This window comes from Salmo trutta, chromosome 29 (assembly GCF_901001165.1).
Source record: "Salmo trutta chromosome 29, fSalTru1.1, whole genome shotgun sequence".
Lineage (NCBI taxonomy): Eukaryota > Metazoa > Chordata > Actinopteri > Salmoniformes > Salmonidae > Salmo > Salmo trutta.
In genome coordinates this window covers 27,371,012-27,428,114 of record NC_042985.1, presented here as the reverse complement: position 1 = coordinate 27,428,114, position 57,103 = coordinate 27,371,012, and the positions used below count along the sequence as shown (strand labels likewise).

General features: G+C 41.6%; 3 protein-coding genes and 2 non-coding genes across 7 annotated transcripts; all 5 read left to right on the top strand.

The window, feature by feature from the left end:
- The first annotated feature begins 5,630 nt into the window (after positions 1-5,630).
- On the top strand, positions 5,631-39,020 carry LOC115167274 (lysine--tRNA ligase). 3 transcript variants are annotated; one of them, XM_029721522.1, is made up of 15 exons: positions 15,601-15,680; positions 24,800-24,988; positions 25,145-25,277; positions 27,087-27,252; positions 27,339-27,432; positions 27,531-27,717; positions 27,874-27,999; positions 28,209-28,328; positions 28,415-28,577; positions 28,768-28,941; positions 29,047-29,132; positions 29,226-29,311; positions 29,485-29,611; positions 37,476-37,619; positions 38,522-39,020. In XM_029721522.1, exons 2-15 carry the CDS (start codon positions 24,846-24,848, stop codon positions 38,594-38,596), a joined length of 1,824 nt encoding a protein of 607 aa, XP_029577382.1. In that variant the 5' UTR covers positions 15,601-15,680; positions 24,800-24,845; the 3' UTR covers positions 38,597-39,020. The 3 variants fall into 3 exon arrangements, with proteins under 3 accessions (XP_029577384.1, XP_029577383.1, XP_029577382.1); XM_029721524.1 differs by lacking the exons at positions 15,601-15,680; positions 24,800-24,988 and adding an exon at positions 5,631-5,730; XM_029721523.1 differs by lacking the exon at positions 24,800-24,988 and having other exon boundaries at positions 15,560-15,680.
- A 1,217-nt stretch (positions 39,021-40,237) lies between these two features.
- Positions 40,238-44,539, top strand: LOC115167273 (glycine cleavage system H protein, mitochondrial). The gene is made up of 5 exons (XM_029721521.1): positions 40,238-40,574; positions 42,278-42,357; positions 42,761-42,824; positions 42,934-43,065; positions 43,392-44,539. Exons 1-5 carry the CDS (start codon positions 40,424-40,426, stop codon positions 43,487-43,489), a joined length of 525 nt encoding a protein of 174 aa, XP_029577381.1. The 5' UTR covers positions 40,238-40,423; the 3' UTR covers positions 43,490-44,539.
- A 1,103-nt stretch (positions 44,540-45,642) lies between these two features.
- Positions 45,643-50,426, top strand: LOC115167272 (60S ribosomal protein L13). Its single transcript, XM_029721520.1, has 6 exons — positions 45,643-45,706; positions 46,212-46,329; positions 48,034-48,175; positions 48,649-48,822; positions 49,586-49,642; positions 50,093-50,426. The coding sequence occupies exons 2-6, from the start codon at positions 46,226-46,228 to the stop codon at positions 50,249-50,251; spliced, it is 636 nt and encodes a 211-aa protein (XP_029577380.1). The 5' UTR covers positions 45,643-45,706; positions 46,212-46,225; the 3' UTR covers positions 50,252-50,426.
- Positions 49,064-49,147, top strand: LOC115167765 (small nucleolar RNA MBII-202). Its single transcript, XR_003870563.1, has one exon. It is a non-coding gene; the product is annotated as a small nucleolar RNA MBII-202 (small nucleolar RNA).
- LOC115167766 (small nucleolar RNA MBII-202) lies at positions 49,819-49,903 on the top strand. Its single transcript, XR_003870564.1, has one exon. It is a non-coding gene; the product is annotated as a small nucleolar RNA MBII-202 (small nucleolar RNA).
- Positions 50,427-57,103: the final 6,677 nt, after the last annotated feature.

Genomic DNA, 57,103 nt, shown 5'->3' with positions numbered 1-57,103 from the left:
TGAGATTATCCAGTGTTGACGAATGGGGAGGATATGGCAGTAACAGATGAGAAGGCAGAGATGATGGCCAAAATGTTTGTCCAAGTGCATAGAACAGCACATTTGTCAGAGGAGGGGCAGAGGGGGAGAGAGAGAACAAGAGAGGAGCACCCAGGAGTGCTGGATAGGAGGGAGGATGTAAATGATGTGTTGAATGCACCATTTACCATGGCAGAGGTGAAAAGGGCAATAGGTAAGGCTGGGTTATCTTCACCTGGGAAAGATGAGGTGTGCTATGTTATGTCGACCCATCTTCTTGATGGGGCACTGGATAAGGTATTGGTGTTGTACATCAACGTGTGGGAGGAGGGGAAACTACCAGGCAGCTGGGAGGCAGTAGTGGTACCAATCCGGAAGCCAGGGAAGGACCCAGGGAGGCCAACAAGTTATCGACCAACACATTTAACATCACGTGTGAAAGATTATGGAACGTATGATTAAGGCGAGGCTAACTTCCTTCCTGGAGAGCAAGGGGCTAGTATCACCACATCAGAGTGGGTTCAGGAAGGGAAGGGGGGCTATGGACCCAGTGCTCTGCTTAGAATCAGAGGTCAAAGGCTCAGGTGAACAAGGAGAATGTTGTAGCTGTCTTTTTTGATGTGGAAGGAGGGGTTGTTAATCAAGCTTGATATTATTGGGGTAGGAGGAAGAACGTACAACTGGATAAAGGGTTTTCTGTTTGGAGGTACAGTTGAAGTCGGAAGTTTACATACACCTTAGCCAAACACATTTAAACTCAGTTTTTCATAATTCCTAACATTTAATTCTAGTAAAATTGTTTAAATTGTTTAACTTGGGTCAAACATTTTGGGTAGCCTTCCACAAGCTTCCCACAATAAGTTGGGTGAATTTTGACCCATTCCTCCTGACAAAGCTGGTGTAACTGAGTCAGGTTTGTAAGCCTCCTTGCTTTTTCAGTTTTTCAGAAATGCTTTTTCAGTTCTCCCCACAAATGTTCTATGGGATTGAGGTCTGTTTGTTATGGCCACTCCAATACCTTGACTTTGTTGTCCTTAAGCCATTTTGCCACAACTTTGGAAGTATGCTTGGGGTTATTGTGCATTTGGAAGACCCATTTGCGACCAAGCTTTAACTTCCTGACTGATGTCTTGAGATGTTGCTTCAATATATCCACATCATTTTTCTCCCTCATGATGCCATCTATTTTGTGCACCAGTCCCTCCTGCAGCAAAGCACCCCACAACATGATGCTGCCACCCCAGGGCTTCACGGTTGGGATGGTGTTCTTCGGCTTGCAAGCCTCCCACTTTTTCCTCCAAACATAACGATGGTCATTATGGCCAAACAGTTCTATTTTTGTTTCATCAGACCAGAGGACATTTCTCCAAAAAGTATGATCTTTGTCCCCATGTGCAGTTGCAAACCATAGTCTGGCTTTTTTATGGCGGTTTTGGAGCAGTGGCCTCTTCCTAGCTGAGCGGTCTTTCAGGTTATGTCATTATAGGACTAGTTTTATTGTGGATATAGATACTTTTGTACCTGTTTCCTCCAGCATCTTCACAAGGTCCTTTGCTGTTGTTCTGGGTTTGATTTCTCCTTTTCGCACCAAAGTACATTCATCTCTAGGAGACAGAACACGTCTCCTTCCTGAGCAGTATGACGGCTGCATGGTCCCATGGTGCTTATACTTGCGTACTATTGTTTGTACAGATCAACGTGGTACCTTCAGGTATTTGGAAATTGCTCCCAAGGATGAACCAGACTTGTGGAGGTCTACGATTTCTTTTGATTTTCTCATGATGTCAAGCAAAGAGGCACTGAGTTTGAAGGTAGGCCTTGAAATACATCCACAGGTACACCTCCAATAGGCTAATTGACATCATTTGAGTCAATCAGAAGCTTCTAAAGCCATGACATCATTTTCTGGAATTTTCCAAGCTGTTTAAAGGCACAGTCAACTTAGCGTATGTAAACTTCTGACCCACTGGAATTGTGATACAGTGAATGATAAGTGAAATAATCTGTCTGTAAACAATTGTTGGAAAAAATTACTTGTGTCATGCACAAAGTAGATGTCCTAACCGACTTGCCAAAACTATAGTTTGTTAACAAGAAATTTGTGGAGTGGTTGAAAAATGAGTTTTAATTAATCCAACCTAAGTGTATGTAAACTTCCGACTTCAACTGTACATAGGGCAGCAGCCTCTAAGGTGCAGGGTTGAGTAACTGGGTGGAAGCCACCTAGTGATGGCTAGTTAACAGTCTGATGGCCTTGAGATAGAAGCTGTTTTTCAATCGCTCGGTCCCAGTTTTGATCCACCTGTACTGACCTCGTCTTCTGGATATTATATATATTTAGATATTATATATATTATATATATATATATATATATATATATATATATATATATTTGGGGTGTACTTTGACACTAGGCTGACCTGGGCAGAAGACATTGAGAGAGTGGTGGGAAAATGTAAGAAGGTGCTAAATGTAATTGGCTGTCTGATGGGGAAGAAGTGGGCGGCTGGGCGTTACTCATTGAGGACCATGTATGTTGCATTCATCTGATCTGTAATAGACTATGGCAGTATAGTGTATGGTTCGACAGCCCAGACCTCATTGGAAAGGCTAGATGTCATACAGGGGAAAGGACTCAGAATATGTAGTGGGGAGTTTACACAGATTGTTCAAAATATCCAAGGACAGACACACCGGGTCAGCATTTGTAGTGCAGGAATGTGGGGTGTCATTCAGGAAACGTATTACAGATCATCTGGCTCTATATATGGCAGAGCTGATGGCCATATTGTTGGCCTTGCAGTGGATGGAGGAAGTCAAGCCAGACAGAGTAGTTATTTGCTCTGATTCATGTGCAGTGTTGATGAGTCTTCAGTCCTTTAGATCACATAGCAGACAAGACCTGCTTTATGATGTACTACAAGCCCATTGCAGGATTAGATAGATGGGTATACAGATAAGATTTACTTGGGTTCGAGTCCATGTGGGGGTGGAGGGGAAGAGAAGGTTGATGTACTGGCTAAAGAAGCACTTTGTTCGGGGATGTTGTAGTTTCAATGAGCAAGGCAGAGGGAAAAACCCTGATATGGACAGTGATGATGCAGAGATGGCAGGAGCAGTGGAATAGAGATACTAAGGGCAGGCATTTATTGCAAGTATATAGGAAAGTCGGGGAGGGGAAGATGGTAGAAAGGGACAGAAGAGAGGAGGCTATTTTTAGATTAACCCTTGCTGTCTCTGCCTGGCCGGTTTCCCCTCTTTCCACTGGGATTCTCTGCCTTTACCCCTATTACGGGGGCTGAGTCACTGGCTTACTGGTGTTCTTCCATGCCATCCCTGGGAGGGGTGCGTCACTTGAGTGTGTTGAGTCACTGACGTGGTCTTCCTGTCTGGGTTGGCGCCCCCCCTTGGGCTGTGCCGTGGCGGAGATCTTTGTGGGCTATACTCGGCCTTGTCCCGGGATAGTATGTTGGTGTTTGGAGATATCCCTCCAGTGGTGTGGGGGCTGTGCTTTGGCAAAGTGGGTGGGGTTATATTCTACCTGTTTGGCCCTGTCCGGGGGTTTCATCGGATGGGGCCACAGTGTCTCCTGACCCCTCCTGTCTCAGCCTCCAGTATTTATGCTGCAGTAGTTTATGTGTCGGGTGGCTATGGTCAGTCTGTCACATCTGGAGTATTTCTCTTGTCTTTTCCGGTGTCCTGTGTGAATTTAAATATGCTCTCTCTAATTCTCTCATTCTTTCTCTCTTTCTTTTTTTCTCTCTCTCGGAGGACCTGAGCCCTAGGACCATGCCTCAGGACTACCTGGCTTGATGACTCCTTGCTGTCCCCAGTTCACCTGGCCGTGCTGCTGCTCCAGTTCTAACTGTTCTGCCTGCAGCTATGGAACCCTGACCTGTTCACCGGACGTGCTACCTGTCCCAGACCTGCTGGAACCCTGACCTATTCACCGGAGGTGCTACCTGTCCCAGACCTGCTGTTTTCAACTCTCTAGAGACAGCAGGAGCGGTAGAGATACTCTCAAAGATCGGCTATGAAAAAGCCAACTGACACTTACTCTTGTGTTACTGACTTGTTGCACCCTCGACAACTACTATGATTATTATTATTTGACCATGCTGGTCATTTATGAACATTTGAACATCTAGGCCATGTGCTGTTATAATCTCCACCTGGCACAGCCAGAAGAGGACTGGCCACCCCTCATAGCCTGGTTCCTCTCTAGGTTTCTTCCTAGGTTTTGGCCTTTCTAGGGAGTTTTTCCTAGCCACCGTGCTTCTACACCTGCATTGCTTGCTGTTTGGGGTTTTAGGCTGGGTTTCTGTACAGCACTTTGAGATATCAGCTGATGTAAGAAGGGCTATATAAATAAATTTGATTTGATTAAGGCTGGGAAACAGCCAGTTGAATAAGACTTTACATTTGATAGGAAAGCCTCCAACAGGAAAGTGGGATTATTGCCAGGAGATGATCATGGACTACAGGAAAAGGAGGGCAGAGCACGCCCCCATTCTCATCGACAGGACTGTAGTGGAGCAGGTTGAGAGCTTCAAGTTCCTTGGTGTGCACATCATCAACAAATTATTATGGACCAAACACACCAAGACAGTCGTGAAGAGGGCTCGACAACACCTATTCCCAGTCAGGAGACTGAAAAGATTTGGCATGGGTCCTCAGATCCTCAAAAAGTTCTACAGCTGCACCATCGAGAGTATCCTGACTGGTTGCATCACCGCTTGGTATGGCAACAGCTCGGCCTCCGACCGAAAGGCGCTACAGAGGTTAGTGAGTACGGCCCAGTATATCACTGGGGCCAAGCTTCCTGCCATCCAGGACCTCTATACCAGGCAAAGGAAGGCCCTAAAAATTGCCAAAGACTCCAGCCCCCCTAGTCATAGGCTGTTCTCTATGCTACCTCACAGCAAGCAGAACCGGAGCGCCAAATCTAGGCTTCTTAACAGCTTCTACCCCCAAACCATAAAACCGTACTATTTGCACTGACACCCCCTTTTTTTACTCTGCTGCTACTCACTGTTTATTATCTATGAATAATCACTTTACCCCTTACCTACATGTACATATTACCGTGACTAACCTGTACCCCCGCACATATACCGGTACCCCCTGTATATAGCGTCATTCATGCCAGGTCGCAATTGTAAATGAGAACTTGTTCTCAACTTGCCTACCTGGTTAAATAAAGGTAAAATAAATTCATTTATTTTACTTTAGTTTATTCAGTAAATATTTTTCTTAACTGCATTATTTTAATTAAAACGGCATTGTTGGCTAAGGGCTTCTAAGTAAGCATTTTACCTGTTGTATTCAGCTCATGTGACAAATACATTTTTATTTTATTTGATTTTGAAATGGAGATAGTGGAGCATGTATTGATACAGTGTGGGCAATATGAGAGGGAAAGAGAGAGGCTGAGATCTACTATGAGGGAGAAGGGAATACAGGAAATTCGTTTAAAGAGTATATTGAGTAGAACGTCATTAGATATATTCTCAAATATATGTAAATATTTTTTAAGAGAAACGTGGCTGGCAGGTAGAATTTAGTTTCTCCCTTGCTCTGGCCCACAGTCCAGTACAGTAGATGGCGGTAATGCACCGTAACTTGCATGCCAACGCCCGATAAAGTCTAGCGAAGGAGAAAAATAAGATGGCAGACGTTACCGAGGTGGATACAGAGAAACTCAGCAAAAAGTAAGCCATTGTCGATTCACTCGTTTATTGGACAGCATTTATGAAGACGTATGGATCACTTCCATGTTATTATTCGATAAAAGCAGTAGGATATTGTTGCACACAGTTGCATCAGATCGGATAAAACACGATGGAAAAATAAGTGTACCATAGCGAATGTACATACAAATTCTAATGGTCCATTAGGTTCAAGCCGCGTATCGCACGTGCTGCTTGCAGTCCCTTAATGTACACGTATGCATGCTCTTCATCCTATTCTGCGAGTGGATATAACTACAAAACCGTTATTGCATTTTACAAATTACCCAAGGTTATTTGCTGATTTTAACTTTCTTGTTTTCATGTAGGTTGATTAACAACACTTCGTTAGCTAAAACGTGTTTTTTGCCTTTTTAGCTTTATCATAATGAGTTGTTGCCAAATTTCCCAACCTTTCAGGTCATACTGATGTGCCATTTATGTGGAGAAACATTGAACTCGTCAGTTTTTTGCATTATTCAATAATCTCACTTCTGTAATGGGATGGCTTGCTAGCTAGTGTATTTAGCTATATACTTCTAGGCTACGTGGTCTGACTGATCAGCTCAGAATGAAAGTGAAAATGTTCTTCCTACTCAGTGGAACAACCCAATTGACATACTTGAGTAAAAGTAAAGTTACCTGAATAGAAAATGACTCAAGTGAAAGTCAGAGTAAAATATATTCCTTGAGTAAAAGTCTAAGTATTTGGTTTTATATATACTTACTTAATTCTCAGAAGTAAAAAATACAATAAATTTTTTTATTACTTATATTAGGCAAATCAGAGAGCGTGATTTTTGTTTAAAAAAAAACCCTCAAACACTAAGTAGACAGGACACACCAGAAAGTGTTTTTTTTTTTTTTTAATTACATTGGATAAAAACACAGACTACAAGATGGTATATCTACATCAAACACTACACCTTGTAACCCCACTTCTGAGATAATGGCCCTTGAATGTTTTTGGTACACCTACTGGAGAGCTCTTCTTTCTCTATACCCATTCAGAAGAATTCACACCCTCTTAAGCCTTAGCCCCACCCATCTCTTTAAGGATTCACATGTGAGGCCATGTGCTAAACAAACAAGGGTTTTCAAGACTTAAAGTGGCGAAAGTAGAAGCAAAAAGTATTAGTACACTTTATCTAGTCTTTGGCCTATATCCTAATCTGACTTTGGTGGAGGTCATGTTGTTCTTCACATTACCATCTCTGGTAAACACACACTATATATCAAATCAAAGTTTGTCACATGCACAGGATACAGAAGGTGTAAAAGCTACAGTGAAATGGTTACTTGCATGTCTGCTTTTGCAATATCAAAAATAGAACGTGTCCAGATGAAAATATAGTATAAATATTTTATTATTAGATGATGCTTACCCAGACACACTTGTCTAAATTGATGGTTCATGTGACAGAAATGTTGCCCAGGCTGGCGGAGATACAATCTTCGGCAAAATCATTCGCAAGGAGATTCCTGCAAAAATATTATTTGAAGATGATCAAATCAAACTAAAACATATTCAAAGATGACAAAAAATGTAACCACCCCCCAGCCACATATAGCTAAGTGGATGAGTCACAATTGTCTAGACATGTACACATGTTCATGAAATGCACACATTGGACAAAGGTATATGGACATCCCTTCAAATCAGTTGATTCAGCTATTTCAGCTACACCCGTTGCTGACAGGTGTATAAAATCGAGCACACCGCCATGCAATCTCCGTAGACAAACATTGGCAGTAGAATGGCCCGTATTGAAGAGCTCAGGGACTTTCAATGTGGCACTGTCATAGGATGCCACCTTTCCAACAGGTGTCGTGGAAATTCTAACAAAGTGAGAGAGACTCTGAAGTAATGACAAACAATCATCTGGTGATCGCTGACAACCCCGAAACAGAGTTGGGTTAAGATGGCAAAGATACAACCTCTTAGTCTACATGACAAACAACATGTGTGGAATGGGTCAAAGGGTGAGGTTTTGTATTTGAGGAAGGAGTATCCCCCAGCCAGATATCATTTGCTGTGAAAACTGTTCTAATTGTACAGAAGTCAAAGTTTGGCCCCTAAGACAAGGTTCCTCTTATCAGCTGTTTATACCAGAGCCATCTCCTCCCTGGTACCTCAGAGTACACAAATACCAAAATACCAGGCTCTGAGAGAGGACAAGACCATCCTAAATCAGTTGCTAGCTCAAACCCCAGAGGCCAACTTAGTTCCCACAGACACAGATGAGGGAGTACTGAGAAACCGTATTCGATGCATAAACAGTATTAACCTCTCTAGGGTAGGGGGCAGTATTTTCACGGCCGGATAAAAAAACGTACCCGATTTAAACTGGTTACTACTCTTTTCCAGAAACGAGAATATGCATATAATTGGTAGATTTGGATAGAAAACACTCTAAAGTTTATAAAACTGTTTGAATGGTGTCTGTGAGTATAACAGAACTCATATGGCAGGCCAAAACCTGAGAAGATTCCATACAGGAAGTGCCCTCTCTGACCATTTCTTGTGCTTCTGTGGCATCTCTGTCGAAAATACAGCATCTCTGCTGTAACGTGACAATTTCTATGGCTCCCATAGGCTCTCTGAAGGCGCCAGAAAGTGGAATGAGATCTCTGCTGTCTCTGGGCTAGGTACAGGAGCGCTGTTTGTGAGTGGTCAGGCTGGTGGCTCAGAGACAGGAGATGCGCGACCCCGAGAAGTGGCCATGTTTTTCTTTCAGCCTTTGAACGAAAACAACATCGCCCGGTTGGAATATTATCGCTATTTTACGAGAAAAATAGCATAAAAATTGATTTTAAACAGCGTTTGACATGCTTCTAAGTACGGTAATGGAATATTTTGAAATGTTTTGTCACGACATGCGTCCGCGCGTCACCCTTCGGATAGGGACCTGAACGCACAAACAAAACGGAGGATATTTGAACATAACTATGGATTATTTTGAACCAAAACAACATTTGTGGTTGAAGTAGAAGTCCTGGGAGTGCATTCTGACAAAGAACAGCAAAAGTAATCAAATTTTTCTACTAGTAATTCTGAGTTTACTGAGCCTCGATGTTAGCGAGTGTCTGTTTAACTAGCCTTGATGGCCGAGCTATCTACTCAGAATATTGCAAAATGTACTTTTGCCAAAAAGGTATTTTAAAATCTGACACCGCGATTGCATAAAGGAGTTCTGTATCTATAATTCTTTAAATAATTGTTATGTATTTTGTAAACGTTTATCAAGAGTAATTTAGTAAATTCACCGGACGTTTTCGGTGTGTATGCTAGTTCTGAACGTCACATGCTAATGTAAAAAGCTGGTTTTTGATATAAATATGAACTTGATTGAACAAAACATGCATGTATTGTATAACATAATGTCCTAGGAGTGTCATCTGATGAAGATCATCAAAGGTTAGTGCTGCATTTAGCTGTGGTTTTGGTTTTTGTGACATATATGCTAGCTTGAAAAATGGCTGTGTGATTATTTCTGGCTGGGTACTCTTCTAATGTTTTGCTTTCGCTGTAAAGTCTTTTTGAAATCGGACAATGTGCTTGGATTAACAAGTCTTATCTTTCAAATGGTGTAAAATAGTCATATGTTTGAGAAATTGAAGTTATAGCATTTTTAAGGTTTTTGTATTTCGCGCCACTCGATTCCACTGGCTGTTGACTAGGTGGGACGATTTCGTCCCACATACCCGAGAGAGGTTAAAACATAATCTCGTAATTTTCTACCATACAAGTCAGTTTGTCAAATCTCTGCCCTGCTAGAGCTGCCCCAATCAACTGTAAGTGCTGTTATTGTTTAGTGGAAACGTCTAGGAGTAACGTCTCAGCTGCCAAGTGGTAGGCCACAAGCTCACAGAATGGGACCACCAAGTGCTGAAGCGCGTAGCGCGTAAAGGTTGTCTGTCCTCGGTTGCAACACTCACTACTGAGTTTCAAACTGCCTCTGGAAGCAATGTCAGCACAATAACTATTCGTCGGGAACTTCATGAAATGGGTTTCCATGGCCGAGCAGCCGCAAACAAACCTAAGATAGCCATTGGACTCTAGAGCAAGTGGAAACGCCTTCTCCGGAGTGATGAATCATGCTTCACCAACTAGCTAGCTAAACAATAAACCATAATCCCAACCCATACAGTACAAACAGATTGTCATAGCTAGCCACTGTTGGATTCTGGGTGAAACTTTGAACATGGTTATACTCAGAAGTATAGGAACATTAGTTACAAAAGAGACATGGGGGGTGCCATAATGAAGCGCGGGAGGGGCTGAGTGCAGGGAACACGATTGCATGTGGCAGTACTGATAGTCACTCCGGTTCACACTGACCGTGTGCAGAAAGTAGTCCATCACAACTTTTTCTCACTCATGCATGTAGCACAATGGCAACATTAGCCGATTTGATGAAATAATAAATGGATCATGCCTTTCTATAACATGGCAGTATTCTCCTCTCAAATCTATAAATAAGTCTAGGTCGTGCATGCCAGACACAAGCCAATACAAACATCTGCCATGGAGACATCACTACAAAACACATTATGTACATTTTCCATAGAACGATACAAATAATATACTATTTAATTACATCAAACGGACAACCGTGCACACTGGTATACAGTGTATTCAGACCCCTTCACTTTTTTGTTATGTTACAGCCTTATTCTAAAATAGATTTTTCCTCGTCAATCTACACACATAATGACAAAGTGAAAACAGATTTTTAGAAATGATAGCAAATGTATTAAAAATAAAAAACCTTATTTACATAAGTATTCAGACCCTTTTTCTTAGACTCAAAATTGAGCTCAGGTGAATCCTGTTTCCATTGATCATCCTTGAGATCTTTCTTGGACATTGACCAAGTTATTATTATTTTAGCTGTCTACCACAGCATATTGGAGTTGAAATTAAATAATGAGCTGAAAGTGTAGACGTTCATTTGAGGGTATTTACATCCAAAACGGGTGACCGGTGTAGGAATTACAGCACTTTTTATATGTGCCCCCCCTCCCCCCCTTTTTTTTAAGAGACAAAAGTAATTGGACAATTGGCTGCTCAGCTGTTCCATGTCTAGGTGTGTGTTATTCCCTAATTAGTTAATTTACAAATAAGCAGATAAAAGGGATAGAGTTGATTTCAAGTGTGACATTTGGAATCTGTTGCTGTTAATCCTCACTATGAAGTCCAAGAGCTGTCACTGCCAGTGAAGCAAGCCATCATTAGACTGAAAATCTAAACAAACACATCAGAGATAGCAAAAACATTATGTGTGACCAAATCAACTATTTGGTACATTCTTAAAAAGAAAGAACCATTGGTGAGCTCAGGAACACTAAAAGGCTTGGAAGACCACTGAAAACAACTGTGGTGGATGACGACAATTATTTCCCTAGTGAAGAAAAACCCCTTCACAACAGTTGGCCAGATCAAGAACAGCCTCTAGGAGGTAGGTGCATCTGTGTCAAAGTCAACAATCAAGAGAAGACTTCACCAGAGTAAATACAGAGGGTGTACCACAAGATGTAAACCATTGGTAAGCCTCAAAAACAGGAAGACCAGATTAGTTTGCTAAAAAAGCCTGTACAGTTCTGGAACAACATCCTATGTGAAGATGAGACAAAGATAACTTTCAGAATGATGAGAAGGGAAGAAACTGCTCATGATTCTAAGCATACCACCTGATCTGTGAAGCATGATGGAGGTAGTGTTATGGCGTGGGCATGTATGGCTGCCAGTGGAACTGGTTCCCTTGTATTTACTGCTGACAAAAGCAGCAGGATTAATTCTGAAGTGTTTAGGGCTATATTATCTGCTCAGATTCAGCCAAATGCTTCAGAACTCATTGGACGGTGCTTCACAGTGCAGATGGACAATGACCCAAAGCATACTGTGGAAGCAACCCAATTATGTATTTTAAGGTAAAGAAGTGGAATGTTCTGCAATGGCAAAGTCAATCACCTGACATGAATCCAATTGAGCATGCATTTCACTTGCTGAAGGCAAAATTGAAGGCAAATAGCCCCAAGAACAAGCAGGAACTGTGTCACTGTCCAAATACTTATGGACCTGACTGAATAAGGTCCCACAGTTGACATCGGGCCGACGCTGATGTTGGCATTTTTAGCTAATATCGGCCGATTCCGATATGCTTACCGATATATTGTGCATCCCTAGTAGTTATATTTATATAAACCTGCTGGTATCTATATTAATAAAGATAGATGATACGTTTTCCTTTGTCTAAAGGACACAAATTGAAATTAGTAATCAGTTACAAAATGGTGTATCATGTACTGCAGTTGAGGAACAATGGAAGTAATTCTGCTTTGAAAGATAACAAACTTCTATCACCACTTTTGTGAAAATGGACATTGAATGTTTTGGTACACCTACTGGAGAGCTCGTTGTCTACATAGTTAACATAGTTCACATCCTTCTTAAGCCTGTCCCCACCCATGCCAGGTCGCAATTGTAAATGAGAACTTGTAGAACTTGTTCTCAACTTGCCTACCTGGTTAAATAATAAATAAAGGTGGGGGAAAAAAACTCCTTAATATGCTAAACAAAGTAAGAGTAGTGTAATAAACAACCAAAGATTTCAAGACTAAACGTGGTGGAAGTAGTAGTAAAAATACACTTTACCAAGGCATATATCCTAATCTGACTTTGGTGCAGGTCATATTGTTCTTCACATTACCGCCTTTGGTAAACACACACTATATAGCAACATGTATTTGGCACAGGATACAGAAGGTGTAAACGGCACAGTGAAATTGTTGTTTGCATAGTAGCAATATTAAATGTTCACATCAAACTATTTGATAATGCTTACCCAGACACACTTGTTTAAATTGATGGGTCAAGTGGAAAAAAAATTCTATAACCACCCCCCAGCCACATCTACCTAAGTGGATGTGTCACTATTGTCTAGACATGTACACATGTTCATGAAATACAATAGATGGTTGTAATCATCCCCAGACACATCTGGCTAACTTGATGGGTCGTGTAATCATCTGGTGAAGCGGAGTCTCTTGTTTAGGTAGCTAGCTAGCTAAACAGTGAACCATAATCCCAACCCATACAGTACAAACGGATTGACGTACCGAGTAGCTCATGTTATAAACAGAAGCATGCTACATTGCAGACCAATCCACACTCATCTCTCGGCATGTCCATCCCATCCATTATTTCAGCCAATCATGACCAGCGGGAAGGTTCCTGACTTTCTGTAGCTACACCAACTAGGCTTGTAATTTAACAATTTGATTCATATTTACAGATGGCATACAAGTTTGTTATTAAGGCACGTGAAAGTTCACATTCTATTTTTATCCCCCAAAATGTTTTACATTTAATTCTCCTGTGTATTAGCAACGTGCGACATTCGCCTAGCTTCCTGAAACGGATCATGTTTTGATTTGGGGGTCGCCAAAACAAAGGGAAATGCAACACGTATTTGTCAATCACTCATATCGATATCACATTGTAATCAATAGAACAAGGTGGGGGGGTCAGGTTGCAAATCCTGTTCAAAGGAACCCTACTGAAAAGGTGCATGGAATCTGGGAATAATGTGCTTATCACTGGTTAGAGGACAACTTGTAAAAAATAGCCAGCTACATTTTGGATTGTTGCATTTTGTTTAAAGTGGGTTGCCAAAGTGGGAAGGTTAACGCAACACTATTTTGTTAATCACTCATATTGATATCACATTAACATCAATAGAACAGGGAAAAATAATTGGGTTGTATGCGCTGTTTAAAGTTGAACTGACAGCGCTTTAACTACTCATATGATATGAAGAAATGTAACTAATCCTGGGGATTGCAATACAATAAACCTAGCAAGGGCAATGATCACAGGTCAGTCATAATGTGGCTAATAGGCTAGCATATCTATTTATGTAGCTATTTATTTACTAAGTTAAAGCATGGTGCCTAACGTTAGCTAGCTAGCTAAGGAGGATGTCATTGGATAAGTGAGTGAGTGACTGACCTTTTTCCCTCTTTTTTTCAGTGGCTACAGCTAGAGATACAGGTGTCATTTGGTTAACTAGCAATAAATGTGAATCGCTTTGCTATCTAGTTAACTATTCTGAATTTGAACGACTATTATCCAGTTAGCATATCTCTGGCTATCTACTTCGATTTCCGAGCACTCTCGTCTGAATGTGCCAGAGCGCAGAATAACTGATGAATTGTTGCCACTAGTACAGTTAGTCACTAACACTCTAGATAACATGTAAACAGCCTAACCAGCTCTGCTAGGGCGGGTAAAATGGTCAGAGTGAGGTGGCCAGTTAGCTTGGTGCTTGACTGCAATTGTGAGGAATGCTCAGATCAACCCCACTCCTCAGCCACAGCGTCCAGTGTAGTGTCTGACAATGCGCTGACTTTCCGAACGACCCAGCGCGCACTGACACGCTGAAGGTAATTTACCAACGCACCCTTTAGTTGTCAATCAAATGTATTTGGCATTGATCAAATGTGCATGCAGGAAAGTTCCCATTCAGTTGTCAAAACGTGGGTTGGGGACAAGCACGCATTGCCAGGCAAGCTTCAGAAGGATGAGCAGGTTACTATTCCCCATCGTTTATCAGTGCAATTTTTGATGGCTAACTAGCTGAAAAAGTTCAAGAGGGTTTATCTAATGTTATCTCATGGGGCTGACATCATCGCTGGTCCAAATGTCAGTCGTGAAGCTAATAGCAGTGACGCCCATAGCGAGTAGCTCATGGATGTGAGTTTCAACAATACTGTGTAACTCCGGTAGAGCGACATCTGAAAAATAGCGCCTACTTTTTTAGTGTGTACCGGTGCTCGAACAGTCGGCCAAAGCCAACATCATCCATGACAGAGAATGGTTGATTGTCAAGGGTAATGAATCCATTATCTTGACGTTAATGGATTTCGCCTTTGAGTTGTCTCACTGAAATGTTCTTACTCTTCCAAATGACTGCTCGACTTGTTGACCGCTCGATCCACACAGCAGACGTTGTGGGCTAGGTTATGAATGCTGTGTTGCACATGTAGCGCTATATTTTTCGTGGCGTCATCTACCTACGTTATATAGGTATGCACGTCAGCTTTGACATCGGTTTTGCACATCTGCGTTAAACTAGACATCGGGCCGATGCTGATGTTGGCATTTTTAGCTAATATCGGCCGATTCCGATATGATTACCGATATATTGTGCATCCCTAGTAGTTATATTTATGTGAACCTGCTGGTATCTATATTAATAAAGATAGATGATACGTTTTCCTTTGTCTAATTTATTTACCCACTCTGATGTTTGGTTTTGGTTCAATTTTTGCATTGATCAACTTTTCTTTTGTTCAGGAGACACAGACATGAATTTCCCATACAGTGAAAGATTTGAAATGTCACAAGCACATCAATCTAATTACGTTTGAAGAGTAACATAACTAATCATCAATTAAATGCATCGTGGTCATACCCTAGTTGTCCATCCAAAACATGTCCTAAAATTATGAAGGGAGGAGAGCGAGGGAAGAAAGGATGCTCAGAAACCAGATGAATATGATCACATATTGACATGTATTTTAATATTCGCATTAGACATTTATAATTAGTAAAGGACCAGTGTTCTTCAACGAAGATAAAAATGAAGGCCACCCGTGGAGTTATTTGAAACAACAAAATAAACTCATATGATCCCCTGGTGGTCTGAGTGTGGGCCTACTTTTACGCAGCGTCTTGCGTCAGACTGATGCCCTCGAACGCGTTGAGACGTCATTGCGTACAGTTGTGTGTGTGTGTGTGTGTGTGTGTGTGTGTGTGTGTGTGTGTGTATATATAGGCGCTGATCTCGCTTGCAGCACTCACTCACTTGCTGCAAGAGGAAGATGGCTGACGTTACAGAGGTGGACGCAAATGAACTCAGCAAAAAGTAAGCCAATATCGATTCACTTTTCTATTGGAAATAATCTATGAAGATGTGTGCAACACGTTGATGGTGTGTGTTTCACTTCCGTGTTATTATTCGATGATATTGTTGCACACAGTTGCATCAGATCGGACAAAGATCGATGGTAAAACGAGTGTTCCATTGCGAATGTGCATACCAATTCCAATGGTGTTTTCTGTTTAAGCGACATATCGCACATGCATGCTCTTCATCCTATTCTGTGAATGGTGATGACAACAAAATCCATATTGCACCGTAGAAATTAAGCAGGTAATTTGCTGACCTGAAGTTCCTTATTTTCATGTAGGTTTATTGACAAAACCACGTTTTAGCTGAAGTGTTTGCCTTTTTGGCTTTAACATAATGAGTTGCTTGCCAACTTCACCAACCTTTCAGGTCATACAGATATGCTATATATTTGGGGAAACATTGAAGTAGTCCGCTTTATGCATCCAAGCTAAATATCCTATTTCACTTCCGTAATGTGATGGCTTGAAAGATAGTGAATTTAGCTAGATACTTCTGGGTTACGTGGTATGATCAGCTCAGAATGAAAGTGAAAATGTTCTGCCTACTCAGTTGACAAAGTACCCCATTGTCATACTTCAGTAAAAGTAAAGTTACTGTAATAGAAAATGACTCAAGTGAAAGTCAGAGTAAAATATTACCCGAGTAAAAGCATTCGGTTTGAAATATACTGAATTATCAAAAGTCAAAGAAAATGCTTGATTTTTTTTTTCAGGTATATCAACATTTAAAAAATACAGATTTTTTTGGGGACACATTCAGCAGTTTTTACCTGATTTTAATTAGAATACTATTAGAAATTAATGTTAAATTCCATTTGTTATTCCTAAAACATAAATTTAAATTAGTAATCAGCTACAAAATGGTGTATCATACACTGCAGTTGAGGAACAATGGAAGTAATTCTGCTTTGAAAGATAACAAACTTCTATCACCACTTTTGTGAAAATGGACATTGAATGTTTTGGTACACCTACTGGAGAGCTCGTTGTCTACATAGTTAACATTCTTCTTAAGCCTGTCCCCACCCATGTCAGGTCGCAATTGTAAATGAGAACTTGTAGAACTTGTTCTCAACTTGCCTACCTGGTTAAATAATAAATAAAGGTGGGGGAAAAAAACTCCTTAATATGCTAAACAAAGTAAGAGTAGTGTAATAAACAACCAAAGATTTCAAGACTAAACGTGGTGGAAGTAGTAGTAAAAATACACTTTACCAAGGCATATATCCTAATCTGACTTTGGTGCAGGTCATATTGTTCTTCACATTACCGCCTTTGGTAAACACACACTATATAGCAACATGTATTTGGCACAGGATACAGAAGGTGTAAACGGCACAATGAAATTGTTATTTGCATAGTAGCAATTATTAAATGTCCACATAACTATTTCATAATGCTTACCCAGACACACTTGTTTAAATTGATGGGGTCATGTGGAAAAGAATGCTATAACCACCCCCCAGCCACATCTACCTAAGTGGATGTGTCACTATTGTCTAGACATGTACACATGTTCATGAAATACAATAGATGGTTGTAATCATCCCCAGACACATCTGGCTAACTTGATGGGTCGTGTAATCATCTGGTGAAGCGGAGTCTCTTGTTTAGGTAGCTAGCTAGCTAAACAGTGAACCATAATCCCAACCCATACAGTACAAACGGATTGACGTACCGAGTAGCTCATGTTATAAACAGAAGCATGCTACATTGCAGACCAATCCACACTCATCTCTCGGCATGGCCATCCCATCCATTATTTCAGCCAATCATGACCAGCGGGAAGGTTCCTGACTTTTTCTGTAGCTACACCAACTAGGCTTGTAATTTAACAATTTAATTCATATTTACAGATGGCATACAAGTTTGTTATTAAGGTACATGCAAGTTCACATTAGAGGTAGACCGATTTATGATTTTTCAACGCCGATACCGATTATTGGAAGACCCAAAAAAGCCGATACCAATTAACCGGCAATTTTTTTTACATTCTCTTTTCTTTTATTTCTTTTTAATTTTTTTTGTAATAATGACAATTACAACGATACTGAATTTATACTTATTTTCACTTAATATAATACATCAATAAAATCAATTTAGCCTCAAATAAATAATTAAACATGTTCAATTTGGTTTAAATAATGCAAAAACAAATTGTTGGAGAAAGTAAAAGTGCAATAGGTGCCATGTAAGAAAGCTAACGTTTAAGTTACTTGCTCAGAACATGAGAACATATGAAAGCTGGTGGTTCCTTTTAACCTCTCTGGGAAATGTGCTAGCGTCCCACACGCGGGACACACTATTCAACAGCCAGTGAAACATAACATTATGTTAGAACAGCGCCAAGACAAGAAAAACCAACCAGCCATTTTCCAAGCAAGGGGAGGCATCACAAAAAACAGAAATACAGCTAAAATGAATCACTAACCTTTGATCTTCATCAGATGGCAGTCACAGGACTTCATGTTAAACAATACATGTATGTTTTGCTCGATAAAGTTCATATTTATATAAAAAAAAAACATTTTACATTGGCGTGTAATGTTCAGAAATGTTTTGCCTCCCAAAACTTCCGGTGAATGAGCACATCAATTTACAGAAATACTCGTTGACAACGAGTTGATAAAATATTAAACTGTTATTCAAAGAATTATAGATACACCTCTCCTTAATGCAACCGCTGTGTCAGATTTTAAAAAAACCTTACAGCGAAAGCACACTTTGCAATAATCTGAGTACAGCGCTCAGAGACAAAACCAAACCCGCCATTTTGAGTCAACAAAACTCAGAAATAACATTAAATATTTACTTACCTTTGATGATCTTCATCGGAATGCACTCCCAGGAATCCCAGTTCCCCGATAAATGTTAATTTGTTTCGATAAAGTCCATATATATGTCCAAATACCTCCTTTTTGTTTGCGCGTTCGGTGGAGTACTCCAAATGCGCTGTGCTCGCGCAGTTAAGTTCAGACGAAAAGTCAAAGTTATATTACAGTTCATAGAAACATGTCAAACGATGTATAGAATCAATCTTTAGGAAGTTTTTATCATAAATCGTCCATAATATTCCAACCGGACGATTCCTTTGTCTTCAAAAAAGAAAAGGAACACAGCTAACTCTCACGTGAGTACGCGCCGCTGAACTCATGTCATTTTCTCACTTATCTACTTCCAGGAGCTCTTATTCTCTCCCTATTCACAGTAGAAGCATGAAACAACGTTCTAAAGACTGTTGACATCTAGTGGAAGCCTTAGGAAGTGCAAAATGACCCCACAGACACTGCATACTGGATATGGAATCGCATGAAAAACGACAAACCTCTGATTTCCACACTTCCTGGTTGGATTTTTCTCAGGTTTTTGCCTGTCATGAGTTCTGTTATACTCACAGACATCATTCAAACAGTTTTAGAAACTTCAGAGTGGTTTCTATCCAAATCTACTAATAATATGCATATCCTACCTTCTGGGCCCGAGTAGCAGGCAGTTTAATTTGGGCACGTCATTCATCTGAATTTCCGAATACTGCCCCCTGTCACTAAAAAGTTAACAGGAGTCTTCAATATTCCCAGGTAAGAAGTTTTAGGTTGTAGTTATTATAGTAATTATATGACTATTTCTCGCTACACGATTTGTATTTCATATACCTTTGACTATTGGATGTTCTTATAGGCACTTTAGTATTGCCAGTGTAACAGTATAGCTTCCGTCCCTACCTGGGCTCGAACCAGGAACACATCAACAACAGCCACCCTCGAAGCAGCGTTACCCATGTAGAGCAAGGGGAACAACTACGCCAACTCCCAGAGCGAGTGACGTTTGAAACGCTATTAGCGCCGCTAACTAGCTAGCCATTTCACATCTGTTACACCAGCCTAATTTCGGGAGTTGATAGGCTTGAAATCATGAACAGCGCAATGCTTGAAGCATTGCGAAGAGCTGCTGGCAAAACGCACGAAAGTGCTGTTTGAATGAACGCTTATGAGCCTGCTGGTGCCAACCATCGCTCAGTCAGACTGCTCTATCAAATCATAGACTTAATTAATACATAATAACACACAGAAATACGAACCATAGGTCATTAATATGGTCGAATCCGGAAACTATCACGTTTATTCTTTCAGTGAAATACGGAACCGTTCCGTATTTTATCTAAAGGGTGGCATCCATAAGTCTAAATATTCCTGTTACATTGCACAACCTTCAATGTTATGTCATACTTACGTAAAATTCTGGCAAATTAGTTCGCAACGAGCCAGGCGGCCCAAACTGTTGCATATACCCTGACTCTGCGTGCAATGAACGCAAGAGAAGTGACACAATTTCACCTGGTTAATATTGCCTGCTAACCTGGATTTATTTTAGCTAAATATACAGGTTTAAAATTATATACTTCTGTATATTGATTTTAAGAAAGGCATTGATGTTCATGGTTAGGTACAGTCGTGCAACGATTGTGCTTTTTTCGCAAATGAGCTTTTGTTAAATCATCCCCCGTTTGGCGACGTTGGCTATCTTTGTTAGGAAGAAATGGTCTTCACACAGTTCGCAACGAGCCAGGCGGCCCAAACTGCTGCATATACCCTGACTCTGTTGCAAGAGAAGTGACACAATTTTCCTGGTTAAGAAAGGCATTGGCGTTTATGGTTAGGTACACGTTGGAGCAACGACAGTCCTTTTTCGCTAATGCGCACCGCATCGATTATATGCAATGCAGGACACGCTAGATAAACTAGTAATATCATCAACCATGTGTAGTTAACTAGTGATTATGATTGTTTTTTATAAGATAAGTTTAATGCTAGCTAGCAACTTACCTTGGCTTCTTACTGCATTCGCGTAACAGGCAGGCTCCTCGTGGAGTGCAATGTAAGGCAGGTGGTTAGAGCGTTGGACTAGTTAACCGTACGGTTGCAAGATTGAATCCCCGAGCTGACAAGGTCAAAATATGTCGTTCTACCTCTAAACAAGGCAGTTAACCCACCGTTCCTAGGCCGTCATTGAAAATAAGAATGTGTTTTTAACTGATTTGCCTAGTTAACCTCTCTTGGGCAGGTGGGACGCTACCGTCCCACCCACGGTTCACACTATTCAACAGCCAGTGAAAAATCAGAGTGCCAAATTCAAGACAACAAAATGTCATAATTCAATGTTCTCAAACATACGACTATTTTACACCATTTTAAAGGTACACTTCTCCTTGATGTAACCACATTGTCCGATTTCAAAAAGGCTTTACGGCGAAAGCATAAAGTTAGATTATGTTAGGACAGTTCCAACACAAGAAAAACCACACAGCCATTTTCCAAGCAGGAGTGGGGTCACAAATACCAGAAATTCAGCTAAAATTAAGCACTAACCTTTGACGATCTTCATCAGATGACACTCCTAGGACTCAATGTTAGACAATGCGTGTATGTTTTGTTCGATCAAGTTCATATTTATATCCAAAAACAGCATTTTACATTGGCGCATGATGTTCAGAAAATATTTTGCCTCCAATACTGCCGGTGATTCAGCACAACAATTTACAAAAATACTCATCATAAACGTTGATAAAATATTAAACTGTTATTCAAAGAATTATAGATAACCATCTCCTTTATGCAACCGCTGTGACAGATTTCAAAAAAGCTTCACGGGGAAAGCTCAGAATAATACATCAGACAATACAGATACCCGCCATTTTGGAGTCATCTAAAATAAGAAATGGCATTATAAATATTCACTTACCTTTGATCTTCATCAGAAGGCACTTCCAGGAATCCCAGGTCCACAATAAATGTTGTTTTGTTCGATAAAGTCCATAATTTATGTCAATACCTCCTTGTTGTTTGCGCGTTCAGTAAGCTACTCCAAATGTAGGAAGCGCGCCCAAAATTTCACGACGAAAAGTTAAAAAAAAAAAAAGTTTTATTTACGTTCGTTGAAACATGTCAAATGTTGTATAGCATCAATCTTTAGGGCCTTTTTAACATAACTTCAATAATATTCCAACCGGACGATTCCAATGTCTTGAAAAACGTTTTGGAACACAGCTACCTCATCACGTTAATGCGCGCCACAAAACTCATGTCATTTTCTGAGTCATCAACTTCCCGGCCTTCTTGTTCGCTCTCTGTTCACTGCAAAAGCCTGAAACTAGGTTCTAAAGACTGTTGACATCTAGTGGAAGCCTTAGGAAGTGCAAAATGAACCCTAAGTCACTGTGTGTTAGATAGGCAATGACTTGAAAAGACTACAAGCACCAGATTTCCCACTTCCTGGTTGGATTTTTCTCAGGTCTTTGCCTGCCATGTGAGTTATGTTATACTCACAGACATCATTCAAACAGTTTTAGAAACTTCAGAGTGTTTTCTATCCAAATCTACTTATAATATGCATATTCTAGTTCCTGGGTCCGAGTAGTAGGCCATTTTAATTTCGGTATGTTTTTCATCCGGCCGTGAAAATACTGCCCCCTACACAAGAGAGGTTAAATAAAGGTGTACATTTAAAAAGAAAAATGTAATAATACTCGGCCAAATCGGTGTCCAAAAATACCGATGTCCGATTGTTATGAAAACTTGAAATCGGCCCTAATTAATCGACCATTCCGATTAATCGGTCAACCTCCAGTTCACATTCTATTTTTATCCCCAAAAATGTTTTACATTTACATTTACTCCTGTGTATTAGCGACGTGCGACATTCGCCTAGCTTCCTGAAACGGATCATGTTTTGATTTGGGGGTCACCAAAACAAAGGGAAATGCAACACGTATTTGTCAATCACTCATATCGATATCACATTGTAATCAATAGAACAAGGTGGGGGGGTCAGGTTGCAAATCCTGTTCAAAGGAACCCTACTGAAAAGGCGCATGGAATCTGGGAATAATGTGCTTATCACTGGTTAGAGGACAACTTGTAAAAAATAGCCAGCTACATTTTGGATTGTTGCATTTTGTTTAAAGTGGGTTGCCAAAGTGGGAAGGTTAACGCAACACTATTTTGTTAATCACTCATATTGATATCACATTAACATCAATAGAACAGGGAAAAATAATTGGGTTGTATGCGCTGTTTAAAGTTGAACTGACAGCGCTTTAACTACTCATATGATATGAAGAAATGTAACTAATCCTGGGGATTGCAATACAATAAACCTAGCAAGGGCAATGATCACAGGTCAGTCATAACGTGGCTAATAAGCTAGCATATCTATTTATGTAGCTATTTATTTAGCAAGTTAAAGCATGGCGCCTAACGTTAGCTAGCTAGCTAAGGAGGATGTCATTGGATAAGTGAGTGAGTGACTGACCTTTTTCCCTCTTTTTTCCGGTGGCTAGAGATACAGGTGTCATTTGGTTAACTAGCAATAAATGTGAATCGCTTTGCTATCTAGTTAACTATTCTGAATTTGAACGACTATTATCCAGTTAGCATATCTCTGGCTATCTACTTCGATTTCCGAGCACTCGTCTGAATGTGCCAGAGCGCAGAATAACTGATGAATTGTTGCCACTAGCACAGTTAGTCACTAACACTCTAGATAACATGTAAACAGCCTAACCAGCTCTGCTAGGGCGGGTAAAATGGTCAGAGTGAGGTGGCCAGTTAGCTTGGTGCTTGACTGCAATTGTGAGGAATGCTCAGATCAACCCCACTCCTCAGCCACATCGTCCAGTGTAGTGTCTGACAATGCGCTGACTTTCCGAACGACCCAGCGCGCACTGACACGCTGAAGGTAATTTACCAACGCACCCTTTAGTTGTCAATCAAATGTATTTGGCATTGATCAAATGTGCGTGCAGGAAAGTTCCCATTCAGTTGTCAAAATGTGCTTTGGGGACAAGCACGCATTGCCAGGCAAGCTTCAGAAGGACGAGCAGGCTACTATTCCCCATCGTTTATCAGTGCAATTTTTGATGGCTAACTAGCTGAATAAGTTTGAGGGTTTATCTAATGTTCCCTCGTTAGAGTTTAGCTCATCTCGCTCTGGCTAGCATTAGTTCTTGATCTTGTTGTTGATGTGCATAACTAGGGGGAGGGAGCCTACCTTTTTCATGGTTGTTTGATCAATAGGACTCCCAATCACATTTAAATATTTGTAGAAATCCATTCAGGTGTATTTTGTGGCTTTTGGCGAATTCTTTCTAATTATCTAAAATCGCGCCGTTGCTACTGCTTTTAAACACAGTCCAGTTCAAAGTGAATGATAGGAGGTCTGTGTGGCATAAAGGCCTACTGTAGCTCTGAGTGGCTATTCTGCACCGGTCTGCGTAGACTCCGGTCCTGGGTGAGACAGATGTTTTTTTTGTTGCAATTTATTTACTGCAGTATCTATTCATTTTCCAAATGCATGGCCACTTTCCCACTCTACATTGCGATAGTTTTCAAACATCATTCCCAAACATTCAATGAATTTATTAAGACGTGGAAATTACCACATCTAAGTGCTCACATTGTCAGAAAATGTAAAAAATAAATAAAAATAAAAGTAATGTTGCTAAAACGCTGTCAGTTCCACTTTAAACTAACCATATTCAAATGACACATGGAATCTGAGCATTTTTATATCACGGATTAGATGAGAATTTATTCAGTCTAGGAGGCTTCCGAAATGGAAAAGAAGCAAAATCAGTTGCTTTGTTATTTAACTTAACCAAATCACGACCCGACATAGGATATCAACACTGACAAGGGTTGGTTGTTCATTTTGAATGACAGCTTGACTCTTAAATCCGTGTATTGGTGTGAGGCCAGGGACTTCTATAGAGAGACATCCCTGATATATCTCAGGGCCATTTGAAAATGATGGCAGAGTTTTCGAACTGCAAAGTCCTGCGACTTTTACTCCAATGTAGTGGAGTAAAAATGGTCAAAATAGTAAAGTACAAGACACCCCCCCCCCCCCCCCAAAAAATGACTTAAGTAGTATTTCAAAATATTTCTACTTACTTTACACCACTGTTACTAAACCCGTTTACACTGAACAAAAATATAAACGCAACATGTAAAGTGTTGGTCCCATGTTTCAAATTCACAGAAATATGTCAGCTGTGCTCTGTGTGTGTGTCTCCAGGTCTGGTCATTGACTGGTGTAGCACAGTAGGTCAGCCTGCATCACCATGCTGACTCTGGTGGTCAGAACTGCCAGGTACCAGGTGTGCCAAGCCTTTGGGGTCAGGGCTCAGGGGGTAAAGTTCGCTCTCCCCAGTGCAGCGTCAGTCCCAGCTCTAATTCAGGGGAATCGCTGGCGAGGTGACAAAAGGTTGGTGGCTTTTCCATTCAGTGAGAAAAACAACCAACCTTTTGTCATGAATGATTCCCTTTTTAGGCATTACTTGTATGGGCTTATAAAGTAGTCCCCTCAACCCCGATGCTGAGTCCACTTGTTACCCTCTGTGTCTGTTGTTGTTGTCGTCAGTGAGCTGAAGAGGCGAATGAAAGCTGAGAAGAAGGCATCTGAGAAGGAAGCCAAAGTCAAAGAGCAGGTTGAGCAGCAGGAGACCAATGACCAGGCAGATCAGAATGCAGATGAGGAGACCCTGGACCCTAACGTGAGCTATATGGATGTTTATGATTGTCCTTCCCTCCCTCTTGTGATATGCTTGGGAACATTTGACTGCTGATCTTAATAGAAGATTAAAAATGTATATACACTACTGGTCAAAAGTTTTAGGACACCTACTCAGTCAAGGGTTTTTCCTTATTTTTACTATTTTCAACATTGTAGAATAATAGTGAAGACATCAAAACTATGAAATAACACATATGGAATCATATAGTAACCACAAATCTAAATATATTTGAGATTCTTCAAATAGCCACCCTTTGCCTTGACAGCTTTGCACACTCTTGGCATTCTCTCAACCAGCTTCATGAAGTAGTCACCTGGAATGAATTTCAATTAACAGGTGTGCCTTGATAATTTGTGGAATTTCTTTCCTTCTTAATGCGTTTGATCCAATCAGTTTTGTTGTGACAAGGTAGGGGGGTATACAGAAGATAGCCCTATTTGATAACATACCAAGTCCATATAATGGCAAGAACAGCTCAAATAAGCAAAGAGTCCATCATTACTTTGACATGAAGGTCAGTCAATACAGAACATTTCAAGAACTTTCAAAGTTTCTTCAAGTGCAGTCGCAAAAACCATCAAGCGCTAACTGGCTCTCATGAGGACCGCCACAGGAATGGAAGACCCAGAGTTACCAGAGGTAACTCTGAAGCATTTATTTGGGCTGCAATCTGCTGCAGAGGAAGTTCATTAGAGTTACCAGCCTCAGAAATTGCTTCCCAAATAAATGCTTCAGAGTTCAAGTAACAGACACATCTCAACATCAACTGTTCAGAGGAGACTGTGAATCAGGCCTTCATGGTCGAATTGCAGCAAAGAAACCACTACTAAAGGACACCAATAAGAAGAGACTTGCTTGGGCCAAGAAACACGAGCAATAGACATTAGATCGGTGTCCTTTTGTCTGGAGCCCAAATTTGTTTGTTTTTTTGTTCCAACCACCGTGTCTTTGTGAGATGCAGAGTAGGTGGACGGATGAGCTCCGCGTGTGTATTTCCCACCATAAAGCATGGAGGAGGTGGTATAATGGTGTGGGGGTGCTTTGCTGGTGACGCCGTCTGTGATTTATTTAGAATTCAAGGCACACTTAACCAGCATGGCTACCACCGCATTCTGCAGCGATACGCCTTCCCATCAGGTTTGGGCTTAGGGGGACAACCTTTTTTTTCAACAGGACAATGACCCAACACACCTCCACGGCTGTGTAAGGGCTATTTGACCAAGAAAGAGAGTGATAGAGTGCTGCATCAGATGACCTGGCCTTCACAGTCCCCTGACCTCAACCCCATTGAGATGGTTTGGGATGAGTTGGACCGCAGAGTGAAGGAACAGCAGCCAACAAGTGCTCAGCATATATGGGAACTCCTTCAAGACTGTTGGAAAGCATTCCAGGTGAAGCTGGTTGAGAGAATGCCAGGAGTGTGCCAAGCTGTCATCAAGGCAAATGGTGGCAATTTGAAGAATATCAAATGTAAAATATATTTTGATTTGTGTAACAACACTTTTTGATTATTACATGATTCCATATGTGTTATTACATGATTCCATATGTGTTATTTCATAGTTGATGTCTTCACTATTATTCTACAAAAAAACTTGAATGAGTAGGTGTACACAAACTTTTGACTGGTACTGTACATGCAAACTTGAAATTTTGTAACATGACTCACACTAAGATTACGGTGTTCTAAAACTTTTGACCGGTAGTGTATTTCTCAAAAATAGAGCTGCAGTAATTGAGCTCTTGTACATTTGCTGTAACATCACTTTATATTGTTTATCCAAATAGCAATACTTTAAGATCCGCACTCAAGCCATCCAGGCTCTGAAGGGCACAGCAGAGGACCCATACCCTCACAAGTACAATGTAGATCTGTCGCTCACAGATTTCATTGAGAAATACAACCACCTACAGCCTGGAGACCAGCTAACAGACATTGTCCTCAATGTGTCAGGTAGTTTTCAACTATTGTGTTTTGGAATAATGTCATTTGATGGTCAATCTATATTTTTGACATATGTCAAACTCTGTTGTTGGCAGGTCGTGTCCACGCCAAGAGAGAGTCTGGGGCCAAGTTAATCTTCTATGACTTGCGAGGGGAAGGCGTCAAGCTGCAAGTTATGGCAACCAACAGGTACAGAACATGGTCCTTCCCAGAACTCCACTACTCATGTGAGCTCATAACTCCCACATGTATCTTTTCTAACCCCGTCTGTCCATCTTCCCTGTCAGGAGCTACAAGTCTGAGGAGGAGTTTGTGCGCATCAACAACAAGCTGCGGCGTGGTGACATCATTGGTGTTCGTGGTAATCCAGGGAAGACCAAAAAGGGCGAGCTGAGCATCATTCCCATAGAGATGACCCTGCTTTCACCTTGCTTGCACATGCTGCCCCACCTGCACTTTGGTCTCAAGGACAAGGTGAGCACCTTCACAATCCTGTAGTGGACATACAGAAAACATGTCAGGCCTTCATATGAATGAGAGATGATACAGGACACCTTTAATTCATGTAACCTGCAGAAGAAATTACCATTTTTAGGGATCCTCACACTATCTCTAACCAATTGCCTCTAGGAAACACGATTCCGCCAGCGATACCTGGATCTGATTCTCAATGACTATGTGAGGCAGAAGTTTGTAACACGTGCCAAGATCATCACTTACCTCCGCAGCTTCCTGGACGGGCTGGGATTCCTGGAGGTGAGGGAAATGGCCACTAGGGGGCACATGTGTCTGGGAAATGACATTGGAGTGTGGAGGAGTTCAGGTTAAGAGTTCAAGAGGGGTAAAGCTGTCTTCTCTTTGATGTGGAAAGTCATTTTAAAGGCTTCTTTTTCACAAACAGGGTTTTGGTGATAGATGGAGATGGGTAACTGAGACTTTTAAACCACAACACACGTTTCTTACAGATTGAGACGCCCATGATGAACCTGATTCCTGGTGGGGCCGTGGCCAAACCCTTTGTGACCTACCATAACGACCTAGACATGAACCTTTACATGAGGATCGCTCCTGAGCTCTACCACAAGGTAACATGTCCCCTGAGGAAGGACCAGTAACACATGAAAAAACACTTTCAACTACATGCTCATATTTCTGTGTATTTTTTCCCCAGATGCTTGTGGTTGGGGGGATTGACAGAGTGTATGAGATTGGACGGCAGTTCAGAAACGAAGGCATTGACCTCACCCACAATCCAGAGTTCACCACCTGCGAATTCTATATGGCCTATGCAGATTACTATGACTTGATGGATATCACAGAGAAGCTTCTCTCGGGTGAGTGAAGGGGGTGTTTCTACTATATATATATATATATATATATATATATATATATATATATATATATATTTTTTTTTATTTATTTATATATTTATATTTATATATATATTTATATTAGTGTTACTCACAGTGACATGTAGCTGGTAGGTTCCCTTACTAACTGGTCTGCTCTCTCTCTTCCCATCAGGGATGGTCAAGCACATCACTGGAGGGTACAAAGTGAAGTATCATCCAGAGGGTCCAGAGGGCCCGACCTATGAGATCGACTTCACTCCTCCCTTCAAGAGGGTCAGCATGACTCACGACCTGGAGAAGGAGATGGGCGTCAAGTTCCCAGCTGCTGACACCTACGACAGTGACGGTAAGGGAATGAATGGCGGTCAATACTGTGCCACGGCTATACCTCTATATATTTATAGAATTTCCTAGGTTGTCTTACTGACCTGTCCCTCTCCACCCACCCCAGAGACCCGTAAATTCTTTGATGAACTGTGTGCCCAGAAAGGAGTGGAGTGCCCTCCTCCTAGAACCACTGCCCGCCTCCTTGACAAGGTGCCTTTTCTAATCTACATCAGGAAACCCTCCTATACCCCTTCCGTGTTGTTGACATCACGACTAAACTGAAGTTGATGTTTATCCCTGCAGTTGGTGGGAGACTTCCTGGAAGTCACGTGTATCAACCCCACGTTCATCTGTGACCACCCACAGATCATGAGCCCCCTGGCCAAGTGGTGAGCTCTTCCTATCCATATTACACTCATTTAAAAACAAGCAACAGTGCTCTTATTCACATTCCAATGGACTGCAGGTTACCATTTGAAACAGAGTCATAGGTATTGCAGTGCCTCCTGCTTGTCAATGCTGATGTCTCTAGCTATGCTCTCCTTGATCTCTCCCCATACAGGCACCGGTCAGAGAAAGGCCTGACGGAGCGTTTTGAGCTGTTTGTATTGAAGAAGGAGATCTGTAATGCCTACACTGAGTTGAACGACCCTGTCAGACAGAGGGAGCTCTTTGAGCAACAGGCTAAGGTCAGTGTGCCTGGGCGAGTTGGCTGAGTAATGGTAGAAACTACAGTTGAAGTCGGAAGTTTGAATACACTTAGGTTGGAGTCATTAAAACTAGTTTTTCAACCACTCCACAAATTTCTTGTTAACAAACTATAGTTTTGGCAAGTCGGTTAGGACATCTACTTTGTGCATGACACAAGTCCTTTTTCCAACAATTGTTTACAGACAGATTATTTCACTTATTATTATTTCACTCACTGTATCACAATTCTAGTGGGTCAGAAGTTTACATACACTAAGTTGACTGTGCCTTTAAACAGCTTGGAAATTCCAGAAAATCATGTCAAGGCTTTAGAAGCTTCTGATAGGCTAATTGACATAATTTGAGTCAATTGGAGGTGTACCTGTGAATGTATTTCAAGGCCTACCTTCAAACTCAGTGCCTCTTTGCTTGACATCATGGGAAAATCAAAAGAAATCAGCCAAGACCTAGGGGAAAAAATTGTAGACCTCCACAAGCACTGGTTCATCCTTGGTAGCAATTTCCAAATGCCTGAAGGTACTGTTAGGTTCTTATTTTTCAGAGTAAATAACTCACGGACACTAGAGTAGTGTCGTTTGTTGACGCCCTCATTGACATCAGTACCACGGGTAAATTTGTAACCCAGTCTTTCCCTTCGGTACCTAAACTCTTGGCCAATTTCTCCTTAATCGAACAATTCTGACGCTGCGTAATCCCTGCCGCTTGCGGCCTATACGGACAATGAAAAGCATGGGAGATTCCCAAAGCCTTACATACCGCTTGTAGCACTTTAGAAGTGAAATGCGTTCTTTGATCGGAATCTAATGTCCGAAATAAGCCCCATCTCGGTATCACTTCCCTCAACAAAGTGTGTGCTACAAAGTTCGCTGATGCTGTGGAAGTTGCAAATACTTCCGTCCATCTTGAAAACCTGTCTACCACCACCAATGCATGGGTCTTCCCCCTGCTTCGAGGGAGTGGCCCTATAAAATCAATCTACAATGATGTGAATGTTCCTTCCGGCAAGGGTTGCTGTCGGGCAGGAGTAGGCATGTTGGTGCAATATTATGTTTGGCACATATCATACATCTATTGCCTCAGTCACAAAATGTTCTTAACACGCCCTTTCCCCACAATGTTGTCTTGAATTGAGAGTACATGTTCACAGCCGATTGAGTTGGTCCATGATACTTTTCAGAAAGAGTAACATGTATCCCACTTGGCGCCATGGGCGTTCCAGTGGTAGGGTTATAACACAGCCCTTCAATGTCTACTTGGCACCCCTGTTCTAACCACTCCCACATTTCTTTCTTGTTAGTTTGCTGCTGTAAATCTTTTAGACTCACAATCCCAGCCTTCGTATTCACAATATTTACATGTGGTTCTCTAACACTTTCTCTCACCAAGGCAGCCACCTTAGCCATTTCGTCTGCTCTACGATTACCTATGGCGATTTTATCTGTGCGACTGGTATGAGCTTCACATTTCACCACTGCTAATTTACTGGGTAACTGACATGCTTCTAATAATGCCTCTACCTCCTGTCCATTTTTTATTGGTGTTCCTGTCAATGTTAACATGCCCCTTTGTGACCACAATGTATAATGAAATCATGAACTACCCCAAATGCATACCGAGAATCCGTGTATATTGTTACATTCTCCCCTTCGATTACCTACAAGCCTCGGCCAATGCATGTAACTCCGCCCCCTGGGCTGACATTGGGCCTGCCTTTACTATTCCTCTGTCATCACACACAGCGTACCCCGTTACTCTCTTCCCTTCGTGGTCATGTAACTAGAGCCATCTGTATACAATACTTTTCCCGATTCTAATGCTGTCTCTTGCAAGTCAGGCCTAGGTTTTGGAGTTATCTGATCTGGGTTACATGTATGTGCTTCACCCTCCCCAGGCAACGGCATTAACAACGCGGGATTCAAAGCACCAATCTTATGAAATTGTAGATTTTCCCCATTTAACGTTAACTCCCATTTTGTCCATCAGGCACTAGTAACATGTTGTGCTTTTGTGCTGTTCACTATGGTTTCAACTGCATGTGGAACATACAAATCTACTTTTTGACCCATTGTAATGGAAGCCGTGTTGTGCAACACCATTTCAGTCGCTTGTACCGCCCTAAGGCACAGTGGCATTCCTTTTGCCACCGAGTCTAGCAATTTACTCCAGTACATTACTGGTCTCTTTCTTCCCCCATGATTTTGCATAACCACCACGCTACAATGTCCTTGTTCATGAACAAACATTTTAAAAGGTAATTTTAGGTTTGGCAATCCCAATGTTGGCGCTTGACACAATTGCTTCTTTAACTCGACAAACGCTTCCTAACACTCTTGATTCCAGTCTGTCCTCTCATGGGGACCCTCCCCCCCCCCCCCTTTCGTCAACTCTGTAAGTGGCTCAGCAGTTTCAGAGAATGACGGAATAAAATGTCTAACAAAATTGAAAACTCCACGTTTTCCTGAGCGTGCGAGGAGTGTTTGGTCGTGCCAAAGAATGCATGGTTTCTACCCGATCCCGGGTAATGTGTTTCGTGCCCTTGGAAATCGAAACTCACAAATATGTTACTTCTTGCTTTGCTACTTGTGCCTTCTCATAAGATGCTTTATGACCATGTTCTGCCCAAATAGTCAACCAATGTGGTGAGGTCTCGCATATGAGTTTCTTCGTCTTTTGACGCTAATAACAAATCATCCATGTATTGTACCAACAGAGAACCTTCAAATGTACACCCTTTTAACGATTGCTTCAATGCAGAATGATACCAAGTGGGACTATTTTTAAATCCCATCGGTACTCTAGCCCACGTAAATTGCGCCCCCTGTCAACAGAACCCGAACCAGTGTCGTGACTCCCTCAGACCAAAATCTGTTTTTCATGTCAAACACACGTTCTGAGTCTGAGGGAATAAATGCCAATAGGTCTGCCAGATCTGCTGCCACTGGTGTGATTTTCACTGCATATTTGTTTATGCCACACAAATCCACAGTAATACGCCATTTTAGTCCCTTTTTTACCGGGTATAAAGGTCATCGAGCTGGTCCGCGGATCACTATGCCACGTTCAAGTAATATTGTAAGGTCCTCCGCCACCGATTTCTCAGCCTCCGGTTTTATAGGGTATTGCTTCATTGGTGGCGGCCGTTGTCCCTCCACACAACAGGCTTGCAACCTTTGATTAGATCACAATCTAATGCGTCTTTTGCCCATAATGGATGGTCCTGAAACAACAATTGCTCGGTCTTCGCCGTTCTTACTGCCAATTTTAATTTGTTACCCTTCAGAATCCATTCCCCCGGCATCTCGCAAAGATTATCCAACCCCAAAATCGGTTCTATTCCCGTAGCCATATAAAATGATCCTGGTATTGTCACTGATCCTAGGTTTAATGACATAAGTAATAGTTGTATCACCTTAGATTGTGCCCCTGTTACCCCGCTGAATGTGATACTTTTCCCTGTCGCAAATTTAGCCAATTTTTCATTGTATGGAATTAGTGATATTTAAGCACCTGTATCTATTAGAAATTTGTGTGAGACGTGACCTGTCTCCTTTCACATAAAACCCGTAATCTCTATGAACCACTATTGATCGAACGGAGGCCATGTACTGCTATGCAAAATGTTCCTGTCCCGCTACTTTTAAGAGGGTTTGCTGCTGCTCTTTTGACAAAGAAGCAAATGCTTTTACAGCGGCATTTCCTCCCAAAGTAGCAGGTTCCAGTACCACCGTACACTCATTCTTCCAATGCCCGATAGCCCCAAACTTAAAACAGGTCTCTGTTGATTTTCTTCCATTTCCCTCCCTGTCCCTTTGTCCTATTTGGGCCATTGTAACCACTGTTAGTGACATTCAAAGTGGCAGCATTAACCACTCTTACTGCTGCGGAGTAAATAGAAATAGATTCTACTCACCGCTGCTTCTACTATTTCATCCCAGTGAGAATGCTGATCCGCCACCCCTGCAATAGCTGTTTTGATAACAGGTTTCAAACCTGTCATCAAAGCTGACGTACATATTCCTGCATTTTGATCATATTTATCCCCCATCGTCAAGTTAGTACGCAACGCATCATCCATCCGATCCACATAATCACGTACTCCCTCTTTCGCACCCTGAGTACAGTTACTAATTTTACTCGCATCTGGTCGGAGCAACATATTCCCAACCGTAGTTAAGAATCCTTCAATTTCATCATTGGCCGTCGTTGGGTCACACGCTTCTCGTCCTGAGGACCAAGCTGATGTTCTATACCTCTGTGCGAGTGTTGGCAACATGGCTCTTGGCAATAGCGAGTGTACAATATGATCGTAATCACCAGCATGGAACCCATAAATTCTGCCTTGTCTCAAGAAACTGATCAATTCTTGTCCCCCTCTTACTGGATCTGGTGCTTCTTTCATAATACTACGCATTTCGCTCACACTCAATGGCTGATGGTGATGCTGTATTTGTATCCGTACTTGGGGCTGCGCGTCATCTGGAATAGGGTTGTTCTCCCCTGGTACTATTTGTCCCGGATAATATGTAACCGGGGTTGCGTGTGTTCGTACTGGTCTCACCTCTATGATTACCTGGATCCTGCCGATAACGCCAACTGGTAGGTTCTTATTTTTCAGAGTAAATAACTCACGGACACTAGAGAAGCTTAACCAAGTTTAATTCTTCCCAAAGGGTCGACACAGCTGTATTCAGACAGCAAAAACATTTCTCACCATCACAGTTATATACATCCCACTTTAGGACACTCCTCCTCTCTCCAATCCTTACATTTTATGGTTCAATAGGAAGAAGGTAACCAGATACTAAACCCTGATTATTCCCTTAAGGGAAACTGACCTCAACCCCTCCTTCCCCTAGTCCACAGATGTCCACCTGTCTCCTTTATCTCAACCGTTGCTCTACTCTCTTCCACTCAACACATTCCAAAGCTATCCGTCTTCCCACAGAGAACCATTCACTTCTGACACAACCCAGTCTCTTTCACTCTTCCTATTCAAAGCTTCTTCTCTATCATTTATTATCTCAATGTTCAAAGTTTTGCCAATTCCAACAGTACCACGTTCATCTGTACAAACAATAGTATACAAGTATAAACACCATGGGACCACGTGGCCGTCATACTGCTCAGGAAGGAGACGCGTTCTGTCTCCTAGAGATGAACGTACTTTGGTGCAAGAAGTGCAAATCAATCCCAGAACAACAAAGGACCTTGTGAGGATGCTGGAGGAAATGGGTACTAAAGTATCTACAGTCGTGGCCAAAAGTTTTGAGAATGACACATCAATTTCCACAAAGTTTACTGCTTCAGTGTCTTTAGATATTTTTGTCAGATGTTACTATGGAATACTGAAGTATAATTACAAGCATTTCATAAGTGTCAAAGGCTTTTATTGACAATTACATGAAGTTGATGCAGAGAGTCAATATTTGCAGTGTTGAGCCTTCTTTTTCAGGACCTCTGCAATCCGCCCTAGCATGCTGTCAATTAACTTCTGAGCCACATCCTGACTGATGGCAGCCCATTCCTGCATAATCAATGCTTGGAGTTTGTCAGAATTTGCGGGGTTTTGTTTGTCCACCCGCCTCTTGAGGATTGACCACAAGTTCTCAATGGCATTAAGGTCTGTGGAGTTCCTGGCCACGGACCCAAAATATCGATGTTTTGTTCCCCGAGCCACTTAGTTATCACTTTTGCATCATGCTGGAAAAGGCATTGTTCGTCACCAAACTGTTCCTGGATGGTTGGGAGAAGTTGCTCTCGGAAGATGTGTTGGTACCATTCTTTATTCATGGCTGTGTTCTTAGGCAAAACTCCCTTGGCGGTGAAGCAACCCCACACATGAATGGTCTCAGGATGCTTTACTGTTGGCATGACACAGGACTGATGGTAGCACTCACCTTGTCTTCTCCGGGCAAGCTTTTTTCCAGATGCCCCAAACAATCGGAAAGGGGATTCATCAGAGAATCTTTACGCCAGTCCTCAGCAGTCCAATCCCTGTACCTTTTGCAGAATATCAGTCTGTCCCTGATGTTTTTCCTGGAGAGAAGTGGCTTCTTTGCTGCCCTTCTTGACACCAGGCCATCCTCCAAAAGTCTTTGCCTCACTGTGCGTGCAGATGCACTCACACCTACCTGCTGCCATTCCTGAGCAAGCTCTGTACTGGTTGTGCCCCGATTCCACAGCTGAATCAACTTTAAGAGACGGCCCTGGCGCTTGCTGGACTTTTTTGGGCGCCCTGAAGCCTTCTTCACAACAATTGAACCGCTCTCCTTGAAGTTTTGGTTGATTTATGGTTGATTTAGGTGCAATCTTACTGGCAGCAATATCCTTGCCTGTGAAGCCCTTTTTTATGCAAAGCAATGATGACGGAACGTGTTTCCTTGCAGGTAACCATGGTTGACAGAGGATGAACAATGATTCCAAGCGACACCCTCCTTTTGAAGCTTTCAGTCTGTTATTCGAACTCAATCAGCATGACAGAGTGATCTCCAGCCTTGTCCTCGTCAACACTCACACCTGTGTTAACGAGAGAATCACTGACATGATGTCAGCTGGTCCTTTTGTGGCAGGGCTGAAATGCAGTGGAAATGTTGTTTGGGGATTCAGTTCATTTGCATGGCAAAGAGGGACTTTTGCAATTCATCTGATCACTCTTCATAACATTCTGGAGTATATGCAAATTGCCATCATACAAACTGAGGCAGCAGACTTTGAAAGTTAATATTTGTGTCATTCTCAAAACTTTTGGCCACGACTGTATATCCACAGTAAAATGAGTCCTATATAACCATAACCTGAAATGCCGCTCAGCAAGGAAAAAGCCACTGCTCCAAAACCGCCCTAAAAAAGCCAGATTATGGTTTGCAACTGCACATGGGGACAAAGATCATACATTTTGGAGAAATGTCCTCTGGTCTGCTGAAACAAAAATAGAACTGTTTGGCCAAACAAATTGGGAGGCTTGCAAGCCAAAGAACACCATCCCAACCGTGAAGCACGGGGGTGGCAGCATCATGTTGTGGGGGTGCTTGGCTGCAGGAGGGACTGGTGCACCTCAAAATAGATGGCATCATGTGGAAGGAAAATTATGTGGATATATTGAAGCAACATCTCAAGACATCAGTCAGGAAGTTAAAGCTTGGTCGCAAATGGGTCTTCCAAATGGACAATGACCCCAAGCATACTTCCAAAGTTGTGGCAAAATGGCTTAATGACAAAGTCACGGTTTTGGAGTGTCCATCACAAAGTCCTGACCTCAATCCTATAGAAAATGTGTGGGCAGAACTGAAAAAGCGTGTGCGAGCAAGGAAGCCTACAAACCTGACTGTTACACCAGCTCTGTCAGGAGGAATGGGCCAATATTCACACAACTTATTGTGGGAAGCTTGTGGAAGGCTACCCAAAATAAACAATTTTAAAGGCAATGCTACCAAATACTAATTGAGTGTATGTAAACTTCTGACCCACTGATGAAATAAATAAAAGCTGAAATCACTCTACTATTATTCTGACATTTCACATTCTTAAAATAATGTGGTGATCCTAACTGACCTATGACAGGGAATTTTTACTAGGATTAAATGTCAGGAATTGTGAAACTGAGTTTAAATGTATTTGGCTAAGGTGTATGTAAACTTCCAACTTCAACTGTTTGTAGTAAGTAGTAGGGGCCACTGAACTGAAGCATTTCCCGAAAATCCTTGCCTTATGTCAACTTAGTTACCATTGGTGCTTCATTTTCTTTGATATTTTCCTGTTTGAGTCACCACCCTGTAAGTCTTGATGAGCTACTTAGTTTTAGTTTCTCATCTAGCTCCTGTGTGTATTTTTGTGTTTTATTAGGCCAAGGCAGAGGGTGATGACGAGAGCATGTCCGTTGATGAGACTTTCTGCACGGCACTAGAGTATGGCCTGCCACCAACTGCTGGCTGGGGCATGGGCATTGACCGCCTTACCATGTTCCTCACAGACTCCAACAACATTAAGGTACAGTCATAATACATACAGGCAGAGGCCAATATAGATCCTTTGCAATCTCTAAAGCCTTGTTCACACTGTAGGCCTTAATGCTCAAATTAATGTCGATTTTAAATACTGACTGTCCAAACAGTTATTTACAAGTGACCAAATCGGATTTGTGTGTGTTCAGAAGGCAGTCATTTGCAGACATGGCTATGCTAGTTGTCATAGTAACGACTGGTGTGTGTGCGTAGTGGTTTAGGCTGATTCCTATCACTCAAGTTATATAGCAAGCTAAGGCGAGAACAATGTCTGCAATGGATGTTTCCCTGTTCCTTTAAATGTTAAAAGTCATAGTGTAAGAACACTTATAAAGCCTCAAGGGATAAGCTGATCCACCTTTCAAAATGAGTCATTTTTGGCTAGCCACAACAGTCCGCTAGCTAGGTAGCTGTTTGGCTTTCTAGCACATTCAGTAATTATTTTGTAAACCGTTAACAAGATGGTTAGCTACCACATGTTCTTATCAAACTGTCAACAGAGTAGCTAGCAAACAACAAGATATGCCAAATAAGTCAAAAAAACAGTTGTGGGCAAATAAATCAGATTTGACTGTTCAGACACAAGTTGCATGGCCAGGAATCAGATTTGTATCTGACTTCAAACCACCTATGAAGGTGGTATGAAATATCCGATTCCATGTGCCTTTTGGATGTTAAGACTGCAGGAAAAATTGATTTTAATTGTATATGCAAAAAAATTGCTTCAAACTGCCAATGTGTACAAACATTTAGGCATGCATGTTTATTATTATGCTTTAGGGGACATTGTGTTGATGCTTGTTTACACACACGCACTACTAACTTGAATGCACTTCAGCAGGACTCTGTGTCTGTGTGAAACCACCTGATGTTAAATCTGTTTCACAGGAGGTGCTGTTCTTCCCTGCCATGAAGCCTGATGACAACAAGACAGCCCCTCTCACAGAGGGCACCTCTGTGTAGTATTGTGACCTCGCCTGCTGGCAAATCTCTGCAGGGGTTGGCATGGTGATGAAGCCTGGGTAAATAATCTGATTGGTCTGTTGGTCTCACTGTGTGTTCCGGTGGCGTTGAATGTTATCCATTTTATCATATGGTTTGAATCTTGCAATCTGCATTATTAAGGGAAATAAGTTACTTTTTAAATTATTTTTCCACCTTTACATAGTTGAAACATTCAATTGTGTGCTGTTTTGCCTTGTATTACCTTGCGGTCTTCCCTCATTAGAATGGTGGACATCCAAGCCCAATGTAATGTCAGTGAATGAGGGTTTCTGGACATGTTTGTGTTCTGTTATTGTATTCCATATAGTCCAACTACTTTTTAAAAAATTCTATGTTCACCCACACAACTGTCATTGTCACAAAAATAAAATGACTAAAGTGATTCTGTATTCCTATGATTGAGGTACATGTGAAAGTATGTGTCTGCAGCTGATTTACTGTTGTAGTAGGCTTAAGTTACTGGTCTATGTTCTTCAGCCATGGTCTTCATTATGTGCCTTTTCATAAGCTTTTGGATAAACCAGGGGTGTAGTCATTCAGCCGAATCTGTTGCGAAACATTTCTTAAAACGGAAGTGAACGAAACAGGGAGGGACATACCTGAATTTGTCTAATAGAAACAGTTTGGCAGAATGACCACCTATTCTGTTACAACATGTTTTGTCTGTCTTTTCTTTTTTCCAAGCGGGAAACATTTAGCAACAAACTAGAGTTTCTATTGGACAAATGCAGGTAGAGCAATCCATTTCGTTCTGCATCTGTGTTTCTTAAACGGTAAACTGTTTGTTGCAAGACATAATGAATACACCCCTGGTGACTGAACTCTTGACAACCAATGTGCACCCCAACTATATGAATCCCCTAAGAAAGGATTGTGGGATGAACTGTGTACAATACCGTTGGTTCGAGGAGGAAGAGCACAAGGTGAGTTCATTTCCAGTGAATGAAGTCCAGTTACTTTCTAGTCATGCTGCAAAGTACTGTAGGACCCTGGTGTTAAGTCTACTAAGATAACCATCATTTGTTTAATGAAATCAACACTAGGTTCTAGGAACTGTTGCCCAATCTCAGAAGTTGTGTACAACGGACACAATAGAAACATTGAGGGTTAGGGCTGTAATATTCATAAAAGAAAAACTAGTTAGTCATAACCCAGTTTCTACAACCTACCAAGCATAATGAGAATGGTCGCCTTCACCTGTTCAGATGTTGCATGAATCAACCAATGGTTGCGTGCCACGGCATCGACTGTAATCGATTGACTGATTGTTCTAACATTGTGGTGAGATGATATTTAAAATACATATCCTAGCCACCGTGCTTCTTTCACATGCATTGCTTGCTGTTTGGGGTTTTAGTCTGGGTTTCTGTACAGCACTTTGAGATATCAGCTGATGTACGAAGGGCTATATAAATACATTTGATTTGATATCCAGGCGGTGTAAAATATGGCACGCTTCAGCAACGCCTGGGCAGAGGAACGCGCCCAAAACCTTATGGTTAGTTCCACAATGCCATAAAGATGCAGAGTAGACTGTAGACTGAAGAAGATCTAACACTACCAACTATGCGAAAAAGCCATTAGTATCCTAAATATTCTGTTGTGCATCTGTTACGCCTTGGGAGTATCCATATAAGGAAAAACCTTATTGGCAAATACTGTGCAACTTCCACAAAGTTCAGCTGAAAAGCCGCTTCTATTTCATGTCGAGAGCGCGCAAAGGGTGATGGTGCGCGTTCCACTCAGTCAATTGCATGTGTAATCATTTCGGCCGACACCGTGAAGATGGCGATGAGAGCAGCGTTCCGGTGCCTTACTGCAAACTTTTCCCCAGTACTGATTCAGCGTTCTCGACCTGTACAGATATCCGCAAGTCGGCTCTTATGGAAGGCCAACACCACGCAGACACTGAGCACCGCCTCACCACTGTCCACAGGTAACAGTTTCTTACAATGTTGCCCAAATTGGCGCACTCGGTGTTGCACGCTAGATTTATCAACATCACAATTGATGTAATTTACGGGTCTGTGGCTACACATTCCAGTCACAGAGGGGGAATAATCGCACACTGTTTTGGTCACTTTCCCACGGTACATTTTTACAAGTCAGTGAGAGTGTGAGCGTGAACTGCGATTTTTATATTATTTTGTGGTCAGCATGTCCAGTTTTGTAAACAGTTTAGGGCGCATGCCCTGCTACGATAAAGTTTGGTCGATGGGTCAAATAAAAAGTAGCCAAATGTTGGCAGTTACGTGGTCTAAAAGTAAACTATTCTCTCGTTATTCCCAGACAGAAATCAAAGGATTTTGTTTTTATGGAATGTTGAGATTCCCTGACCAGCCTGTCGAACAACAGTCCCCGCGTTAGGTTGGTTTAACCGTGACATTTTTTATTATATGGTCGCTTTCCATAAACTGCAATCTGGGATGTCCCCAAAAGAAGCCAGGTCGATTAAAGTTTTCATTTTCTTAGACTACACTGTAAAACATTTTATCAGAGGTTTAACTTGACCTTGCAATTATTTGCTGGGTCTGCTTTCCGCGGTCTTAAAAAACACATTAGGGCTTGTTTGGCACTCAAGACACCCACAGTCTCTTGCCCCAATGTAATGGATAATTACATAGAGCAAATCACGCACGAGTTTGGACGTAGGCAAGTCAAATGCTGGTCAGGAGTAACACATTTGAGCATACATCTGTATACATCTATATTTAGCATATTTACAAAATGTGTAGTCAGCAAATACATGCATTGTGTAATTTGTGGGTGGTGGTTTAGTCTAGAAATGATATTGAAGATCTCCATTAAGGTAAGGCTGTCTTGTCTTTCAGACAAACCAGCCATGCCTCAGCATTTTGCACAATTCACAATCTGGTTCAAACCTGTATTTTTCTGCATGATCTGATGCTAGCATTGGAAACTGTTGAGGCATTTAATTCCTCCCCAGCGTATCGGGGAAAATTGACAGCGTTTGACATAAACCATGTTTTAACGTTTCTTGCTTGAACTGTGGATTACATATTTGTCCCAAAAAATATAAAATATTACTAGTTAATTTAATAGAATGAACAGCCCACATAGCAGATTAGAGGAAGGATGTTTAAATGTGTGTGTGCTCCCTCCCACCACTCACACTGTGTACAACTATACTACAATGTACAGTAATAGCTAGAGAATGCTGGTACATTGTATGAGCAATTGACATCACAATGGTGATAGTAATACAATTCACATCTTGTTTGACATTACAGGGCTGAATGTGGGGCAGTGCATGAATGGTATCTTTTGCCACCTTTCAGTATATTAAATGAGGTTTGCTGTTTTGCACAGTACTTTTTGGCTCTGGTCCATAGTACATTAGTGTCTTTTGGACAGTTAATAACAAGGGCAATGTGTGGTTTGGGATGGGTACTTAGTTAGGTTGCCCCCCCACCCACCCACTAGAGTTTGGAATCCCTAAATTGATGGTGGTGTACTCATAGAACACAGAGAACTTTACATTTTAGTTTTTTTTTTTTTGTTGAGATTATGGCCATGTCAACTAGTCAGTGTAGTGTACTAATACATTATTAGTTTGAACATTAGTCTGCTGTTTTTCCTATGCATCCCATTATCTGATGTGAATGTCTATTTTTACAGCCCTCAAATTCACAGACAAGCATGAGTGGGTACGAGTAGAGGGAGGAGTTGGCACAGTGGGCATCAGCACATTTGCACAGGTATGCAGTTTGGTTGATATTTTTATCAATGATTTAGTTTGCTGTTGTGTGTTCTAAATTACTGATAATCTGACATTTATTGGTCTACATAATGCCTGTATTGTCTTGAGATTTATTTTGGAACTTTGTACTTTGTCCTGCAATACAAAGACATATACCAGAATGAACATTTTACATATGCATAACTATTGTTTAGGGTAATTGATTACTTGTATTATGCCTGGCTTAAAATTTGAGGGCCAATCTGATATTTGTGCAAGAACTTGAAATTTACCACAACTTACATTGGCCTTATTTTATGCTTTCCCAGAATTTCCTCAATGTGTACTTCAAATATTAATATTTTGTGTTGCAAATTCTGTGTAGTTGCTAAAATGTTAGAATTTATGTCCCTCCATTGTAGGAAGCATTGGGTGATGTGGTGTATTGTGGACTCCCTGAGGTGGGGCAAAAACTTGAACAAATGGGTGAGATTCTTTTCAGGTTTAAGTTTCCTCCCACAAGTAAATGACTCTTGTGACCTCGAACTTTGTTGCCAATAAAGAGGGTCATGCATGTCCTTTGCTTGTGTTTCAGAGGAGTTTGGTGCTTTGGAAAGTGTGAAGGCTGCTAGTGAGCTGTACTCTCCTCTGACTGGAGAGGTAACTGAAATCAACACAGAGCTGGCAGACAACCCTGGACTAGTGAATAAATCCTGCTACGAAGGGGGTGAGTATCTTAGACAAGACAAATCAGTTGATACGCTTGTTTGACATTTTAGTCATTTAGCAGACGCTCTTATCCAGAGCGATTTACAGGAGCAAATTAGGGTTGTTTTGCTCAAGGGCACATCAACAGATTTTTCACCTATTCAGCTTTGGGTTTCGAACCAGCGGCCATTTGATTACTGGGCCAATGCTCTTAACCGCTATGGTACTTGCCACCTTATGCAAATTATTATTCTTATTTTTTGTGGGGGTGAATACTCATTTAACACACTTATTAATCCCCCCTCCTGACAATTTTACTGATGGTTGTTCTCCTTTGACTTCCAGGCTGGCTAATTAAGATGACTATTGACAACCCTGCAGAACTTGATGGCCTCATGGACGATGGCTCCTATGAGAAATTTATCAAATCACTTGATGAGTAGACTGCTCGACTCTCCATGTTCTTTTTTTCTTCTTTTTCTTCTTTTTAATGATGATTACAGGTCTTTCACACTAATCCTATCTGGACTGGCTGTAAAATCTCAGATAAAATGAGATTATATAAAGTTGCCATATTTATTTTGACTGTAATTGTTTAATCACCAAGATAACCAAAGTGTCAATTAACAATGCTCACCTAGGTGCTTTTGCTGATCAAACCACAAGACAACCTGAAGGGCTTGTTCCCATGTCCTGTTGGCACAACGATAAATCCTGTTGGCACAACAATAAGGGTTGATTTCTTCAGGTGCTTAGTTTGAACTGAAAAAAATGCAGAGAAGTGGCAGCAGGTTGGAAAGTGATCGGAAATGAGAAGTCAGATACAATAAATACAACCTACAATCCATTGTTTTTTTCATTATGGCTTTTTTATTCCATCTGGTGGGAAGGATGGAATACAGTACTATTCACTTGCTTTACATAAACCACCTTAAGTCATTATCTAATAGTCAAAACTTAATTTGATGTCTGGCAATGCAAGACTAGTCAAAACCAAAACTTGGCTGGCAGCCTGACACTTCCAAAGACTCCCACACTTGTAGATTCACATTTTTCAGCAAGATAACCTTCTTTAGAACAAAAGACTAAAGCACAAATTAAGCAAGAATAAATTCTATTTGGGATATTTTCCTATTTTGAGGTAACATCTGACATCAGGAATATGTGGAATATATTGCATTTTTGTTGTGCTGTTTGTACACACTGCCTGTGATTGTAGACATAGCTCACTAATATCTACTGCTATACATATCATTCTTAGTATATATTTTTGGTGTAGGCCTATATATGCATAGATTGCATTTGGATTACTCATAGTGTTATTTGGGTTACCTGGATTTGTCCTGACATTCATATATATTTTTTGATTATTTGTGTACTTGTTTGACATTTTTATGGCATTGTTAAGAGATAGGAACCCAAGCATTTTGCTGCACCTGCTATAACCTCTGCTAGACTGTGTATGTGGCCAATAAAATTTAATTTGATATGCTGCTGCTGTATTTTCCAACCCAAGTGATTCAAGCTAATGGTATCTAAAAGTTGCACTCAAGTGATATTAACACATTTAATATATCTGCACAGTATCATCAATGATTTATTAACATATAATCAGCCCAGTCAGTTAATTGAACAGTAGTTTATATTATTAAAGGAAAGTTTCCCATACTGTGAAGGGTATGTGTGGACCTATTCCTAGAAATTACCCTGCTTTAAACTAGACCTTTTTGTTCTGATGCCTAATTGGTGAAAAGCCAGAGAGCTAGAGAAGCACTTCTCGTTGCTACATTGAAGCTAGGCACACCTTGACCTTTTCCCTTAGATTATTAAGATCGATTTGAGGTGCAAGGGGTGATTGATTAATGGCAAAAGTGGCTACAGGATCGGTGCAGCAGAGAAACTGAGCATTTCTTTGACTTTGTTTTATTTTTATTTAACCTGTAACTGAATGGGGCTTTACTACTTTTACAGGAGAATACAATTTGGCTGTCGGACAGAAAATATCCTTTCGGGATGGTCCTCTCTTGACACAATGAGCAAAGTGATGGTGTTGCTGTTGTTTGTGTGCACTTTAAAAAGAGTGTGCCGCATATGATTTCAAGAATGTATTAAGGTTAAATATTTTGATGCACAACACTCCTATAATGAAAACATGTCATTCATAATGATTATTACAACAATGAGAATGGAAAATTGGGAGATACTCAGAGAAATTGGCTGTCTGAAACAGGTCCGTAAGTGAAATGTGTGTAACTTTATTGTGCGACTGCAGTGACCTCTTGTGGTGTACCTACATATAAATCTTGATTTGGGTGGACGACCATTAGTTAAAGAACAAATAATCTGTCATGCATGCATACTGGTTGTTTCAATATGTGTTGTATTGGGGTTTGAATAGGGTATACAAAGCACGTTATTACTCAGCATTATGCCAAAACCAAGAAGATTTGGTTTACTAACAAAAAAAACGTACAAAAAGCTAATTCGATCTGAATGCGTCCTGAACAAGATCATATTTTTTTAATCAAACTCTTCACACGTGAATTTTAGTACATCCGGTTGACACTCCATTGCGTCTACCATTGGCTGCCATCTATATATCCCACAATGCACAATTTTAGAACTTCCTTTTTCCTTTCGGCCATTTTCCGCCCCAGACGGTATGTTGAAATAAGCTCACTATTTTTCAAACTAAATCGGTCTTCATCCTCAAATATATCGACCATGATGTGACTTTTATGCATTTATTGCGAAAGTTGATGATGTTGTCGTTCAGAATATATGACTATTGAAGAGTTTGTTGAGCTAAAGGCTAAATAAAGGCGACCCAGATAGGTTTAGTAGTCAACCTATCTGGGTTGTAGACGCATGTATGTCTGTGTTGTCAGTGACTTTACAAGTGTTTCATTATCACCAACCTGTCCGATAATGGTTTAGATTATCGACAATGAACTCCAGTGATTACTGAGTCATTATCACAGTAAAATATACTTCTGTTTGTGTTGGAATTGTTGCACCCCAGCTAGCCTTGACGTGATGGCTAACATTTAGCCTATTAAGCATTTCGTCAGCCATTTTTCTTTTCCTCTGCTGGATGGGCTGATCTTATTGCTAAATGTGATTACCTTCTACGCCTACATGTGTTAATGTTAACTTCTGTTTCAGGGAAGTAGGCAACCATGGCACCCAGCCGGAATGGCATGCTTTTGAACCCACACTTCCACAAAGACTGGCAGACGAGGGTGCGCACCTGGTTCAACCAGCCCGCAAGGAAGACTCGCAGGTAGGCCTTGATTAGTTACTTTGGTTACGTAAAGTATAATGGTTGGATAAATGGGAACTTTCGGTTGAACTGTCGTTAAGTTTCAAACGTCTAATGTATGCAAACCTACCAGGTATTAACTAGCATGGTTATGTGACATACCTAGTTGGTTAGGTAGTAGTATGGATTGAATGATGGCTATGGTGTAATGTTGTTGTGTAGCTGTGCATGACATGCCTGCGGCTGTGTGTAGGTGATGGAGGTCATTCAAATATAACGCTATATAAACTCAGCAAAAAAGAGACGTCCCTTTTTCAGGACCCTGTCTTTGAAAGATAATTTGTAAAAATCCAAATTACTACACATTTTCATTGTAAAGGGTTTAAACACTGTTTCGCATGCTTGTTCAATGAACTATAATTAATGAACATGCACTTGTGGAACGGTCGTTAAGACACTAACAGCTTACAGATGGTAGGCAATTAAGTTCAGTTATGAAAACATAGGACACTAAAGAGGCCTTTCTACTGACTCTGATAAACACCAAAAGAAAGATGTCCAGGGTCCCTGCTCATCTGTGTGAACGTGCCTTAGGCATGCTGCAAGGAGGCATGAGGACTGCAGATGGGGCCAGGGCAATAAAATACAATGTCCGTACTGTGAGACGCCTAAGACAGCGCTACAGGGAGACAGGACGGACAGCTGATTGTCCTCGCAGTGGCAGACCACGTGTAACAACACCTGCACAGGATTGGTACATCCGGACATTACACCTGCGGGACAGGTACAGGATGGCGGCAACAACTGCCCGAGTTACACCAGGAATGCACAATCCCGCCATCAGTGCTCAGCCTGTCCGCAATAGGCTGAGAGAGTCTGGACTGAGGGCTTGTAGGCCTGTTGTAAGGCAGGTCCTTACCAGACATCACCGGCAACAACGTCGCTTATGGGCACAAACCCACCGTCGCTGGACCAGACAGGACTGGCAAAAGGTGCTCTTCACTGACGAGTCGCGATTTTGTCGGATTTATGATCGGATTCGTGTTTATCGTCGAATGAATGAGCGTTACACCGAGGCCTGTACTCTGGAGCGGGATCGAGGTGGAGGGTCCGTCATGGTCTGGGGCAGTGTCACAGCATCATCGGACTGAGCTTGTCATTGCAGGCAAAATCAATGCTGTGCGTTACAGGGAAGACATCCTCCTCCCTCATGTAGTGCCCTTCCTGCAGGCTCACCCTGACATGACCCTCCAGCATGACAATGTCACCAGCCATACTGCTCATTCTGAGTGATTTCCTGCAAGACAGGAATGTCAAGTGTTCTGCCATTGCCAGCGACGAGCCTGGATCTCATCCCGTTGAGCACGTCTGGGACCTTTTAAATCGGAGGGTGAGTGCTAGGGCCATTCCCCCCCCAGAAATGTCTGGGAACTTGCAGGTGGAGACTGGGGTAGCATCTCACAGCAAGAACTGGCAAATCTGGTGCAGTCCATGAGGAGATGACTGACTTTTGATTTTGACCCCCCCCCCCCCCCCCCCGTTCAGGGACACATTCAATTTCTGTTAGTCACATGTCTGTGGAACTTGTTCAGTTCGTCTCAGTTGTTGAATCTTATGTTCATACAAATATTTACACATGTTAAGTTTGCTGAAAATAAGCATACTTGACAGTGAAGATGTTTCTTTTTTTTTGCTGAGTTTATGAACAGACTCCTCATTTTTCAGGCGGAAGGCCCGTCAAATCAAGGCTCGTCGTATTGCTCCACGTCCTGTGGCTGGTCCCCTCAGGCCTCAAGTCAGGTGTCCCACCATCAGGTATCACACCAAGGTGCGTGCCGGACGTGGCTTCACCCTGGAGGAGCTCAAGGTAAGAGGAAACTTAACAGTACATTTACCTTTTGAATAATAACCTCCAGGCTTAGGCAGTGTTAGTATGTTGTGTAAGACTGAACAGCCTGAAAGACGGGTGAGTTTATTGAATATATTTTGGCTTGCAGACTACTAGAACCTTTTACAGCAGTCAAGTGACGACAAATCTCCCGAATCTCTACCTCCTTGATGATTCAAATTGAATCATTTTGCTGATGTCTGCTTTTTTTAATGTGTGCTGTGCATATACATTTCTTTTCTCCCAAAGCTAGTCAATTGAGTAATAACTTTGGACTCAAGCCAGTTATTAACCCATTTGTTTGACAGGCTTTTTTTGTCTGAATGTAGCAATCTTGTATTGAATTATGTGCAAGCCTTCACACTCCTAAATGTCCAGGCATGGCTAGCAACTAAATGTTGAACATTCCTTAAATATTTGGTTCACTGTCTTGCATGTGCTTTGTATTCTAGGCCGCCGGAATCCACAAGAAGACAGCCCGCACCATTGGCATCTCGGTTGACACCCGCCGTCGCAACAGGTCATCGGAGTCCCTGCAGGCCAATGTACAGCGCCTGAAAGAGTACCGCTCCAAGCTCATCCTCTTCCCCAGGAAGGCCTCTGCACCCAAGAAGGGAGACAGCACTGTAAGTGTCAGTCATAGAACATTGGGTTGTGTTTATAGACGTATGGGCACGCATAACCATATTGTCAAAGTGATTGCTTAATTTGAAGGTCAGATGTTAAATAATTTCAGTGTGAAGACTTCAGCAGTCATGTATAACATTCCCTGTTAAAAGTGATTTTAGAAAATTAGCTCATAACTGGGGCATTGATTGAAATTGTGATGAAACCTGGATCGTGAGCAGCACTGTGCCAGCAGTCAAGTGATGACAAATTCTCCGGAATCTCTGTACTACCTTGATGATTACATTTGAACCTATTATCTGATGACTGCCGGGTTCGTGTGTCCAGTGCCCATTCTGTAGTTTCTGAAACGACCTGTTAGAAAGTTTTGGAGTTAAGGTGTGGAAATTGGGCTTCAAGCAGGTCTGAAGGTTTTGAAATGTTTTTACTGCTATTTGTGCGGAGTCACATTGATCTGCAGGGGCAGGATATTAACCAGACGTTTGTACTATAGATAATACTGTCTTAGACATATTGGTGGACAGTGTTGGAATGTCATTTAAAATATTGTTTACACATAACAGATCTGCATGGTTATCTGGACTACAACTTATGTGACTACTTTGTTTGTGCTCTGTTGATTTAGATTCAGTTGGTGTGAAATTAAATGTTTGAAATCTCCTCTTCACCCCAATAGCATTTTAGATTGACTGTACCGTCTTGAATGTGCACATGGTAGATGCTACTTTTCCTGCGCTTATTAAAACCTTTCCCTTTCTCCAGGAGGAGGAAATCAAGATGGCCACGCAGCTCTCTGGTGCTGTCATGCCCATCAAGAATGTACGTATCACACATTCATATCACTTGATTCACCCCCAAAAAATAAGTTCATTTTCTTTAAAATACACTGATTAGGGTTGTCTGTAAATGGGAAGACCAGGTCATAATTGAGATTTTAAAATGTTTCTTGAGTATATGTATTGAACACGTATGTTAGAGCTCTATCAGCAGTCAAGTGATGACAAATTCTCCGGAATCTCTGTATTACCTTGATGATTCTCTTTGAACCTATTATCTGATGACTGACAGATTGTGCTGGGCCTTAACTTACACAAGTGGACACATACATAATTAAGGCATTGAGTAATGACATGGGACTCTGCTTATCCATTCATTCATTGTATTTGACTTTCTCTTTGACGGAAATGCCATTCTACTAGCCCTTCTACTCTTGATGAGTATCTTTAAATCAACATTGTTGTAATTGGGTGTCTTCTCCCTCTGCTGCAGGTGCACAAGAAGGAGAAGGCCAGGGTGATTTCTGAGGATGAGAAGAACTTCAAGGCTTTCGCCAGCCTGCGTATGGCCCGTGCCAATGCTCGTCTCTTCGGCATCCGTGCCAAGAGGGCAAAGGAGGCGGAAGCGGAGAGTATTGACAAGAAGAAATAAGCCGTTAGTTTCTATGGAACTTTCCAAAATAAAAACGTGTATAATTTCAGTGGTCATTTTTCAGTATGAAGGGTCATGTTTGTTACCATCTCATCTTGTACTCTTAATTTTTATTGCACTTGTGGAGACATTTCTGATCAATGACGTTAAACACTCAACTTTTGTACATTTGAAATATTGGTTTTCATGCTTTAGTATTTCAATTATCACATTTGATGGATTATAGAAATACAGGCATCAATGCGAACATTAAATCGAGTGTTGACTGTTGCCAAAGAGACCAATGGATGGAATTTATCTTGCCCAGTCACTACCAGCAGGTGGCGGTTGTGCTACATTGTAAATACCTCACCCTGGCATTTTCAAGTTGTATGTGGAAACCAGTCTCCTGAATATGAGCTATACACTATGGAAGTGGCCTTTTTGAATCGTCTCCAAGTCAAATGAACAATAGTCCTTAAGCCAAAAATTCATTAGGCATCTGGCAAAAGTAAATTCATCCACAAACTATAATTTATCTTAAATTACTGCGATATTCATTCATTTCATATGAACCCATTCTTAAGATTAGGGGATGTAAAGTCAGTGGTGGTTACCTTCAAAGGGTTTTTGTTTCCCGTACTTTGAATTCCTAAATATGGAATGGCTTTTTCCACAAAGCAGCCGATCTACAAAATCTCAATAGAATGTGGCATCCTTGGCACGTCTACCGGCTCCGAATAGTTTACTGTGCACGTTAGTTTCCTTGTTAGCTCAACCAGAACCTTGTGTGATTGACATATGAGCAATTCTCCAGCCTTCTAAAAGTGAATGGGAATGTGGTTTTGAGGTTTTTTTGGTGGTTGATTGTGGAATTCCTAGATTCTTAGTCTAGGCCTAAAGGTCAGGGGCATGGATCAGAAAACCAGTCAGATCTGGTGTGACCACCTTTTGCCTCATGCAGCACAACACATCTCCTTTGCATGGAGCTGATTGTGGTATGTTGTACCACTTCAATGGCTCTGCGAAGTTGCTGGATATTGGCGGGAAAAGGGAACATGCTGTCATACACGTCGATCCAGAGCATCCCAAACATGCTCAATGGGTGACATCTGGTGAGTTTGCAGGCCATGGAAGAACTGGGACATGTTCAGTTTCCAGGAATTGTGTACAGATCCTTGTGCATTGGGGCTGTGCATTATGCTAAAACGTGGTTGGTGGCAGCGGTTCAATGGCTCGACAATGGGCCTCGGGATCTCATCATGGTACCTCTGTGCATTCAAATTGCCATTGATAAAATGTAATTATGTTCGTTTATAGCTTATGCTTGCCCATACCATAACCCCACCACCATCATGGGACACTGCATAACGTTGAGAGCAGCAAACCGCTCACCCACATGACACCATATATTCTGTCTGCCATTGCCCAGTACAGTTGAAACCGGGATTTATCCATGAAGAGCACACTTTTCCAGCATGCCAGTGGCTATGACGTTGAACTGCAGTCAGGTCAAGACCCTGGTGAGGATAAAGAGCATGCAGATGAACTTCCCTGAGACAGGTTCTGACAAGTGCAGAAGTTCTTCGGTTGTGCAAACCCACAGTTTCATCAGCTGTCCGGGTGGCTGGTCTCAGACGATCCCGCAGGTGAAGAAGCCAGCTGTGGAGGTCCTGGGCTGGCGTGGTTACAAGTGGTCTGCGGTTGTGAGGCCAGTTAGACGTACTGCCAAATTCTCTGAAATGACAGAGTTGGCGAATGGCAGAGAAAATAACATTCTACTCTCTGGCAACAGCTCTGGTGGACATTCCTGCAGTCAGCATGCAAGTTGTATCTGTGACGTGTTATGTAACAAAATGCACATTTTAGAGTGGCCTTTTATTGTCCCCAGCACAAGGTGCACCTGTGTAATGATGCTGTTTAATCAGCTTGTTGATATGCCACACCGGTCAGGTGGAAGGTTTATCTTGGAAAATGAGAAATGCTCACTAATAGGGATGTAAACCAATTCTGTGCACAAAATTTGAGAGAAATACACTTTTTGTACATATGGAACATTTCTGGAATCTTATATTTCAGCTCATGAAACATGGTACCAACACTTTAAAGGGGAATGGGGGAAACCTAGTCAGTTGTACAACTGAGTGAATTCAACTGAAATGTGTCTTCCGCATTTAACCCACACCCTCTGAATCAGAGGTGCGGGGGGCTGCCTTAATTGACATCCACATGTTTTATAGTCCCTTCGGAAAGTATTCAGACCCATTGACTTTTTCCACATTTTTTTCCACTTACAGCAGTATTCTAAAATGGATTAAATACAAATAATTAATCAGCAATCTACACACAACACCCCATAATGACAAAGCAAAAACAGGTTTTTAGAAATGGTTGCAAAAAACCCCATAACAACCTTATGTAAATAACTATTCAGACTCTTTGCTATGAGACTCAAAATTGAGCTCAGGTGCATCCTGTTTCCATTCATCATCCTTGAGATGTTTCTACAACTTGGTTGGAGTCCACCTGTGGTAAATTCAATTGATTGGACATGATTTGGAAAGACACACACCTGTCTATATAAGGTCCCACAGTTGACATTGGCTGTCAGAGCAAAAACCAAGCCATGAGGTTGAAGGAATTGTCTGTAGAGCTCCAAGACACAGATCTGGTGAAAGATACCAAAAAATGTCTGCAGCCCTGAAGGTCCCTAAGAGCACAGTGGCCTCCATAATTCTTAAATGGAAGAAGTTTGGAACCACCAAGAACCACCAAGCTGAGCAATCTGGGGAGAAGGGCCTTGGTCAGGTGAGGTGACCAAGAACCCGATGGTCACTCTGACAGAGCTCTAGAGTTCCTCTGTGGAGATGGGAGAACCTTCCAGAAAGACAACAATCTCTGCAGCACTCCACCAATTATGCCTTTATGGTAGAATGGCCAGACGGAAGCCACTCCTCAGTAAAAGGCACACGACAGCCCACTTGGAGTTTGCCAAAAGGCACCTAAAGACTCTCAGACCATGAGAAACAAGATTCTCTGGTCTGATGAAACCAAGATTGAACAATTTGGTCTGAATGCCACGCGTCACGTCTGGAGGAAACCTGGCATCATCCCTACGTTGAAGCATGGTGGTGGCAACATCATGCTGTGGGGATGTTTTTCAGCAGTAGGAACTGGGAGACTAGTCAGGAATGAGGGAATCCTTGATGCAAACCTGCTCCAGAGCGGTCAGGACCTCAGACTGGGGCGAAGGTTCACCTTTCCTAAGCACACAGTCAAGACAATGCAGGAGTGGCTTCGGGGGCAAGTCTGAATGTCCTTGAGTGGCCCAGCCACTTGAACCCCATCGAACATCTCTGGAGAGACCTTAAAATTGCTGTGCAGCGACACTCACCATCCAACCTGACAGAGCTTGAGAGGATCTGTAGAGAAGAATGGGAGAAACTCCCCAAATACAGGTGTGCCAAGCTTGTAGCTTCATACCCAAGAAGACTCGAGGCTGTAATCACTGCCAAGGTACTTCAACAAAGTACTGAGTAAAGGGTCTGAATACTTATGTAAATGTGATTTTTATTTTTCATAAATTGGCAAAAATGTCTAAACCTGTTTTTGCTTTGTCATTATGTGGTACTGTGTGTAGATTGAGGGGAACAAACAATTGAATCAATTTTACAATTAGGCTGTAACCTAACAAAATTTGGAAAAAGTCAAGTGGTCTGAATACTTTCTGAAGGCACTGTACATTGACATTCTACCACCACTATGGTATTCTCATGCACCTGATACCTGCACTGTGAGTAATATCCCGGGGATGAGATTATCACCACAGACAAGGCAGAATCTGTGGTAACATAAGGACAGTGCAGGTCATACGACTTCTTCAAGGTAAAAATCATTTGGGCGATGAAGTCTGACAGCATTGTTCCTATGCCCCTCTGATAGAATGACTGCCACAGCATGATGTCTTAAGGTACTTGAATGTAAACTGTAGCAATGTATGCTATAATAGCAATTATACAACCAATACACTGTAGCTTTGACTATGTAAAGGCAGCCTTGAGATGTGTGGGCTGTACCTTAAAAATGAATGAATGCAGTATCATGCTTCTACACCTGCATTGCTTGCTGTTTGGGGTTTTAGGCTGGGTTTCTGTATAGCACTTTGTGGCATCAGCTGATTGTAAGAAGGGCTTTATACATTTGATTTGATATCAAATTGAGTGTGTTCGGGCTTTGTATGATGTCATGTCTCTTGATTTGCTCAGCCGTGTTCATGGGCGGAGGCGTGGAGGGCAGTGGGAGTATTACGCAAACGTCCCATTTCCTCTGCTCCTGCACACTCTGTCAGCCATGACAACCTCTGACCTGAGCAGAATAAAAGATCAGGTGAGAACCGCACAAGATTCTGTCTCTGCCAGGTGTGCTTCTTTAATGTCTTCTGTTCTGATCATTTACTTCAGATTGTGCTGCTGGTTGTTTATTCATGTTCTGACTGACTTTTTGAGTGTTGAAACTGTAAGATGATACAATCTTTCCCAAAACATAATTTACTAGTGTTTATTTCTTGAATGTTCTCCCCTAGGCCTGTATCATAGCCTTGGGATCCAACAGGAATTGATTGAAAGGTTTATTACTGACAGCTTTCATATTAGGTCACTCAATGAATAGTGTTGAGGTAAGAGGATAGGCTTCGTTTCCATTTCACTGAGCCATATTTAGATCAACTAGATCATGTTAAAACAAAAGCACACCAAATAGATTAAGTGGAAATTATAGCAACCATAGCCAGTATGGGAGCCTCTAGAATCAATGAAGTATTGGGAGTTTGCCCAAAAACCTACATGTAAGTCAATGTGTCTAAGAATATCTTAACACAGGGGACCTGCTGGGTGGAGGATTACATATGAAGTTACATAAACTCCTCACCAGTGCCTGCACAAATTCCATTTTCATGTTTTCCATTATTTTTGTTACCTCAATGGCAGAAATCATTAAACTTGGTTGGTATGTAGCTCTCATTATCAAAATTGTTTTCTGTTATGTTGAAAGCAAGCAAGCAATTTTTACGGGAAAACATTTGAGCTACACAACAGCATAATGTCTGCCTGGGAGCTGGAGTGGTATAAACAGCTAGATAGCGAGACGACTCTTGGTAAATATATACATAAATACACAGGAAGTCCAGAGGGAGAGGCTTTAGTGTTGGCACAGCGGCAACAGATGGTTCTGGTTAAGAGCTACAGCATAATGGAGCTCAGGTGTATGGCCCAGGGCACTGTTGATTCCTACTCGCAATGAATTCCCATCGAGTTCGAGGCACAGGAGTTGAGAATCTAAGATGATAGGGTAACTAACCATTCTTTAGGCTACATTAACCCTCTTGCTACCGTGGCATCAAACCCCTGTTGTTGCCATGTTAATTATTGTACTTGTGAGCTTATGCATATTTACTTATAAGAATTATAACATAAAGGAAATCAGTTGATCACCATCAGAGGGTCATAGGTCAATAAAACAGCACTATCTCCGTTTTAAAGAGACAGAAAGCCTTGGAGGGGAGGATGTTTCCTGCTGCAGGGTTTGTTGATGTGATCATGATGAGGGACAAACAGCCCAGTAAAGCGAATAATTAAAATAGAGCCAAACGTTTAGTCGAGTGCTGTTTGAATAAGTAGCTCTCTGCCCAATGCTGATTAGCCTCCCCATTCGCTGCCAATAGTCTTTACGGAGGCCTAATTTTTATAAGGAGCAAGACCCCAAATGCGTACCTGTGGAGTGCTCCTTGACTGGCCACCAGTCAAGGAGATGAAATCAACAACAGAGCCCAGAGGATGTATTACCACCAATGATGTTGTATCCTCTTTAGAGAACATTTGGAGAGGAATTGCTAAGTCAGACATTTTCTCTGCATCCCAGAATAGGCTTCGCCCTGAAGCAATGGGAGCAGGCATATAGTGCACTTTAATTCATTCACCCAGCCTATTGTCATCAAAGTGGGAAGGCAGAAAGGATATGTGCTGTAGGTGGGACCCCCACCATTTATAATTGCTACAGTTAAGTGCTTCGAGAGGAAAATGTACAACTCTGAATACACTTCATTGTCAGCTGGAAAGCTATCATGTTATATAATCTTTAGCTAGTTTTAGCAAGTTCACAAAAATGATATGGGCCTTGTGGGTGGGCTGAAAAAGGCTTCATATGAAGAGAACGGAGTGTGTCAAATGATTTTAAAACCTGCCCAACACTTGTTGATATTCAGATCATTATAGCTTTAGCTATAGCCCTCTTATTGGTAAAAGTCTAAAACATGCTGTTGTATGTGTGTGTGTGTGTGTGTGTGTGTGTGTGTGTGTGTGTGTGTGTGTGTGTGTGTGTGTGTGTGTGTGTGTGTGTGTGTGTGTGTGTGTGTGTGAGAGAGAGAGAGAGAGTGCAAGAGAGGGGGGCGGAGGTAGAGGAAGGGTGAGAGAGAGAGAGAGTATTTCCTGTTATTTACAAGAGTAGCACTGACTGTGATTAATCTCCATTGTTTCTCCATTAGAGCTCAGTGTCACTTAGGATCCTTAGCTGTCTGGCCAGCCACATCAGGGCGCTCACACACAACTTGTTGTGCCATCACCTGAGGATCTGTCTAATTCAATATCTGCTGTCTGACTGTCAAGTGTCTCCTCCTGTGTTTCCTGGGGTTGTAATTATTGACCTCCGTGAAAGACAGCAGTCATTTCAATGATACTAAAAGTCATATCTAGCCACTGGGAGTAATATAGTTACATTGTGTCATACTAATAGGCCTATTACTGAAGGGAGAGTCTATGTATCTCTTAACTTGATGTAATTGAGTGAATATTTCTGGGTCGATTGCAGACACTTATTTTG

What these genes read in the sequence shown, in the direction of transcription:
- LOC115167272 (XM_029721520.1), top strand. Translation starts at nt 46,226, where the DNA reads ATGGCACCCAGCCGGAATGGCATGCTTTTGAACCCACACTTCCACAAA. An exon ending in TCACCCTGGAGGAGCTCAAG is followed by an intron (nt 48,176 to 48,648) that starts GTAAGAGGAAAC and finishes TTTGTATTCTAG; the next exon opens with GCCGCCGGAATCCACAAGAA. An exon ending in CTGTCATGCCCATCAAGAAT is followed by an intron (nt 49,643 to 50,092) that starts GTACGTATCACA and finishes CCTCTGCTGCAG; the next exon opens with GTGCACAAGAAGGAGAAGGC.
- LOC115167273 (XM_029721521.1), top strand. Translation starts at nt 40,424, where the DNA reads ATGGCGATGAGAGCAGCGTTCCGGTGCCTTACTGCAAACTTTTCCCCA. An exon ending in GCATCAGCACATTTGCACAG is followed by an intron (nt 42,358 to 42,760) that starts GTATGCAGTTTG and finishes CCTCCATTGTAG; the next exon opens with GAAGCATTGGGTGATGTGGT. An exon ending in GCAAAAACTTGAACAAATGG is followed by an intron (nt 42,825 to 42,933) that starts GTGAGATTCTTT and finishes CTTGTGTTTCAG; the next exon opens with AGGAGTTTGGTGCTTTGGAA.
- LOC115167274 (XM_029721522.1), top strand. Translation starts at nt 24,846, where the DNA reads ATGCTGACTCTGGTGGTCAGAACTGCCAGGTACCAGGTGTGCCAAGCC. An exon ending in AGGAGACCCTGGACCCTAAC is followed by an intron (nt 25,278 to 27,086) that starts GTGAGCTATATG and finishes TTATCCAAATAG; the next exon opens with CAATACTTTAAGATCCGCAC. An exon ending in TGACACCTACGACAGTGACG is followed by an intron (nt 28,942 to 29,046) that starts GTAAGGGAATGA and finishes CACCCACCCCAG; the next exon opens with AGACCCGTAAATTCTTTGAT.